Source organism: Ornithorhynchus anatinus, chromosome 9, assembly GCF_004115215.2.
Source record: "Ornithorhynchus anatinus isolate Pmale09 chromosome 9, mOrnAna1.pri.v4, whole genome shotgun sequence".
NCBI lineage: Eukaryota > Metazoa > Chordata > Mammalia > Monotremata > Ornithorhynchidae > Ornithorhynchus > Ornithorhynchus anatinus.
In genome coordinates, this window is record NC_041736.1 from 49305098 (window position 1) to 49376926 (window position 71829).

General features: G+C 42.0%; 1 protein-coding gene across 6 annotated transcripts; it reads left to right on the forward strand.

The window, feature by feature from the left end:
• The first annotated feature begins 1361 nt into the window (after positions 1-1361).
• Positions 1362-54826, forward strand: GPCPD1 (glycerophosphocholine phosphodiesterase 1). 6 transcript variants are annotated; one of them, XR_005660350.1, is made up of 23 exons: positions 1362-1499; positions 9619-9692; positions 13403-13499; positions 17815-17899; positions 23762-23837; positions 25764-25805; positions 27980-28103; positions 30552-30789; positions 32441-32603; positions 33150-33282; positions 33488-33542; positions 39468-39560; positions 40601-40678; positions 42499-42538; positions 44549-44610; positions 45370-45435; positions 46467-46603; positions 48642-48777; positions 49369-49529; positions 51582-51713; positions 52826-52920; positions 53072-53163; positions 54603-54821. XR_005660350.1 is itself a non-coding variant. In XM_039913081.1 (22 exons), the coding sequence occupies exons 2-21, from the start codon at positions 9644-9646 to the stop codon at positions 52890-52892; spliced, it is 2034 nt and encodes a 677-aa protein (XP_039769015.1). In that variant the 5' UTR covers positions 1362-1499; positions 9619-9643; the 3' UTR covers positions 52893-52920; positions 54603-54826. The 6 variants fall into 6 exon arrangements, 3 of the variants coding, with proteins under 3 accessions (XP_039769015.1, XP_039769014.1, XP_028928298.1); XR_005660352.1 differs by lacking the exon at positions 1362-1499 and adding an exon at positions 6947-6967; XR_005660351.1 differs by lacking the exon at positions 1362-1499 and adding an exon at positions 7205-7224.
• The last annotated feature ends 17003 nt before the right edge of the window (positions 54827-71829 follow it).

Here is a 71829-nt window from a genome sequence, read left to right on the forward strand (position 1 = left end):
TGAAGACCGTGAGCCTCCCGTGGGACCACCTGATGACCCTGGATGTCCCCCAGCGCTTAGAACAGGGCTCTGCACACAGTAAGCGCTTAACAAATACCAACATCATTATTTCTCTGTGCCTCAGTTCCCTCATCTGTCAAATGGGGATGAAGACCGTGAGCCCCACGTGGGACCACCTGATGACCCTGGATCTCCCCCAGCGCTGGTAAACAGTGCTGTTTTTTTCATCCCCATTTTCCACTGAGGCCCAGGGAAGTTACCCTATTTATTACCCTATTTATTTTGTTAATGAGATGTATATCACCTCGATTCTATTTAGTTGCTCTTGTTTTAATGAGATGTTCATCCCCTCGATTCTATTATTTATTGCTATTGTTTTTGTCCGTCCGTCTCCCCCGATTGGACCGTGAGTCCATCACTGGGCAAGGACTGTCTCTATCTGTCGCCGATGTGTCCATTCCAAGCGCTTCGTCCAGTGCTCTGCCCATAGTAAGCGCTCAATAAATACTATTGAATGAATGAATGAAGTGGCGGGACCGGCCCAAAGCCACCCAGCCGACAAGGGGCAGAGGCGGGGATTCGAACCCACGACCTCTGCCTCTTGCCGCCGAGCCCCGCCGCTTCTCTAATCCCGTTCCAATCCAACAGAATGAAGGGAGGGAGGAAGGGAAAGAGGGAGGGGGAGGGCAGGAGGTCGGTGGGGCGGCAGGGCCGCTGCTCGGGGGAGGCCGGACGGGAGGGCCGAGGACGGGACGCGCATGCGCGCGCGCGCACACACACACGCGCGCACACAGATACGCGCAGGCGCACAGGCACAGACACGCGCGCGCCCACCCAGGCACGCTCAGGCGCCCAGACCCCCACGCGCCCACAGGCACACGCGCGCGCGCTCACCCAGGCACGCGCAGGCGCCCAGACCCCCCCTCCCACGCGCGCGCGCGCACACACACACACACAGACCCCCCCCCGCGGGGCGCGCACACAGACAGGCGCAGGCACCCAGACCCCCACGCGGCGCGCGCACACACGCACCCACAGACCCCACCCCCCCGGCGCGCGCACACAGACAGGCGCAGGCGCACGGACACTCGCGCGCGCCGCCCTCCGGCCCCCTCCCGAGCTTTCCAGGAATGGCTCCCCCGCGCGCCACCGCCCTCGCGAGGGAGGGGGGGGGGAAGAGAGAGAGAGAGAGAGAGAGAGAGAGAGAGAGAGAGAGCGAGAGAGAGAGAGAGAGAGAGAGAGAGAGAGAGAGCTGCGTCCCCGGCGCTGATTGGCTGGGGCGCGCGGCGTGACGTCAGGGGCCCCGCCCCTTCCCCCTCCCTCCCCCCCGCGGCTCCTCCCCTTCCCCTCCCCCTTCCCCTCCCCCCCGCCTCGGGGCGGCGGTGCGGTCGGGAGCAGCTCAAACCGGTTTCCGAAGAGCCGCTTCCTCGTCCCGGAGGGAGCGTCGTAGGCGCCTCCCGGTCGGCAGCGGGGCCCCGGGGGCCGTTAGGGGCGTCCAGGTGAGGAGAGCGGCTGCCCGCGCTGCCACGCAGCGCTGAGCGCAGGGCTGCTCGGTTCCCCCCCCACCCCCACGCGCCGAGCTGCGGTTGAGAGGTGGGGGGGGGGGCCGAGCACTGTGCTAAGCGCTGAGCGGTTGGGGGGGGGGAGGGGCCCAGCGCCCTTCGAAACGCGGGCTGCGGGGGGGGGGGGGTCTTCGCTCCGCGCCCAGCACTGCGCTAAGCGCTCATCGTGATGCTCCTCCTTAAGCGTTGGCTATGGGCTGAGCGCTGAGCGAAGCGTTGATCGTGAAGATGTTGGATGAGCGCGGCCCGTGTGTCCTGCACTGGTCTAAGCGCTCATCGTGATGGACCTCGTTAAGCGTTGGCTATGGGCTGAGCGCTGAGCGAAGCCTTGGTCGTGAAGGTGTTGGATGAGCGCTTCCCGTGTGTCCAGCCCAGGTCTAAACGCTGAGCTTGAGGGTCTTGTTTAAACGCTGACTGTGTGCCGAGCCCTGGTCTAAGCGCTCATCGTGATGATCTCTGTTAAGCGCTTACTATGTGCCCTGCACTGTTTTAAGCGTTGACCATAGAGACATATTTGTTAAGCGCTTCCCGTGGGTCCAGCGCCGGTCTAAACGCTGAGCTTGAGGGTCTTGTTTAAATGCTGACTGTGTGCCCTGCACTGTTCTAAGCGCTCATCGTGATGATCTCTGTTAAGCGCTTACTATGTGCCCTGCACTGTTTTAAGCGTTGATCATAAAGACACATTTGTTAAGCGCCTCCCGTGTGTCCAGCCCCGGTCTAAACGCTGAGCTTGAGGGTCTTGTTTAAGCGCTATGTGCCGAGCACTGTTCTAAGCGCTCATCGTGCTGATCTCTGTTAAGCGCTTACTATGTGTCCTGCACTGTTTTAAGCGTTGATCATAAAGACACATTTGTTAAGCGCTTCCCGTGTGTCCAGCGCTGGTCTAAGCGCTCATCATGATGGTCTTTCTTAAGCGTTTACTATGTGCCAAGCACTGTTTGAAGCGTTGATCACGAAGACATTTGTTAAGCGCTTCCCGTGTGTCCAGCACTGGTCTAAGCCCTGATCGTGAGGGTCTTGGTTAAGCGCTGACTGTGTGCAGAACACTGTTCTAAGCGCTCATCGTGATGGTCTTTGTTCAGTGCTTACTGTGTGCCAAGCACTGTTTGAAGCGTTGATCACGAAGACATTTGTTAAGCGCTTCCCGTGTGTCCAGCACTGACTGGTCTAAACGCTCATCGTGAGGGTCTTGGTTAAGTGCTTACTATGTGTCCTGCACTGTTCTAAGCGCTGATCTTGAGGGTCTTATTTAAACGCTACGTGCCGAGCACCGTTCAAAGCGCTCATCGTGATGGTCTCTGTTAAGCACTCACTATGTGCCCTGCACTGTTTTAAGCGTTGATCATAAAGACACATTTATTAAGCGCCTCCCGTGTGTCCAGCACTGATCTAAGCGCTGATCATGATGGTCTTTGTTAAGCGTTTACTATGTGCCAAGCACCGTTTGAAGCGTCGATCACAAAGACATTTGTTAAGCGCTTCCCGTGTGTCCAGCACTGGTCTAAGCGCTGATCGTGAGGGTCTTGGTTAAGTGCTATGTGCCGAGCACTGCTCTAAGCGCTCATCGTGATGGTCTTTAAGTGCTCACTATGCGCCGAGCACTGTTGGAAGCGTTGATCATGAAGAGACATTTGTTAAGCGCTGACTATGCACTGAGCACCGTTTGAAGCATTGATCACGAAGACATTTGATAAGCGCTTCCCGTGTGTCCGGCACCGTTCTAAGCGCTGATCGTGATGGTCTTTGTTCATTCGATGGTATCTGTTGAGCGCTTACTATGTGCAGAGGACTGTACTAAGCGCTTGGAATGGACAGTTCGGTAACAGATAGAGACAATCTCTGCCCAATGATGGGCTTACAGTTAAGCACTTACTGTGTGTCCAGCCCTGTTGTAAGCGCTCATCATGATGGTCTTTGTTAAGCGCCTACCATGTGTCCAGCTCTGTTCGAAGTTTTCATCATGAAGACATTTGTAAAGCGCTTCCCGTGTGTCCAGCGCTGTTCTAAGCGCTGATCACGATGGTCTTTCTTAAGCGCTTACTAGGTGCCCTGCATTGTTTCTAAGCGCTGATCGTGATGGTCTTTGTTAAGCGCTTACTATGAGCCCAGCACTGTTGGAAGCGTTGATCACGATGGCATTTGTTAAGCGCTTCCCATGTGCCGAGCGGTGTTTTAAGCGTCGATCGTGGCGGTGGTTAAGCGCTTACTATGTGCTGAGCACTGATCTGAGCGTTGATCATGATGGTATTTCAATGCTTCCTGTGGGCCTAGCACTCTCTTTTAAGCACTGATCATAATGGTATTTGTTAAGCGCTTCCCATGTGCCGAGCACTGTTATAAGCGCTGATCATGATGGTGTTTAAGTGCTTCTCATGGGCTGAAAACTGTTCTGAACGCAGGGGAAGATACAAGGTAATGAGGTTCTCCCACGTGGGGACTCAGTCTTCATCCCCATTTTACAGATGAGGTCACTGAGGCACAGAGAAGTGAAACGACTTGCCCGAGGTCACACAGCCTTCAAGTGGGGGGAGAGACTGGATCAGTAGATAATTGCCGTTCTGTACTTTCCAAGCGCTTAGTACAGTGCTCTGCACACAGTAAATGCTCAGTAATAATGTCTTCTAAGCGCATGCTACGTGGCAACCACTGTCTAAGGACTGGGGTAAATAGGAGGCGAGCAGGGTAATAATAAATAATAAGGATGGTGATATTTGTTAAGCGCCTACTATGTGCCGAGCACCGTTCCAAGCACTGGGGTGGATGCAGGGTAATCAGGCTGTCCCACATGGGCCTCCGTGTCTTAACCCCCATTTCACAGCTGAGGTCACTGAGGCACGGAGAAGTGAAGTGACTTGCCCAAAGTCACACAGCTGACAAGTGGCGGGGGTGGGATTAGAACCCATGACCTCTGACTCCCAAGCCCGGACTCTTTCCTCTAAGTCCGGCTGCTTCTCCTAGACTTCTCCATCACCGTGGATGGCACGACCATCCTTCCCGTCCCGCAGGCCCGCAATCTCGGTGTCATCCTTGACTCGTCCCTCTCGTTCACCCCACACATCCTATCCGTTACCGAGACCTGCCGGTTTCACCTCTACAATATCGCCAAGATCCGCCCTTTCCTCTCCACCCAAACGGCTACCTTACTATTACGGGCTCTCGTTATATCCCGGCTAGACTACTGTGTCAGCCTTCTCTCTGACCTCCCTTCCTCCTCTCTCGCCCCGCTCCGGTCTATTCTTCACTTCGCTGCCCGGCTCATCTTCCTGCAGAAACGATCTGGGCATGTCACTCCCCTTCTTAAACAACTCCAGTGGTTGCCTATCGACCTCCGCTCCAAACAAAAACTCCTCACTCTAGGCTTCAAGGCTCTCCATCACCTTGCCCCTTCCTACCTCTCCTCCCTTCTCTCTTTCTACCGCCCACCCCGCACGCTCCGCTCCTCCGCCGCCCACCTCCTCGCCGTCCCTCGGTCTCGCCTATCCCGCCGTCGACCCCTGGGTCACGTCCTCCCGCGGTCCCGGAACGCCCTCCCTCCTCACCTCCGCCAAACTGATTCTCTTTCCCTCTTCAAAACCTTACTTAAAAATCACCTCCTCCAAGAGGCGTTCCCAGACTGAGCTCCTCTTCCCCCTCTACTCCCTCTGCCATCCCCCCTTTACCTCTCCGCAGCTAAAGCCTCATTTTCCCCTTTTCCCTCTGCTCCTCCACCTCTCCCTTCCCATCCCCACAGCACTGTACCCGTCCGCTCAACTGTATATATTTTCGTTACCCTATTTATTCTGTTAATGAATTGTACATCGCCTCGATTCTATTTAGTTGCCATTGTTTTTACGAGATGTTCTTCCCCTTGACGCTGTTTAGTGCCATTGTTCTCGTCTGTCCGTCTCCCCCGATTAGACTGTAAGCCCGTCAAACGGCAGGGACTGTCTCTATCTGTTGCCGACTTGTTCATCCCAAGCGCTTAGTACAGTGCTCTGCACATAGTAAGCGCTCAATAAATACTATTGAATGAATTCTCCTGGACACAGCCCCTGCCCCACATAGGGATCACGGTCTAAATCGATCGGACGTAGTCATGAGGAATATGGGTTTCCTCTTGGGATCTGAGGGGTTGCATCAGGAGACCTGCTCTGGCACTTACCTGCTGAGTGACTTCTGTGCCTCAGTTTCCCCATCTGTAAAGTGGAGAGTCAATACGGTGACACCTTCTCCCTTAGAGCGTTAGCTCCCTGAGGGTCGGGCTGTGTCTCATCTGATTATCCTCTACTCACCCCAGCGCTTGGGGCACAGTAAGCACTTAGCAAATAATTTTGTTATTGTTATCACTTCAGATCTCGTCGGGAAACAGAGGGTGATGAGGCATTTTAATCTCTTCTTTGCTTTTGCATCGTGTTGGTGAATAGAAAGATCATAAGTGTCAGAAAACCAGAGGAAGCAACAATGCCTTAGTAAAAGGCGTTCTACTAAAAGGCGTAAAAGGGCACATGAGGGGAAGCAGCGTGGCTCAGTGGAAAGAGCTTGGGCTTCGGAGTCAGAGGTCATGGGTTCGACTCCCGGCTCTGCCACTTGTCAGCTGTGTGACTGTGGGTGAATCACTTAACTTCTCTGTGCCTCAGTTACCTCATCTGTAAAATGGGGATTAACGGTGAGCCTCACGTGGGACAACCTGATTACCCTGTATCTACCCCAGCGCTTGGAACAGTGCTTGGCTTATAGTAAGCGCTTAACAAATACCAACATTATTATTATTATTATTAAAAGTTGCACATCAATCAAGGTGTGGCGTTTTTGAGTGCTTACTTTGTGCAGAGCACTCTACTAAGCACTGGGGAGACTACCGTATAATGGAGTTGGTAGACATGTTCCCAGGATGTTTCGGAGATGTGGGCGGGGGGAGATTCAAAACACACGCTATATAATAATAATAATGTTGGTATTTGTTAAGCGCTTACTATGTGCAGAGCACTGTTGCATAGCAGTGATTTGTCTTTAAGTAGTACCCTGCATTTTTTTAAATTATTTGTGAGTAATTAAGGTACCCAATTCAATACAGTCTTGAATTTAACGTTAGCTGTGTTTGCTCCTCCGTGCAGACCCTTCTCCTTAGCGACGCTTTAAAAGGTTGAAATTAAAGGACTCATTCTGGGTGTTGTCAAGAGTGACTAATTACTATCAAAAGATTGACTCTAATCAAATGATGCATTCCATTATCTCTTTTAAACTTAAGCACCCGATATGGGATTTTGCAGAAGCGGCAGTGTACTTGGATTTGGAAAAGACACGCCAGAGGAATACTAAGCTTTTTTTAGGCTGGAATTTTTAATGAAATAACTAATATTTATCCCCATTGTCTTCAGTCAGTAGATATATAAGAAACCAGTGAATCAGGCTGTTGGGTTGTTTAGGTAAGACTACTGCTGAAGGGTAAAAGACGTGTTACAATTAAAAGTACATTTATGGACTTTGAGCGTTTCTTTACTTGCTCTCAAGTGGTTTATATTTGGTTTTGTTTTTTGTTCCCGGGGTTAGGAAGCACAAGCACTTGCAAAGGCTAGGAAACTCTTCCTGAAGGAAGAAACGGTGTCCAGAAATGATTAAACTGATCTGCGTAAAATCCTTGATCTAGTGAAAATTTGTTTGGAGTGTGGTCTGGCCAGCTGACGTGAGTGCAATGTGGATGCTTTGGGATCTTGAGGATTAATGTAGTTAAACATCAGTTAAGTACTTGCAAGATCCCTGACCATTTTTCCTAGAGTAGAAATGGAGTCAAAGAGAACACAGTCACTCCCTGTTCGTCGTGTATGTTTACGGTCTTACACAACCCAGAACTCTAAATTTAGTATATTCAAAATTAAAAATTATTATGTGTGTAAAGAGAGGAAAAAATAGGTACCAGCCTTATTGGTTACTTAAGGGATTACTAATACTATTTCCGGGTTTGTACGTCGTAGATAATATAAATCAGTCATGTTTATTGAGCACTTCCTATGTACAGAGCATTGTACTAAGTGCTTGCGAGAGTACAGCCTAGCAGTTGACATTTTCCCTTCCCACAAAGAGTTTACAGCCTAGAGGGAAATCGATGATTTCCACAGTGTCTTTTTCCCTTAAAGGGATGCGGTTAGCAGACCTCAAAAACAAACAAAAAGGATTAAAAGGAAATGTAGCATTTCAAGCCTCCTGTCGTAGGACTTTGACTCACATCCACTATCAGTGGTATTTATTGAGCACCTATCATGTAACCTAAGCACTTGGAACCGATGATAAACCTGGCCCTTGCCCTCAGAAGTTTTCCGTTTTATATGCTGCAATGATCATTAAAATGCAGTAGTCGCAGCTGCTACTGCCATAGTTTGCTACTCTGCTTTTAAAAATACTGTCCTTTGGGGAGGATGTAAATTAAGTGCTTACCGTTCGGTGCCTTTTAGTTGGAAGGTTTAGTGACAGAATTTAGGAATGTTTGTGGTTGTGTTACCAAACCGTTACTCTTAAAGTTGATATAATGGGTGTAAAACTCTGTCTCAATTTAGCTGCTTCGGTCATCTAATACTGTTTTTAAAGTTTAGCATCTGTTCTTTAATGTTAAATTCTGTTTTGGTAGTGTTCTCGGGTGAATTGGTGAATGTCGCTTGTTTTTTTGTCAAGTGTTGTTTCTGTTTTCAGCATTATGATAAAATGTGACATCAGGTCAGGAAGTTCAGTTGAAGGTGAAAGATATGGCTTGAACCGGTGGATTTGGTGCTAGAAAGTTATGAAGCTGTTTTTGTTGATGGCGAGGCTAGTCCCACTTGTACAAAATTTGCTGGGTTAAGTCAGTGTTTTGTGTCTAAATTACTCCTTTTTCCCTGTAGTAGTACATAAAATTCAAACCAAATTGAGTGGATCCTAGGTTTTAGTCCTGGATCTGCAACTTCTGGCTGGGCTTTCTTGGGCCAGTCTCTGTGCCTCAGGTTTTTCATCTTTTAGATGGGAATAAGATACTCATTCTCTCTCCCCCTTAGACTGAGAGAGCCTGACGGGGACTATGTCTGATGTGATTGTCTTGTATCTACCCCAGAATTTAAATACCACGTAGTTAATGTGGAATTACAGCACTTTCATTTATGTGAGTTAATTGTACATCTAGTAAGGAATCTGTAATCCTGAATTACTCCTAAAAATTTCCCTCTTTCTGTAGCATATACAAGCTTCAATATGGGCGACTGGGGCATGTTCCAAAGCAACTATTTAGTGGCTGGAACAAGAGTTTTGAACTATCTTTGGATCCCAAGACTGTCTCGTCAGTTCCTTTAACAATGGCAGAGAACTACGTTCCGTATAAACATTCAAGACGTAATGTTTGGTCGTAGGTGCGAAAAACACATTAATGGTTCATTTTAACTTATTTTTCTTGAAATTCAGAAAAACCTCACTGTTAAAGTGAACCTTTCCCCTCTCCCTAATAACAAATAGCTATCGGGCTAATTGGCAGGCTTATATCAGATAGGTAGTTTTTGTTTTTGAAAATGGAATGATCTTAAATTGCCAAATGGGATTTTTTTTTCATCACGGACTCCTGTTTCAACCACCTGCATGTTAGAAGGTCAGGAAGATCTCCTCAGAAGAGGCAGGATTGGGTTTTATTTTCCTGTTGATTCTTGGTGTATGTATTTCGGTTTGTTTACAGTTGATGTGTTTCATGGTCTCCAGCTGCTCAGAAAAGATAGAGGGTAACTTAGCTTCTTATCTGAAGAGAAACTGTGGCCTGAAGAATTTTCTCCCATTTAAAAAAAAACCCACCTTTTCATCGGCCTCCTAAATTTGTTTCATTTGGGAACTCTTTAGTGGCCACTCCATCTGGAAATATACCTCATATAATGAGACTACCTTCAGCACAGTGCCGTATCCGGTCTTCATAACCAGCTAGGTGGTTCTTCACCTGGCTAATCAGTATCAGGATCCTGGGACATTCAGCCCTTCTAAACACTATTTTTTTCCAGTGAGTCCGTAAACCTGGCTGATTCGCACACTGCTTGCCTTCCTGGAATATAATGCTTTCTTTTTTTTATCTTCATAGTTGAACTTCCTAAAACTCTGCCAAGATGACACCTTCTCAAGTAACCTTTGAATTAAGAGGAGCTGCATTACCAGGTAGAGAAAACAAAACTCTTCTTTCTTTCAAATGGTGGTGTGAAAGCAAAGTGCAGCTGTTATTGATTTGACCCAAGTTCCCATACTGAATGTAACAGGACTTAGATTCTTCTCAACAGCTTGCCCGAGGTGAAGTATAAGTATCTTGTAGGCAGATACATATTTTTCTAGGTAATTTCCTTTTCCCAAGTATCCATTCTGGCTTTCTCCGGGAGGCTTCAGTTAGCTCCTAAACCTATTAAAAAAATGGCATTAGAAAGTCCTTCTCCAGTATCTTCTAAGGGCAGAATGGAAGAAACCAGGAGCCTGGGTGACTGCAAGAAGTAAGGTTGCTGGAAGAGAGTGCCTAAAATTTCTCAACCATTTGCTCTTTGGTTGTAGTTGAACAGCATAGGAAGAAGAAAAAGGAACTTCTTGAAAGGAACCAGCGTACAAGGACCTCACTGTCACCCTTAAGTGGTCTGGATTAACCAGAGAATTGGGTTTAATGGGCCGGAGCCATCACGATTCTACTGGGAAGCAGCATGTGTGGTGGATAGAGCACGGGTCTTGGAGTCAAAGTTATGGCTTCTAATTCTGGCTCCACCACTTGTCTGTGTCACCTTGGGCAAGTCATTTCACTTCTCTGTGCCTCATTTACCTCATCTGTAAAATGGGGATTGAAACTGTGAGCCCCATGTGGGACAGGGACTATATCCAGTGCTTAGTATAGTGCTTGGCACATAGTAAGCGCTTACAAATGCTATCATTATTATTATTATTACTATGTTTTTAAACTGTAAAATTGACTAGAGGATTAATAATGGAATGGGGAGAATATGAGCGCTTACTGTGTGCAGAGCACTCTACTGAGTGCTTGGGGGAGAGTACCGTACAACAGAGTTGGTAGACATGTTACCTGCCCATAATGAGCCTGCAGTTTAGAGATATACTCTTACTCTGGTCATCATTGTTTTATATTAGTTCTAAAAACTCTGAAAGTCTTCAGTTCCATTAATGATGCTCTGGCAACATAAGAAATCAAGAAAATCACTGGAAAAGAAATTCTTTATTCTACTAAAATGAAACTTGTTAAAAGACCTCCAAATATACTGTCAGTGACAAGATATGTGCAATAGTCAGTTTAAAGAAAATTGCAGTTTGAGGTCCATTAAACATATCAAACATGTCGAGATCTCTAATTCCCAAATCTGTTACCGATTTTGTATAAACTTTGACTTTCTCTTAAAGGTATTTCTTTGACAAATGTGAGTGTGCATATATGTGTGTATGTATATATATGTGTGTGTCTGCATATACATATATATGCATATATATAATCCTAGCAATCATATAAACAGGTGAATGTCAAGTTTTCTGAACATCATGGATTAAAGCATAATGTAAAGTTTTACGTTGTTCCTTAACTAAAATGTCTTTGTTTCCACTGTTACGTGTCTTCTTAGACACTTAGAAGTGATTGCATAGACTTTCTTCGGTTCATTTTGTCATCATCTTATGAAAGCAGTTCAAATATTTCAACTTAAATACTAATGACTGTACTTCTGTTTAAGAGCTTTGGTTCTAAATGCAGGATTCCCAATAAAGGATTTAAGCAAAACTATTAGAGTCATTACTCCTTAAAACTTTTAAGCACTCTTGCACAAGTGCTGGGGAAATAACTTTAGTTGCCACTAGTCCTTAGGGAGATAACTGAAAAGTAAACTTAAAAGTTTCTTGTTGGAAACTGCTTTTACACTATTTTTCTTCTAAGCCTTGTAACCAATTTGTTTTTCCTCTAATAAAGCACTCCACTTATTACAGTATGCTTCCAAACTGTGTGCTCTGGGGAGTTAATCCTAGGATTATGATCCTAATAATATTCCTCCTCCATCAAGTTTCTATTGGTGACTGGGGTACAATAAGCTAATCTAAAACTTGATACTAGGACAGGTGATTTAAATTCAGTGACTATTACCATTTTTTGCTACCATATTTATTGGAGTCTGAACTGCTCACCATTTTTTCTTGGAGTCCAATTTAAATTACTAAAAACACTTGGTCTGCACTTCAGTGTGTCTGCCCTTCTTCCTGCCCGCTGTCCTGACGTTTAAGGCCTCTTAGACTCTGCCCCACTGCCTCCCCAGTTTGCCTTTCCTTTTCCCAGCTACTGTTCTGTCTGTGTGATCGGCACATAGTAAGCGCTTAACAAATATCATTATTATTATTATTATTATTATGTGTATTTGCAGTCAGTGGTATTTGAGTACTGTACCAATTGCCTGGAAGAGAACAAAAAAAAAATGGGTAGTCACCTTCCCTGACCACAAGGAGCTTAGTCTAGAGGAAAGGCAGATATTTACAGACATTTAAATAAATTACAGATATGTACGTAAGTACAGTGAGGATGAAGATGGGGGTGAATATCAAGTGATTAAAGGATACAGATCTAAATGCATAGGCAATGTAGAAGAGAGAGGGAGAAAGGTAATTGAGAGGGCTTCGTTGGGGGAGATGTGATTTTTTTGTTTTGTTTAAAAAAAAGGTTTTGAAGATGGGGAGAGGTTTTGAAGGTCGTTCGGATATGAACGGGGAGGGAGTTCCAAGGCAGAGGGAGGTCGTGGGCAGGGAGTCAATGGCGAGACAGATGAGGCTGAGATACAGTGAGTAGGTTGGTGTTAGAGCAGCGAAGTATGTGGGCTTGGTTGAAGCAGGAGATCAGTGAGGTAAGGAAGGAGAGGGGAGAGCTGATTGAGTCCTTTAAAGCCAATGCTAAGGAGTTTCTGACGCAGAAGTGGATGGTTAACCACTGGAGGCTCTTGAGGAGTGGGGAGATGTGGACTGAATGGTTTTTAGAAAAATAGCTTGGGCAGCAGGATGTAGTAGGGACTGGAATGAGGGGAGACGGGAGACAGGGATGTCAGCGTGGAGGCTGATGCATAATGAAGGTGGGATAAGATAAGTACATGCTGGCATTCCACAGGTTTCAACTGCTCCACAATGCAACCACCCTAGGGATAGATACAGTCCATATTGCTTAGTGCCTTACCCCACGCCCTGATATTACAGCCAAGCGCTTCAATCAGTTGGTGCTATTTATTGAGCACTTTCTATGTACATGCCAGGGAATCACTTCATTCTCGTTTCAGACAGGTTCTTCAATTTTGGCTTCATAGTTTAGTTAGTTCCAAGTTGGTTATGATATCCTCTGGCATGAAATCCATAAACAGGATTCCCCCTTTGTCCCCCCAAACATACGCTTTACGTTGCTGGCAGAGAACTGAATTCTAAATTTTTTTTTGCTGTTTATGCTTTTTGTCTTTTCATTTATAACTGGAATTGTCATCTTCAGCTTTGAAGTGTGCAATATGTGGGATTTCAGATTTTTTTGAGGTTCATCTGTTTACAAATTATGGAGTGTTTCACTTAGAAAATAAATGATTACACCTGAATTCAAGACCTTCGGTTTTGACGGCAGTGGTCTGGTCCATTTTGCAGGTACCTGTTGTTGCCCGAAAGATTTAGGAGACGAAAGTGCAGATGAAATTGGATTGGCTTATTTCAGGATATAAAAAACAAAGCTCAGTGCTTATTTCTTTTGTTTTGACTTATTTATGACTTTAGTAGGAGCACCATTGAGTTAAACTATTTGCAACTGAGCACACTTTTTAGTGTCCGTAATCTCTAGAATTTGAGCCTCTGTAGATTAATCATGATGGCTATTTCTCTAGGAGAAGTTTTTGCAATATGTGGAGACTGTGACTCTTTGGGAAATTGGAATCCTCAAAATGCTGTGGCCCTTCATCCAGATGAGGAGGCAAATGATTGGTAAGTATAAAAATATTGTTTTAAATAGCAGATTAATCTTTAGGCGTATTCAGAAAATTAGGGAGATAAATGTATCCTACAGTTCCTAGAGTATGCCTATTATGCGTAAAGGACCAAAAACTGAGCTTAAAGAGTTGAGAACTTTAGATTGAAACTAAAGACTGATCAAAACATTCTCTGCTTTTGAATGCTCTTTACCTAACAAATCTCAGGGTCCACCCATTTCTCTGTTTTCCTACCCAACCTTCATTCACGTAAACTCAGTTCTGCCATAATATGTGCCTTTTCATTACACATTTGGGCTAGGATGTTAGGGAATCAGGAAACGTTTGGCTGACAATGAGAGTCTGTTTGGATACAGTGTGTCATGGTGTCAGAAGAAACGGCTTGTGCATGCCTGTGGCATTGGAATGAGTGAGTTCTAAAATGTGAGGGTTTTTTTTTTTTTTGTTTCCCCCCTTCCCCCCTCACCCCATGTCAGTTTCCTCAAGAATGCCACCCATATGTTATTGAAGAACTGGCTGTACCTTTAAAAAAACTAATGTCCATTGGCTCGTTCCTCTTCCGTGTTCAATAGCAAATGCAAATGATGGGTTGAGAAGGCTTAAACAATTAGGTTGAACTGAACCTGTGGAAGAGAGAGTTTTAAAAGTAAAAAATCTGAGGAACAAGTTTCAGTAGAGTAAGGAAGGAAGGAGCAAGTGCCAAGAGATACATTGCTGCTTCATTCTGGAATCACTTCTTTTAGACAGAATGCCATCCCATTTACATTTTTCTTATACTCCAGTACCTGTATTCCTTTTGGGAATTCCCAAGGTAGTTTATGCTTTCTAACTTTGAGGAAACCCTCAGTCATAACACATCTGCTCTTTAAATGCTTCTGCCCTATCCTTTCTCTAATCCTCATACTTCGTAAGAAAATCAGCAGTATTTATGGAACACCTACAATGTTCAAGAGCACTGTAGAACATCCTTGGACTTTGGTTTTAAGGAGTTCATAATATAAGGGGGAAGAAAACCAGAATAAATAAGTATCCAAAAGAGAATGGGTATTAATTCCACTTGGGTTTTCTTGAAATGGGGTTTCCTGTTGTAAACAGTGGCTGAGCCCTCTGAAGGACTATGGGACTGAACCTGTAGTTTACACAGCACAACTCCTGGTCTTGAATCCCTACCTGATGTATTTTGGAGGAAAAGGGGCAACCGGCAATAGGAAGTTGTGAAGTATAAACAAAAAACCCATTTATGGTCAGAGTAACTGCAGCATGATGCTGTGCGACGGGTCAGTTGGTAGCTAACTGTGGGTAAGATCCACTGTGGTTGTCAACGCTCACGTCCACTAGTTTCACATTTCCTGCTGAGCCTGTCCACCCTTCAAGATACCCTAAGTTGTTATTTAGCAACCTTCACCACTGATGGCATAGTTCCTTTGGCTATTCACGCACCCTGCCCATCCTTTGTCACCGATGTTGGTGACATGTCAGTTGGACTTTGAGGTTGTGTATGTCTGCTATAACAAGTAGGTATGTGGCTCCTAAGGTGATGTCATTATCAGGTCAGGGAGGAGTAATCAGCAATGTCTTCTGGAGGAGGTTGTTTTATAGAAGGATTTAGCAGGAAGGTATGTGGATTCGCATAATCCTGAGAAGGCGGGGAGACTGACAGTGGGAAGAACACCAAACAGTAGGTTAGAAACAAGAGAATAATTAAGAACAAGGGATGGTACCTCTGTGTGGATGGTTCCCAAATCTACCTTTCCAGCCCTGATCGCTCTCCCTCTCTGCAGTCTCGCATTTCCTCCTGCCTTCAAGAATCACCTCAAGCTTAACATCTCTAAAACAGAATTCATCTTCCCACCCAAACTCTATCTTTCCCCTGACTTTCCCATTACCGTAGATGTCACCACCATCTTTCCTGTCTCACAAGCCTGTAACCTTGGTGTTATCCATGACTTCTCTCTCTCATTCAACCCACATATTCAGTCAATTGCTAAATCCTGTTGGTTCAGCCTTCACAACATCGCTAAAATCTGCCCTTTCCTCTCCGTCCAAACTGCTACCATGTTAATCCAAGCATGTTTCCTCTCCTGCATTCACTACTGTATCAGCCTTCTTGCTGACCTCCCTGCCTCCTGTCTCTCCCAACTCCAATAATAATAATGTTGGTATTTGTTAAGCGCTTACTATGTGCAGAGCACTTTTCTAAGCGCTGGGGTGGATACAGGGTCATCAGCTTGTCCCACATGAGGCTCACAGTCTTCATCCCCACTTTAAAGATGAGGGAACTGAGGCTCAGAGAAGTAAAGTGACTTGCCCACAGTCACACAGCTGACAGGTGGCAGAGCTGGGATTCGAACCCATGAGCTCTGACTTCCAAGCCCGTGCTCTTCCCACTGAGCCATGCTGCTTCTCTCTACTCAATCCATACTTCATTCTCCTGCCTGGATTATTTTTCCACAAAAAACATTCAAGCCATGTTTCCCCACTCCTCAAGAACCTCGAGTGGTTTTTTGCATCAGTTAAAAACTCCTTACCATCGGCTTTAAAGCATTCAATCAGCTTGGCCCCTCCTACCTCACCTCTCTACTCTTCTACTACAGTCATTCGTTCAATAGTATTTATTGAGTGCTTACTATGTGCAGAGCACTGTACTAAGCTCTTGGAATGTACAAATCCGAAGCAGCATGGCTCATTGGAAAGAGCACGGGCTTTGGAGTCAGAGGTCATGAGTTCGAATCCCAGCTCTGCCACGTGTCAGCTGTGTGACTGTGGGCAAGTCACTTAACTTCTCTGTGCCTCAGTTCCCTCATCTGTAAAATGGGGATTAAGACTGTGAGCCCCACGTGGGACAACCGGATTCCCCTGTGTCTACCCCAGCGCTTAGAACAGTGCTCGGCACATAGTAAGCGCTTAACAAATACCAACATTATTAAATCGGTAACAGAGACAGTCCCTGCCCTTTGACGGGCTTACAGTCTAATCGGGGGAGACGGACAGACAAGACCAATAGCAGTAAATAGAATCAAGGGGATGAACATCTCATTAAAACAATAGCAAATAAATAGAATCCAGGCCATGTACATTTCATTAACAAAATAAATAGGGTAATGAAAATATATACAGTTGAGCGGACGAGTATAGTGCTGGGGGGGGGGGAGCAGAGGGAAATGGGGGGAAAAGAGGTTTTAGCTGCAGAGATGCTCCTCTGATGCCAACCTTCTCACTGTACCTCAGTCTCATCTACCTTGCTGCTGACCTCTCACCCACGTCCTGTCTCAGTCCTGGAATGCCCTCCCTCTTCTTATCTGACAAACCATTACTCTCCCTACCTTCAAAGCCTTATTGAAGGCACATCTCTTCCAAGAGGCTTTCCCTGACTAAACCCTTCTTTCCTTTTCTCCGCCGCCTTGACTCATTCCCTTTATCCATAACCCCTACCTGCCCCCCAACACCAGCCCCACAGTACTTGTGTACACAGCTGCAATTTTATGTATTTATATTAATGTCTTTCTCCCCCTCTAGGCTGTAAGCTAGTTGTGGGCAGGGAATGTGTCAGTTAAAATTGTACTCTCCCAAGTGGTTAGTATAGTCCTCTGCACACAGTAAGTGTTCAATAAATACGATTGACTCACCGTCACAAGGCTTGCTTGGGAGAATGTGAGGTCTGTTTTTCTCTTGGTCTTTCCATCTGTAACTATGCTTTAAGTTCAAATCAGGTTAGGTTCCAATGGCAAATTTCATTTCCTGAAGAAGTCACTCTTGCATAGAATTCAATTTTACCATATTTACCTGCAAAAGTTGATATACTATAGGGTATCTCTTGACTACACTAGTCTGTTAATGGGAATATTTTGACTTCTTCCTTACCTCTTTGCTTTTTCCCCATCTTGGAAGCTAAATCATCTCAAAGAGCTGATTTATTAAAAAAATTATATATGGGAATGTACAGTCATTGTAATGGTGGTAATTCACCTTCAAGACTAGTTCCAAATGTTTACCACATGCCTAAACCTACCCAAACTCTCATTTTAAAAGTCTGAAAGTTTCTATTTTAATATATTTATTTTACAGCTTAAAGCTACCAACTTCTCAGGAGGTTTGGACTCATTAATTCAAATGGTGTTGGACCAAAACTCTATTCAAATGTCAATCCAGGTTTTCAGACTAAGCTCATCTTTCAAGTCTTGCTGTTTATGTATTCCATCTTTAAGAATGAACCTTTTGTACATGTTAAGTTGTGTAGAAGTTCTGGATTTATACACTGTGAAGTAGTACTCATTTTTGGTATTAATACTAGTTTTTTGAACTCTTTGCAGTGATCTTTGGAAAATAACTGTTGCCCTTAATAGAGGAGAACCGGTTCATTATCGTTACTTTAAAGGGTCCTTTCTAGAACCAAAGGTATGTATTCTCTATCTAGTTTACAGGTTTTAAGAAGTGCTTTTCCTTCTTGAAGAGGCTATTAAACTGTTTTAGGTTTTGCAAAAAAAAGTCTAAAAGAACTTACCTGAAAACACTAGATAATTCTTTTTTATATACTGAATTGAGTAATCGAAATAGAGATCCAGATGGCATTTCCCTGTTTAATTACATTTTTAAGAGCAAAAAGGCCATTTCATCACCTGAATAAGTCTGCAGTGGAATTATAAAGGTTAGTACGAAGTTGACAAATGTTACTTGCCAAATTGATTTTAGTTTTAAGTGTATATATTAATATAGCCATCTTATCAGGATTTGATTTGATTAGTGTCTAATAATAAGCCAATCTGAACGGGAATGTTTTCCAGCATGTTGGGCGGGGGGGGGAAAGTAGAGCGCTTGTTTTTAAATCATCACTTTTTATCCGCTAGTGGTTTTGCTTGACTGCACTTAGAATTGTATTTAATTAGACTTCATTCAGCTTTTGCAAATAACTGAATTGGTTGATTACCAATTTTTTTTTTTTAAGGAAATGTTAATACCCAGGCCATTCTTTAGAAAACCCTGGAAGGATATGTTTAAATATTGTCCTACCTGTGGTTTACAGTGAAGTTTGAGGATTTAGGTTGTTTGAAGAAGAAAAATATTGAGTATCCCTGAATATTCTCTAAGAAGTGGAAAAAAGTACTTAATACATACTAAGGCTGTTTGGGAATAGGATGTAGATAGGAGGGCTGATATATAAAGGTCAGTATAGCCTGAGGTTTTAAATTATATTTGAAAAATTAATTTCACTGAACCATTGAGAGCATTCTTGCTACTTATGGAAAAATTTCAAGTGGCTACCTTTTTGCTTCATTCTCAAAAGTCACCAGTAGAGGAGAAAACTGACAAACATTCCACTGCCTTTTGCATCTATTATTTTCCTTCTCCCTTGACTGCATTGTTAATATTCAGTATTTGATTCATTATGTAAATAGATCTTACATTAATTTACCTGGACAGCAGCCTTACTTTAAAATATGCCTTTTGAGCTTCTTGTTTTAGATATAGGGAGAGGATTATTTTTCAGCCGGTAAACTTCTCATTAAGCACACCACCTCTAGTGCTCATGTTGTGGTAGATGTGCAAATGTGAATCTGTTTGTCTCTCCAGTTAAATCTTTACCTGAAAATTACCATTTTTGAAGCAGAGAGGAAATCTCAGAAGACTCAGGTGTGAGCTTCCTAAAGTCAGACCGTTGTCAGCATAATCAAATTTTAAGCCAGTTACACTTCTTAGCTCTCATTTTTTTTTTTTGAAAATGTGAAGAACGGCAAGCCAAAATGCCTTTATAAAGGAAAAAAGTTGGCAAGAAACTTGCTTACAGTAAGAAACAAGGTTCCCCCCCACCCCACCCCTTGTAATACTTGCAAAAGTTTACAGTATGTGTTGGTGAGTGTGTTTCTTTAAGTAGGTGCTCTGTATCGTGTACACATGTACCGTGTGATGCAGGGGCTGCCATGGTAAGTATGTTTTTCATGGAATAGAGTAAATAGCTACATACAATCTCATGCACATGGCTAGAGCATGTTTTTTCCTCATGCAAGCTGAAATGACACTTTGATAATCAGACTTTGTGGCACTTAAATTGTTTTCATAGAAACATCTTGAAATTATTTTCCTTGTCAGTGGATAGAAGCCATATGCAAGGAATTCCTTTTGTGAAATGCTTTACAATCATTTACATTTTATGAAGAAAAATACCTATAGAAAAGGAAAATAATGATAGATGCAGTGAAAAGTTCAATTGACACTTGCCTTTTGGAGGCTACACTTTAAAGAAGCAAATGAACAAGGGAATTTAAGTAAATACCACAGTATAAATCAAATTTCAATCTATTGTTATTTACTTTTAGTTTCACTCCGAGATGCATTTTCTTTCTTTTAAAACAAAGGGAATTTTTCTTCCTCAGCATTATTAAAGTGGATCTTACACACCTGAAACTTCTAACATAATGAAAGATGTTTCAAATCTCTTGAGTAAATGTAGCCCTACGTCTACTAATTTTGGGTTGTGGTTGTTTTTTTTTGAATCACACACTTGGTCTTACAGAATATTGACTTATCAGGTGGTGGGATATTTCTGCTGTATATGGAACACTCGATGTAAGGGAATTTAAAGAAGTTCACTGGATGCTGATTTTGGGATAATCTTTATTATTGAAAGTGTAAATAAATCCTGATTTTGTTGTTAAAAGAGAATACCCATACCTATTTATCTTACCGTATATTTAGAACTACAAGTTGCCTTAAATAGTAAAATACCAACCATTATTTTCTATCATATTCTCTTTGAAAGCTTTCTAACCACTTTAGTTTTTTTTCACAATTTTCAGTCAAATATCCATAATTAATGCTCATAAGCACTAATCTCTCACAGCCAGGTATTTGCACAACTCTTCTGCCCCTTATTTGATATTTTTAAAAAAAATTTGTTTTTTATATCTTTTGAAAACTCCTGGAAGGGAATAGCCCCTCTGAATGCTTAAGGTGATACCCACTTATTACTAGTCTGTTCCACCACAGCTCATACCTTATCGCCCTGGTTTTAGGACATAGATTCCAAACAAGGAATGCTTATCTATGTTGCTAAAAGTTTGAGAATAAAATGAGAGATCTCTAACTCCCTATTTTAAAATTTTATGCCTCCATGAATCTCCCTTCCCACCCCTGGAACTAGGTTTCACCTGTAGAAAAGTTTCCCCTAATAATTGAGGCTCTACCTTCATAGGGAGAGGAAAATAAGCCTGTTAAGAAAACGACTGAGTCAACCACTTTGGATTCATGATTTTCTTAGGATTGTGAGAAGATGTCCTTAAGACTTTTTAAATAAATCACATACGTCTCTCTTCATCATATTGCCCTTATTTAATTTTTGGCTGACGTTTGGTACTATGTTTTCAAAACATTTTTTATGGTGATGATCCCTTGCAATAAAGGAAAAGATCTAGTTTGGGAATAGTCAGCCATTTATTTTAGCATATTGTAATGGATCTCCTTGCCACACGTGGGAAAGTGAAATTTCCAGTGTGTAAGTCTTGGCAAAGCCCTATCTTTTGCTTATATGTTGGTTTTTTTTTTTACTTCTATAAGAACGTCCCCTGTTTTTTTAATGGCAAAATGTACAAAGTTTGGTGGACCAGTTTTCATCAGGCTCTTTTCCAGCATTTGTCAGCCATCTCATGCATTCAGCAAATAGATTTGTAGAGTGAGAGAGAAACTAAAAGAACTTATGGGACCATTCAATCTTAGTGAGAAGGGAATCACTCATTTGTTGAACCTCTTAGTATGGTCCCTATGATGACATGTGATGAATACAGAAATGGACCCTAGTGGCCCAAGGTAGTGACTGGCAAGCCATTTAATAGCTTCCTTTGGGTTAAATTACATCCACTCTGCCTTTGCATTCCTCCGTAGTTTGGGGTTTTTACATTTTTGCAAGAGTGTATTTTCCTGGTCTTTTCTTTTACCCACACTTCTTTAAAGATTAAAATGTAGCAGTTACAGAGCTTTGTCACGTGCTTGTAAAAATATACCCATAAACTGAGGACCACCTTGTAAGTGAAAGATTCTGTGCTACAAAATATTTCAAGATCAGTGTTCCTAAAGAACATATGTAGACTTGCCCAACTTGAGTTCAAAGATGAGTGACAAGGCTAATATATCGGAGTAATTTTTTTCCCCAAAGGGCAGAAACTTTCCATAAGTAGGCCTTGAATAGCTAAAATTCATACCTCAATCTGGAAATGAAATATTTTAAAATTGCATCCCACGCAAACCAGTTTATGTAAAATTACGGGCTATCAGTTAAATCATTCACGTCTCTCAAATCATGTGGTTTTTTTTTTTCAGGTTTTGCCTCTGCACTGTCATCTCATTATTATTAATTATCCTAAAACCTAAAGGCCCTAATATGTTAAATCTGTTTATCACTGAAGTTTAGTGTGGTTTAGAGAGGAGGGTTTTTAAGATGAGTAGGAAACTGCATCTATATTGGCAACACCACTGAGACAAGAGACTCTTCACCATTTAGCCTTCTGTTTGGTTAGTAGGGGGCAATTTTAACCGTTATTCATTGTGCCGCTTTATCAGGAAATGGAGGCCTTTGGTGGTAGAATTGTAAATGTGCGTCTGTCTAATTATTTTCAAAGCTTTATTAAATGCTTATTCTCTGCTTTTGAACAAATTAAGCAGTTTTCGGGTCATGGACATTTTCTTGAAGGAGATTTATTGAATGTTAGTCTCTGCAGAGTAGTGTCTTAGATCCTTTGCAACCCCAAAGAGTAAGTGGAAGAATCGGTCCTTCTACTTTAGAATTCCTTAAGCATTCTCAAGTGAATTTGAAAATTCGTGGTTGAAATTTGTTAAAGAACGTCAGTGGGAGGAAATTGTGGAGTGTCATAGAGCTAAAATGAAATTCAGTTCTTGTTAGCAAGCTCTCTGGTGCAGCACAGATTTTAGTGTCTGGCTAAATTGGAACTGATAGGCTGAAGAATGTGACCCCAACAAGAATTGAAATAAACCTTGGATATAAATTCACTGACCTGTACAACCAAAGGGAGACGATATGCATCATTGTTGAAATAATTTGATTTTAATCAATTATATGCTTGTGTCTTGAGGGTTTTTCACTAATCTTTAACTTTTGATGATCTTTTTACCTGATGGTGAATTAAGTTGGAAACCCATCACAAACTGGCAATTTTTTTTTCCAGGAAGGCAACTTTCTGTTGTTCAAAGAGTTTGCTCTGCATTACAAATGCACAGCACAGAGTACTGTACTTGAATCATTCTTAGAATGTTTCACATCCTGGACTCATCCATTGGATGGATCTACTCCTCTGCTTCACTGGGCTTCCCTATATCAACATTTCCAGGAGCCCAAAGCGTCTCTTGAAAACCACTCTGTCTTATTAAATCAGCGATCACTTCTATCCCTATATAAATTCATATTGTTGTAGACAAGAGTAGAAGTGATAATTTTCAAGGTTGCCCCATACATGTATTTCTTGACCATCCAACTCCTTTCTCTTTTATTGTATGGCATTTAGGCAGCAAGATTGGCGGACTTGAGAAAATTCTTTTGATTTCTGAAAACACATCCTGTCAATCCATTAATGGTAGATACTAAGTGCTCACTCTGTGCAGGGCACTGTACTAAGCACTTCAGTGTTGAACAGGAGGGAAAAGCTCAATGAGGGGCAAGGACTGTGTCCAACCTAATTTTCTTGTATCTACCCTAGCACTTAATTCAGTGCTTGTCGCATAGTAAGTGCTCAACAAATACCATTATTATTATTATTGTTATTCCATCGTGGCGAACAAGAGCTGTGATCGAATTTAAATTGTTAATTCCTTGAGGACTTGGTTAATGTCCTTGTTAACTCTTATACCCCAAATCGTACTGTTGGCCTAGTGCATGCTCAAAATAAACTGCAAATTAAAATGAATTCACCTAGTAGTCATTTAATAAGTGAATGATTTGAGCATATCTTTCCAATAAATCAAGACTACACCTTTTGCTATTTTAAAGCACTTAGAAAATTACACTGTATAAATTCATCTTGTGAGACACTTTGTTTCATTTGTCTTTTGCTACCTCACCCTCACTCGCCACATTAAAAACTTATGATTTTTGTGACCGGACACATTTCTTTTGACTTATAACATTGGTAATAAGCAAGATAAATCTCTTGGTTTCATATCTAGCGTATAAGGCAGAGACTTCTAACACCTAATGGAATCATGGGTAGAAAACCAGATTTGAGAAATTATTGCAGACATTTAACTTTTAAATTGCAGACTATCGGTGGTCCATGTCAAGTCATAGTTCACAAGTGGGAGACTCATCTACAACCACGATCAATAACCCCTTTAGGTATGGGCATTAACTGCATCTGTTTGAGGCATATGCATAAAGTTACTAATATGCACCACAATGGCTACGTGGATTTGGATGTCTTATTCTAAAGAGTAGTTTAAAACATTATGCATTACCAATGGTATAAATTTCATTTAGCATTGCATGGATCTTATTCTCAAAATTAATTGTCTATTAAACTTTGTAATACTTTCAAAAGTTTGAACTCTTTTGTGGGGGTGGGCGGAGGCGTGGGTGGAGCATCTTCTCTTGTGAAGTGTACCCTAGGAAACTTTCAATTGGAGCAATCCTAACTTTTTTTTTTTCAAAGTAGCTCTTTTTTGAGATTAAGGATCCATGACCTTATTATATTTGTAATCGTATTAGCTTATTGGTTTTCAGATTAAGTTGAGGAAGTTGAATTTGAGAGAACCTCAATTCAAATTACCAGACTCTTGGTGACTTTCGTATTTTAGTGCACCAAAATGTTTCAAGGAATAGGAGAGTAAAACTTTTCTGTTTTGATCTGACAAATTTAAATTTAGCATACTGTGTATAATGAACACAGAATTAATTGAAGAATGCTTTTATCCGCTGACTTATTGCACTTTAAAAAATGCAATATTTCCTCTGGATACATTAAATCTGAGGTGGTCTGCCTTTCTGTCATTCAGATTTCTGGAACTTTGAGACTACACTTTTCTTCATGCAAGTGGTTAATTTTTTTTCCCTTCATATCGAAGTTTAGTATTTGCTCGATCCATATTGCTGTTATTCCACATACATTACGTATCTCTAGTAGACTCATGATCAGGGAATTTGCCTGTTTTAGTTTCTGGCTAAACTGGAATTTTCTAGTTTGTGAATGGCTTTAATTTCAAACAAGCATTGCAGAAACTATATTACTCTTGGCTGTTTGAAGTGTTTAAGGAAATGATACCTTTTATGTTCCACTGTGTTCATTTGATTTTCTTTGATTTTTTTTCCCAATAATTTGGGAAATGCTCAATACTGGAGACTTAGAATTTAAGTAGTCCTATAATGAGGTTAAAAAGCATCTTGACTACTTATGTCAACATTTAACCAGTTGGAGTACAAAAATATGGATAAATTCATACTTATGAGTAATGGAAAATGTTGCTTGTATAAATCTCCAAATATTCTGTACTTCTCAAAAAGTACCATTTCCATTAGAATGCAAGCTCCAAAAAAATCTGTGCCTGTCAGAATCTTTCTCAAGCTACTTGGAAAAGCAAAGAACTTTATGTTTTTTATATATTTTAAGAACATTTTGTGATTTATCAAAACACATTTTTTTTGGCAACAAAAATGGGGTTGTTGCAGTTAACAGAAAAGTAGATCAATTTTTACCCCAAACTTGGAACATTAGAACTTCTCATTCTTTTGAGACTTTTGGCAGAATGGAGAAATATTTCTAAAAATTGTGAAAATTAAGTTTTAGTAGTTTCTCACAGCTCTACCGAATATTCAGGTAAGTTAGCTTTTTAAATCTTTCTAAGTTTTTAGCTTTTATATGATGAGAGTAGTTGAGGATTTCCAAACGAACTTCTAAATTTTACTCAGTTCCACAAGGGTGAATAAGCATTTTAATTGTGCCCTTGAAACTATCAATATTCCCAGTATGAAATCTGCTTGGAGGATTGTGTTTCTGCATACCTTCAAGAAAGTAGCTCTGCCATATAGCTGTTTGCTGTGAATTACAGGGACTTATGGAAAAATGTGGCTTTACCCCATTTCCTACTATCTGTAAAGGAAGAAAAATTATTTACTGCAAAGCACAATAAGTATGCTTATTCACTTTGGGCTCTTTAAACAGGGGGGTTTAGTTGTAATGTTAATAATAAACTGGTAATTGCTTGTTCTTTCTTTATGAACCGTAGGTTTTAACTACATTTCTTTTCCTGTTTTTCCCTTCAATTCTAGAGAATGAAAGCATTATTGATGATGGACAATTTGGAGTTCACAGTAAGTAAGCTTTAATCAGAATTTTAAAATGATCTATACTTCTGTGGTATTGAATTGCAATATTAGATTGGAAAATGTTATTGAATACTAACTTTAACCACATGGTTCTTAAAGATCATTTTGGCACTTAAAACATGTCTTCACAGATGAGTGAAGGAAATGTTTTTCAATTGCCAACTGACTAGCTAATTTGTCACCATTTTACTATGTTAACTATAATTCTTAATGAAAAAATTTACACTACATCTTCAGTGAGCCTCACTTTTACTGGTGCCAAAGTTTTTTCTTGGAAGCCAGGTGTTTAAAGTGCATTGACTCATAACACTCGGGTCATTGTATAAGGTATAGTGTATTGTATAGTGTCTGCACAAAGTGGAGCAGTGCACTAAATGATCCCTTACTGATCTCAAAGAGCTACTGTGCCTCCAAAGTACCCACTTAGATCTTGGAAGGATTTTACTTGGTAATGCTGAGATTTCATTAAAGTATTAATAATTTGGTGTGTTGCCTCGTTTGCACGTACAGATTTTAATTTTTGAGTCATAGTGTTAACTTTGGGCTTATACAGTGCAGCATGAATAAGTTAGACAATGATTTCTCGGTGGGTTTTCAGTGACAAAATGTGCAAGTAATTTAAGCATGATAAACTGTTGATAAGATAGGATATTATGATGTCATTGCACATTCTGTGCAGTGAAAACGATAGAACTTGTTGCAGTCTTAGATTGCAAATTAGGAATACATTTTTTTTCCTCTGGGTGCATCCCCTGCCTCACTTCTGAAAAGCATGTGATTTATGCTATTTAATGCAGATAACAATGATTTCTCTTTATTTTTGAACTCATATAATGAGACATAGTAAATTGCTTGGACAAGAAGTATCGTCTTTTAGAAAGTGTTGGTTAAAATTAGCAGGTCTTTGCGTATTCATAATGACCACTTTGAAATATTTAGCTTTATTACCATTTAGCTACATCTGTAGTGAACAACATGTTCCGATGGTACAGTCTCAGAAATTCATAATTTTGGCATGTTTCCACTGGGGGTATGGTCATTTGCCTTGGATTTCCTCCTTGAGCAGGAAATGCTCACTGGCCATTTCTTTTCCCCTCATGTGGTTCTGGGAGAGAGAATTTAGTTCTCACCTTTTTTTCTTCTTTTTTCCTCTCTCCATCAAGACTTTTGGCAACCACAATCCCCAAAAGGAATTATGTGAATGAAACCCGTCAACAACTAGGAGATTTGAGATGTTGGAATAAAGACATTATGATAACATGATGTGATCCTGCAGTGCTTCAGAACAGTCCTAGTTAAAAAAATGATGGTTATCCCAGTTAAATATCAAATCTGTGCTTGGAGTATTATTATTATTTGTAGAAGAGATTTCCCCCTACAATTTCAGGATAGTTCTCAAACAGTGTCTCCTCATTCAGGTGCTGCCATGTATTTCTTCATTCCTGAGATTTTCCTAAATTCCACTCAAAAGATCAAATCAGATGGCTTTGTAGTGTCATGAACCCACTGAATGTATCCCATATTGGAGAGAGCATGACAAGTGTATGGGTTACTTTTATAATAGCCAGACCTCCTGCCACCTGGCGCTTTATATTTTCTTAAACTTGTTCAATTTTGACACCCCGCTTCAAGATAAGTAAATTAAAACATTCATTGGATGTGTTGATGCAGTCATTCCCTTTCTACTTTGGTTCTCATGTCCTGCCTGTCCAAAACAGTAGTGACTTCAACATGTTTTGGAGTATTTCCCTTCTATCACAAACTGGTAGCGACAAATACAGACTGATTAGTTTCAGTTTTAGTGCTTCACCTCAGTGTGAGAAGCAGAATTGAACAGGTCATTAAGGATCAACCTTATGATTACTTGAATCTTTAACTTGGCTGCTAACGTTAGTTGTTGGCCCAAAGCATGTTTTGCTTTCCAGTGGACTGTTAAATAGTTTGTGTACTGGTACGTGGAAGGGCATTTGGTTTGCACCACGTGCTGGTGACTGTTAGTTTTGGTTGGAAGGAGTAAAGCCAATAGCATATGGACCACCCCATTATTTTAAAATGGTATAGTTTTACAATTGTCAATGCATGTTGCATTTAAACATCTTTCAGATTGCTTTTTTTTTTTTTTTAACAATTACTACTCTTCATCATATTTACTTTGCCAGACGGTGTTGAAACTCTGGATTCTGGATGGCTGACGTGTCAGACTGAAATAAGATTACGTCTACATTATTCTGAAAAACCGCCTGTCTCGATAACCAAGAAAAAATTTAAAAAATCTAGGTTTAGGTATGACCACATGTTTGTCATAGGGTGCAAAAATTTGTTCTTGTAAATTAGTTTTAATTCCATCATTAATGCTTTAGCAATCAGACCAATTTGGTACTCTGAAGACAAAATTTCTATTAATGATAATTATGGTATTTAAGTGCTTACTGTGTGCTGAGCACTGAGGTAGATGCAAGAAATGCTTACAGATGGCTTTCATATGAAGCCTTCATTTGATTACAGTGGAAATCATTGTAAATAGTTGAATGCACTGGACCAGAATATTTTCTTCTGGTAGTAAAGTGGGTCTCAAAGTGAAATGAGTGGTAAAGCAGGAAAAATATTTTAGCCTGCTCTATCGTTTATTTTAGGAGATTTCTATGGAAACTCTAAGAATTTGGGTTTTTTGTTTTACTAGTAGGCCCATTCTTTTTTTTAAGGTCAAATTAGAATTAATCAGTCTAAAAGTTGATTGTGTAAATGGCACTTCTAAACCTTTCACCTTTTCATCATCTTAACCCAAGTTGGAAGTGTCCTTTCCCCTCTATATAATAAAAGAAGAGGTTTCTCTTTATGATTTAATACTCCTTGTGATTGTGAGGGAAAAGCTGTTTCCACAGTTTTTTGACTTTTAGAAAATCTAGCCATATTTGGTTCACTTGGAGAAGGGGAACTATTGTTTGTCTAGAATTTTTCTGCGGCAGTTACCCTTAAAATATTTTGTCGACTTAAACTTTCCTATTTTGGAAGTTCTTAAATACTTTCTCAGAATCATTTATTAAAAAAAGGCTTTCAGAATTGCATATTTGGTGTGTAGCAGAAATGGTTTGGAATTGTGAAGGACAGAACCAAGTAGACTACAGTCAGCCATAGAAAACTTTATGAAGAATTGAAGAGGTTTCAGGGATTCTTTTTGAATAGGGTGCCTGCTTTTGAGCAGACCAGCAGTAAGGGAAACACTAGGTTTAGTAATGAGTAAGTTACAATTATACTCAAACTTCGGGCACTTTTTAGCTACTGGGCTAGGAAACGAGCTCTGGGTAGTTACAGAAAATTGCTCTGTTAAGCCATGTTCATCATGGAATGAACATAAAATGTTACACACTTAAATCAGTTCATTAGAGTTGTAGTTGCAGTTATTTGTTTTTAATGGCATTTGTTAAGCGCTGTTATGTGCCAGGCACTGTACTAGTGCTGGGGTAGATATAAATTAATCCTGTTGGAGAGAGTCCATGTCTCACCTGAGGCTCACAGTTTTAATACCCATTTTACAGATGAGGTAATTGAGGCGCACAGAAGTGAAGTGACTTGCCCAAAGTCACACAGCAGACATGTGGCGGAGCCAGGATTAGAACTCAGGTCCTCTGACTCCCAGGTTCATGCTGTTTCCACTAGGCAACCCTGATTCTCGTAGTCTTGTTCTTCATAGTTGTACACTTATGCTGTCATTTCCTGTGACCCAAAGGTTTTCTGCATATAGTTAGATTGGTGCAGCAATAGGAAGATGATCTGGTTGACATTTTGTATCGAAACTCTTCCAGTTACAAAACCCAAGGTGTTCATATTTTTATATATTTGATGGTATTTATGTGCATGCTAAGAAGCTGGGGTCCATCCATACAAGATAATCAGGTGGGCCACAGTCCCTGTCTCAGTTGGGGCTCAGTCTTAATTCTCATTTTACATTGAGGTAACTGAGGCACAGAAAAGTGAAGTGACTTGCTCAAGGTCACATAGCAGATGAGTAGAGGAGCCAGAATTAGAACCCAGGTCTCCTGAATCCCAGACCCGTGCTTTTTCCACTAGGCCACACTACTTCTCAGTATCAAAAAGTACTTCACTATACATATATAGGGCCATAAGTACTTCATTTTGTAATATTTTTGAGGTGGTTAAGTGCAAAATTCTGATCTTATAAATATGAAACCTGTAGATTTTAATAAGCAAATCACATATAATATTATGTTTGATAGCCACATTAAGATTGCAGTCTTTGGCTATATGACCATACATATAGTCTCTTATAAGTCTTATCCTCTGGTGTAGACCTGAGACTAAGCAGGTGAAGGATGGGTAAAATAAAGACTTAGTCTGAATTTAAGTATGTTATCACAAGGGTTCTGATGGTTAGAAGCAGCACTCTCTGATATGAAACTCACTTTAAGCAACCTTATTTGATTATTCTGTTTTAGAAGTACTCTTCTAAATATTGTTCGACACTCCTGAATTAAAAAAAAAATACTATTCAGTGTCAACTGCTGGATAACTCAGAAAACGTAAATTAAATGGTGTTTTAACTCCTTAATACGTGCGTCTCAATTTGGATACAGGGACGTTGAGCATATCTTGATGCCTTTTGAGGAATTTAATATAAATATTTTGATTCTTAGAGCCTACAAAATAATATAGAGCTCAAGTAAAGAAACTGTCATTCTGACTTTAATATTTCACTTGTGTTATTGTTTGTAGGGTGAAGCTCACACTTGAAGGTCTGGAGGAAGATGATGACGATCAAGAGAAACCGTCTCTCACTGTCCTTCAGAAGATGTCAAATACTCTAGAGATATCTCTTATAAGCGATAATGAGTTTAAGTCACGGCATTCTCAACCAGAATGTGGTTACGGACTACAGCCAGATCGATGGACGGAATATAGCATACAGACTATGGAGCCAGATAACTTGGAATTAATCTTTGACTTTTTTGAGGTGAGCTGCTGCATCAAATTAATTTCTCTGAGGAGGTGTGAGCTCAATGAAGAATCCAGTTGCAGTTTTTGTTTTACTGCAAGCATTTTTATAGATGCCATATTTTTAAAGAATTCACCCTTTTTGAACTACCTTCCAAAGGACTAAAATACTATTTTCATGACAATGAAAATGCTTAAAAAGTAATTTCTCCTACTGGTTACTCTTTCTGCTAACACACATTTACTGTCATTGGTATTATTACAATAAATAAGCATATAAGAAATGCCATTTGTGGTTCAGATTAATGGTCATTCACACCTAGTATTTTGTCTCTGAAAATGGCAACAGAATAATAATGATTGGAGGAATTTCTGATGGGTTCCTCTCCTTGACATCTAACCCAATGGTGAGAGGTGTGCCAAATAACATTCTTAACATTTCCTCCACATCTATTATTCTGTTAATAAATTATAGACTTCTTAAGATGTTTTTGCTTTTTCAGGCTTCAAGCTTCTCAAGGTAGCAGATCCGTGTGCTTAATTCTTGCTGTAGGAAGAAGTTTCCTTGGCTTATTTTGAAATTGTCACCTTTTGTGACTAGTGGAGCCCAAGTGTACTGTGTCCCAACCTTAGGCCCATAGCTCTTACATACATATCTCTAAATTATATGTTATAAATGATTTATATTCATAAATGTCTCCCCCTCTAGATTGTGAGCTCATTATGGACAGGGAAGAAAATGTCTTCCAACTCTGATACAGTGTACTCTCCCAAACACTTAATACAGTGCTCTGCACACAATAAGCACTCAATAGATAGCACTGATTAATAGAGCGATTTATAAGAACTAGCTTTCTAGAAGTATAGGTGAGACAACTTTACACACCTGGGAGGTTAAGAAAAAAAAGTATGTTTCCTAGTGGGAGTGTTGGGGAAAGAAAATCAAAAACACTTTTTCTGGGCAGATTGACACAGAAGGATAGCCCTTCTGATGAAGTAGTTAAAGACTGAGTATTTTTCCCTATACTTATCAATAACGGTATACCTTTTTGCCCCGGCTTTAATGTGGTCACATTTTCCTTGGAAACACCACCTGGCCCAAAACCAACTGTAGTGTATTTTACAGATCCAGACAGTTTGTTTGCTTCATTAGAATACTTTAACTTAAAAAAGCAGAATTTTAGTTTATGTCCACAGACCATTTAATTCCTTTCCTAATATTTCTTGTTGCAGATGTTTCTAATTATTACCATTTGAAGGCTGATTTAACCTGCAAACTGATTTTGGGGTAAATAAGTAAATCAGAGTAATGACTAGTCCTGATCATTTGTAAATACAAAATGGTGTTCTGCAAGAACTCTTCTATCTTTTTATTGTACGATAAAACCTTCTTAATTACCTGGAAACCTAAAAAAAAAATTGTGGCTGACAGTTACTCATAACCTTCAGCATATAGCATTCACAGGAAAAGTTGCCTTATGTGGAAAACAAAATTATTGGGCCCTTAAGAAATACAATTGAAAATACGGTTAGACAGTTGTAGGAGCTGCCTCTTCATCTCAAGAATCCCCACCTCTGTTTTCCCTTTTGAATTGCCTAGGCTTTGCGGTGGTTTTTCCAGTATTTAAGACAAAAGTTAACTATTTGTAATCAAACATATCTTATTTTAGGAAGATCTAAGTGAGCCAGTAGTGCAAGGAGATGCTCTTCCAGGCCACGTGGGTGCTGCATGTCTCTTATCGTCTTCCATTGCAGAAAGTGGGAAAAGTGGTGGAATTCTCACACTTCCGATCATGAGCAGAAATTCAAGAAAAACCATTGGCAAAGTTAGAGGTATGATAGTACCCCCAAATTATTTGATGTTTAGACAAGGTAATCTTAAATTTTTCGGTTAAAGGATAACTTGGTTTTACATCACTAAATTTGGAATAGTAAGTAGTGTGTTTTTGAAAAAAACATTAGGGAAAATTTTAATTTGCGATTTTGATACTAACTTTCATAGTTTGCCAACATTTGATCAAAGCAGTAACAATTCAAATGATGCTTTTACTCTTCCTTAATGTATATACAAGAAAAGAGCTTTATCTGTTATCTTCCACTTAGTCCAGAAAGCAGTACCCTTGGAACTATATTAATTTGTTGGCTGGTCTTCTCAGATGAAATTGTGATCTACTATTCCTTATACTGCTGTGATTTCCATGTTGTCTTCTCTTTCCTCACCACCATTTGTTTATTCTTTGCACATAGGAGTTGATAAATACTCTTGATGATGCAGACATAATTACATAGTACACATTTAGTTATAAAAATAGCTGCATTTATTTATTGTAGTTAAGTTGAAGCAATTATTTGATTTTACTCTCTCTCTTTTTCAAATAGTTGACTTTATAATTATTAAGCCATTACCAGGATACACTTGTGATATGAAATCTTCATTTTCAAAGTACTGGAAACCAAGGATACCTTTAGATGTTGGTCATAGGGGTGCAGGAAATTCTACAACAACTGCTAAGTAAGTTGTAAATGTTTTATATTGCATTTAGTGTGTTTATTTACATTCACATGTAGTCTTTAGCTTACATCATTTATAAGTATTTCCATTCCTTTAAATAGGCATTTATAGAGAGAGAGAGCTAATGATGCTATTTAAAATCACTTGCCCGTAGTTAAAGATTTTTTACTACTTACTGATGATTATTTCCTGTCTCCCCTTTCAGACTTGCTAAAGTTCAAGAAAACACAATTGCTTCTTTAAGAAATGCTGCTAGTCATGTAAGTCAAATTTCCTTAATCACCTGTGAATTTTTTTTGGTAAGGGGTTAGTAAAGTTAAGCGTTTCAAGTGATGATAGTATCTGTTGGAAGGGAAGAACAGAAAAATCATCTTCCTGAAAATAAAGCTGGAAAGATTAGAAATGTATGGTTTCAGAAATTTATTGAAAAATGTAAGATTTTGTTCTCTTACCACCACCTAATACATCTCAAGTACATGCATGCGGAGAGCTTACAAACACCTGCAGAATAATTATGAAATGGCTTATAAATTTAGATATCTAAAGTAGAAAATGTGAACATGCCAAGTATATAGTTTGACACTTCATAAATTATTCTATTTTCAGTTAAGATCTAGCATTCTATGCTTTTTCATAACCAGATTGTCTGGAAGAATGGTTTGAGATTTTAAGCAGCAGAGCCTAGTGAAAAGAATGAGGACCTGGAAGTCAAAGGACATGGGTTCTAATCCCGGCTCCCCCAGTGGCCTGCTGTGTGGCCTTGGGCAAGTTACTTAGTCTTTTATATCTGTTTCAGCTGTAAAACGGGGATTCAACTCTTGTCCTCCTTTTTACTTAAACTGAGAGCCCCATGTGGGACAGGGATTGTGTCTAACCTGATTAACTTGTATATCTACCCCAGCATTTAGAACAGTGCTAGACATAGAGTAAGTGCTTAACAAATACCATAATTTTGTTTTAATTTTTACACAACAGTAACATAAGCACTTACACTTTTTTCATCTTTCAGGCCTCTCAACCACCTTTTTGTCTTCCTCTCAACTTTCATTTGAGGAAGAGAAAAAATAACTTCATTATTAAAATTCTCACTTTGTAAAAATGTTTAGTTATAGGATAGTAGAAATGTATTTCCTCATATTGACAACCCTTTAAGGAGGACCCATTTTTCTCTTTTTCAGTGTCATTCCACAATTACAGAGATGAGACTTTTAAAAAGTAGTTTACCAGATTTTACACTTAGAATTAATGTGACTTTTAAAGTGGTATGTTTGGGTGGTGGGAATCTGATTAATAAAGAAGTTTCTCAAGTGCTATACTAAGTGTTTCTGAAAGTAACTTCCAACTGAATATTAGTTTAGGCATAATTGAGTGGAAAACCTTGCCACATAAAATGATTCTTTAATAATCTAGAAAATAAATCCAGTTAAAAAATTCCAGCTATTATATCTATTGTTTCTAATTAATATTTTGCCTCTTATATGCAGGTTTCCCTTGCCAACTGCAAGGGTTACGCTCTTAAAAGTACTGGCAGTTGGTAAGACTAAAGGCTTACGGAATAAAGGGTGTTGGGGCTGGCTTCTCTCAGATGGTCGGAAAACCAACAAGCAACAGCTCTCTAAGCTGTATTTAAACCAGGCTGTAGTCTCACTTGCCTCATTTGCTATTGGGCACTCGGATTCCATTACAGTCATAGTAGTTCTGGCATAATTCAGAGAGCTCAAATATAACTCTTAAAATTCACAGAATGCCAGTAAATTTAGTCGTAGAATTGGACTGTGAATTTGAAACCATTACGATAAAATTGACCAGTGAACTGATACAATGTATGTCTACTGATATTTTTACACTGATTCAGGGATGAGAGGGACTCTGCAGCCCAAGTGCCGAGGCATCAGGGGAAGGGGTACAGTAGTCCCTTGGCATTTGCACATCTTTTGCTTATCTCTCTGCTGTCGGTCGGCCTTTGCTCATTGCCGTGGTAAATCCCAGCCCTGCTCTCGCGCTTCCTGCTGTCTCTCTGTCTCTGCCACGTCCCCAGCCCTCCCCACCCGCTGCAAAGGCCAGATGGCTGAGAGTTGTTGCATTTATTTTCCCGTGCTCTGTGTGCAGATGCTGTACTTGTGCCGATGAGCACCGCTGGTGGAAATCCAGACATCGGGGTGACTGCATCCATCTCAATCTCATCCTTGCCTGCTGTAACTCTGCCCAACACCAAGGCATTTCCATTCTTTTTGATCCCTGTGGCCATTGCACATTTATTTATGGTATTTGTTAAGCGCTTACTATGTGCCAAGCACATAGGTACAAGCTTAATCAGATTGCTCATGACCCATGTCCCACATAGGGCTCACAGTCTTAATCCTCATTTTACAAATGAGGGAACTGAGGCACAGAGAAGAGAAGTTACTTGCCCAAAGTCACACAGCGGATAAGTGGTGGAGAACCCAGGGCCTTTTGACTCCCTGTGCTCTATCCACCAGGCCATCCTCCTTCCCTGACAGCCTGTGTCAGCTGTTTCAGATTTTTAACTCTTTCCTTTAAATCCTCTGTCCCCTCCACCTCCCCATCCTGTCCCCTTATAACTCTTCCATCATTTCCAGCAGTATCTCGAGGCAATCTTCCACCTCCTTTCAAAATCTTCCCCTTCTACTTGTGCCTAATGGTAATTATTGTGAAGTTTAAGCACTTTCTAGACAGCAAGCACTGTACTAAACACTGGGATAAATACAAGATAATCAGATCAGACACTGTCCCTGTACCACATGGGGCTCACAAGTCTTATGTAGAAAAGAGAATAGGAATTTAATCCCCATTATACGGGTGAGGAAACTGAAAGACAGAAAATTTTAAGTGACTTTCCCAAAGTCTCACAGCAGGCAAGTGGCAGAGCTGGGATAACTCCCAGGCTTATGTTCTTTCCACCAGGCTACACTGTGTTTCCAACTGTTTCCAGCCCCATCCCTCTGAACCATATTAGAACACTTTCCCTCTCTCTTCTACCCTCCCTGACTGCCATCTTCAACTGCTCACTGTCCAGTGGTTCCTTCCCCACTGCTTTCAAACATACCCGTGCATCCTCTATCCTAAAAAAAAAAAAAAAGAGAAAGAAAACTCTCCCATTACCCCACTGCACAAGTTATTGCCCCATCTCCCTCCTAGTATTCATTCTCAGATTCCTTGAATGAATGTCTTACACCCACTGCCTCCACTTCATTGCCTCCAGTTCTCTTCTTGGCCCCCTGCAATCTGACTTCTGTCCCTTCCACTCAAATCCTCTAGCCTTCTTGGAACTTCCTCTCCTCCCTCATAACGGTAGACCACCACTCTGTCTACCATCAAATCCTACTGAAGTCATATCTCCTCCAGGCAGCCTTCTCTAACTTCTCATCTCCACACCCTGTTCTCCCCTCTTCCATTGCCCATGCCCTTGGATCTGTACCCCATCAGTATATATCTTTATTCTCTGCAGCTTTCTCTATCTGTAATTTATTATAATGCCTCTGTCCCCGAGTAGTCTCTCAGCTTCTGGAGGGCAGGAACCATGTCTACCAACTCTATTTTATTATAGTCTCCCAAGCACTTAGAATAGTGCTCTACCTACAGTAAATGCCTAGTAAATGCCATCAATTGATTGCTATCAGATGCAGATGATATTGGCAGTTTCACCTAATTCACAAGGATTTCTCTTTCCAATCTCCCATTAATACCAAGGGACTAGTGTATCATCACCATCATAGAAAACTATGGCTATCCAGCTCTTACCCCTGAAATGGAGTGGAGTTATTCCAGACAGTGGTTGGCCAGGGAAACCTGTGTTATTTTTCTTTTCCAGGTCTGCTGTTATCGATTTTAATTTATAGAATTATGATTTGACAAATTAATGCTGAACAGAAACGAATGCTTTAGAAGTATTCAGTATAACATGATAATTTTTCCAAAATAGCTGTTTCTGTAAGAGTTCTGAAAATATTTGGATTTAAAAATATTTAAAGGAGCGTGTTACTGTCCCCCTAATAACTTAGGCAGGATTTCTACTATAAAAATCTCAAGATTGCAAAAGCTTGAGTAATATTTCCTTCATAACATTTGTGGGGCATAAATTGCTATCCTGTCATGAATCTGCCATATTGTTAACGGAAACTATACCAATTATAGTAAATTTTCCTTATAATATTCTTTAGATTCTTAATTGTGTACTCACAAGTGCAGTATCTGGATCCATTAACATATCAGTCCTTGCTAAGAGGTCCAGTAGTATGTATAAATATTTTTTATATACCTAACCATGATAGCCGATCTTATCCTTGTAGATTTACATACTCTTGTGTCCTTGTCAACATTTTCTAGTTTCTTATAAAGTCTTGTAGATATTGACTTGCAGTATTCTTCTTTCCTATGTTTGAGTTTATAGTTTATGTAGAACAGTAGTTATTTCAGATATCTCTAATATGATGCAGTGAGCATGAAGCTGAAACATTTTTAGTAAACCTGCATAAATGTCTGGCATGGCAAAGGCTGTTTTCTCTCTATTAGCTCTCTGCACTAATGTTTTTGGAATACTTAAGGACACGTGTTGAGAGTTAACTTTTAAAAACTGTGGACGTATTCCCTGTATATCAGAATTATTTAACGTTGAACCAAGCCAATGTGCTTTGTCCCGTTTATCTTCCTGTTTTCAGAAAAGCAATCCATCTAAAGGAAAGTAAAACTATTGGTAGGGAATTTACAGATATTTAAATTTTGTTGCACTTGTTATCCTTTTTTCACTGTTTACTTGGAAAATTGATTTTAATCTGTTTATAGCAACTGTTACACTTTTGATGTTTGAAAGCTGAAATAAAACGGGTAGGATTTTGCTCAAATTCCTAGTTGAGCCTTCTTGAGATTTCCTTAACTATCACTTAAGTATTCATATTCACAGTACCTGAGAAGTATCAAATTAGCTGGTTTACTTAGAGTGAAATAAGATTTGGAGCTTTTTCCCTCATAATTCACGCAGAAGAAAATGTGGCATACTGGGTGATGAATTCCATGCCTTTCACTTAAAAAACAATGCAGAGTTTTTGAATGGATAATCTCCAAATATTGCCACTGAATATAATAACCTGCTCAGTTAACTGTGGAAAGCGTAATTTCTGGGGGAATTGTGGCCTGGGCGAGGGAGGCCCCTAACAAAAACCTCCTAGTCATTGGAAGGGCAGCTAGCACTTATATGGAAGGAAGTCACAAAGAAGGTTAATGTCCACTTTTGATTATATCCCAGCATTAGTGTAATATCCTGCTTCTGGCACCAGTTGTACCATGAGATTCCTTCAGGTTACCTCTCTACAATTAGCTTTATAATATATGCTTTGATTCCTGGAACATCAGGGTATGATGACTTTTAAATATATATATATACACACACACTCCAGACTGGTTGCAAGTATTATTAAATTTTGGAAGCAATATAACATCACAAAAATCAGTGCAAAGTTTGGTAGAAACAGCTGGATTTCTGTCTGTAAAAGCTAATAAGCATAGTAGGAATGCAAGTAAATAAAATCTGGAGAAAATATTTAATGAAAATTGAATTGTTTAGGGCTGCTTTGCAGACTGCCTAAACATTTTTGTCAGCTGGCTGAATTGCCACCACTCCCTTGCCTCTTACCAATGTTACAGCCATTAGTAGTATGTTTGAGTAGCAGGAGCTTGAATAAAATTCTTAGGATGACATTTTTATTTAACTTCTTAGTTTTTATACAGCCCAAGTTTTTTGAACTCTGGTCTTTTAGTGTTTTTAATGTATACAGCGGATGACCTTTCCAATTCTTAATTAGTTCTGAAATATTTGGGAATCTCTTCTGAGCAAAATTACCTGTAAGTATTGTAAAGAGTCAGTTGAGGATCAAATCCCAAGTAGATTTCAAATGTGCATTCTCAGGTCAGAAAGCGAACTTCTTTTTCCAAAACGTTAAAAGAAAAAACAACCTTTCATGCTTATCAATAGTTCCTTCTGAGAGCATGATAATATGGAAGCAGATTTTTCTGTGCAGGCCTATATTTTGACCTTGTGCAACATATTTGCAACTTATAACTAACATCCTTAACTTGTTTCCCATCTTTGCTTTTCTTTACTGTTTCAGGAATCTTGTTGAACATGAAAGACTTATGTGAATACATATAATTGTTCCCTTTTTCTGCAGGGTGCAGCATTTGTAGAATTCGATGTTCATCTTTCCAAGGATTTTGTGCCTGTTGTATATCATGATCTCACTTGTTGTATGGCTATGAAAAAGGTATGTTGGAAACTGTTGAATGAAAGACATTTGGATATCCTTGCTAACTGCCATAGAAACTTAAGGTTAAGCCAACATTTTTTAGAATACAGAAGCTAACTCGCAAAGTAGGCATTTATCTCAACCTCTAGTTCGTTAGGAAGCGTGCACAGGCAAAGGAAGTCTTCCTGGTCAATCGTGTAGGATGCACAAGGTCACAATCATGTAGAAATCCACACCTGCAGAGGGCCAACACTGCTTCATTTTCTCATTTGGGTTGAGCAGAAGTGGAGCTAGATTCATTAGCATCACTAAAATATTCCAAAACTTCAGTTTCCTAAACTAGGTGTAGTGGAAGGTCACTTCCCCTTCTCTCCTCCACTGTGTAAGGGATATGTTACCACAGGAAGTTGTAAGGGGAGAAAATACCAAAAGCTTCAGTAAATTTTTGGATGCTAGGTTCTTTAAGGCTACCAGTGCGAAAATTTGAAAGTGAGTTACGGGCATTTGGCTCAACTGATTAAATTGGTACATGAGTTATGAGAGGGAAAAGGTTAAGAAGGTTAGCTGGTACATCCATAACCATGAGGGTGGGTGTCAAGGGCACCTATCACACTGTTCCTTTGAGTACCTTTGGTGCCACAGTACAAGACTTCCATAGAGCATAAAAGCACAAGTGACAGCATATTGTGTCACACCAGTGGTTCATCCATCCCAGGAATCTAATAACTCATTGAACTTTTTAAACACGGCTAGAGAAACCATTCATTCATAGTATTAAAATTTTCAAATATGACTTGAGCAACTTTCCTTATCAGGAACTAAACTATATTTTTTTCAGTTGGTAGAAATTTGAGGCAGGTCTAATCATCCTTATTTTGAAAAGGGGTCCTCTCACCCACAAGCCCTTAGAAGTAACAAGTACCAATTTCTCAGGTAATCAAACACTAAAACAAATAAAATATAGGGATTTTGCTCTAAAGCTAGCTCTGACTTGCAGTTAAATATTAAAGCATTTAGTTTAGCACAACCATAACAATATTTTTTGTGTTTTTTTTAAGAAATTTGATGCTGACCCAGTAGAATTGTTTGAGATTCCAGTAAAAGAATTGACTTTTGATCAACTCCAGTTGCTAAAGGTAATTCAGTAATACTTCCATATCAATAATTCGTATTTATTGCGCAGTTATCATGTGCAGGGCACTGTACCCAGCACCCGCGAGAGTACAATACAATATAACAGACACCTTCCCTGCCCACAACGAGTTCCAGTTTAGAGGGGCTTCTGTGACTCTTTATGTGGCTTCTGAGAAGGATGAGTTCCTATTCTTGCATTGTCCTGTGGTTCAAAGTTAACAGCATTGACAGTGAGGAGAAAATCTCATGCACTTTTTTGGGCCCTTTGCATTTTGAGCCAAGCGTTTCCAGAATATGTACATAAGTTGTTTTTTGCAGTCCTGCAGCGGTGATTTGCATTGAACCTCTCTCATACTCTCTCCCAGACCTCCTGTTGCCCAGTGGTTTGCATTGACAGATGGTAGGAAGAATAGGTGCATCTCTAAGTCAGTTAGAAATCAACAGCAGCAGGTACCACTGGGCCCATTCCCATTTCATAAACTATCACTGAGTATGCTACTTGGATGACTTTTTAAGGTGACGGGGTGGTAAGAATAATAATTGTGGCATTTGCCAAGTGCTTATTATGTGCCAAGCACTTTACTAGTTGCAAGGTACACGATGATCAGGTTGGATACAGTCTCTTCTGCACATCTGAGACGCCTTCACAGTCTAAGTAGAAGGGAGAACGGGTTTAATTGCTTTTTTCCAGCTGAGGAAACTGAGGCATAGAGAAGTTAAGAATTTGCTCATAGTCACCCAGCAAGCAAGGAGCGTAGCTGGGATTAGAACACTGGTCTTCTGACTCCTAAGCCCACTTTTTCAGTTAGATCCTGATGCTTCTCCCTACTTATTTTTGCTTATTCCTTGGTTTTTACAAGAGCAGGAAAAAAAATCCCAAATAGCAACTAGTACCCAGACTGGAACCAGGAGGCAGCAAGAACATCAGAGCAGGGCATTTGCAATCAAGGATGGTTATTTCATGGAGCGACACAGGCAGCATCTTTGGAAAGACATGTATACCTCTGGGTAAATTTAGAATATTAGATTTCAATAGAAAACTCTCATTACATCATATACAATATATGTAGAATGTGTATAAAGTCTGGGTGCGTGTAAGGTGTCAGAGAGGTTTGTCAGAAAAATTACCATTAAAAATATATCACCTAACTTGGTTTAAGTGGTTACTGTGTGCCAGGCACTGTACTAAAATCTGAGCTAGATACAAGGTTGTCATGTTGGACACAATCCCTGTCCCACATGGGGCTCAAAGTCTTAATCTCCATTTTACAGATGAGGTAACTGAGGCATAGAGAAGTAAAGTAACTTGCCTAAGGTCACACAGCAGACAAGTGGCAGAGCCAGTATTAGAACCCAGCTCCTTCTGACTCCCAGACCCATGCTCTATCTACTAAGGCCATGCTGTTCTTCTGTATTTCTAGGAGTCGGAAGCGATCTCCCGAGTCGGGCAGCTGAGGGGTTGAGGAGGATCAGGTTGGAGAAGAGAGTTAGATTTGGCAAGAAGCTGATCCGAGATCTCGGAGAGCGAAGTGTCATTGTAGTGAAAGGGGTGGGGTACGCCAACAGATTGGAGAGGTTCAAGGAGGGGCTTGGAGAGGAAATGGAGGTAGCTGGTTTATGTAAGTAATTCAAGGTGTTTAGATGGGAGTGGGAGGAGGGAAATTAAGTTGATGGCTAGATGACACAGTGGGGATCCAGAGAAGGTTTTATAGGAGCGGCGTGGGCGTGTTTGAAGTCTTTAGCTTTGTTTCCACAGTAAGAGCATTTCTGCAGTTTCAGGAATTCTTTCTAACTCTATAAACTTTCCTTTTGTAATCTCCAGCTGGCTCATGTGACTGCACTTAAGTCAAAAGATCACAAAGGTATGTTTCTCTTCCAAAAAGAACCAAACTTCACTGTAAATGGCCTGATGCTTTTTAAATAATTTTCCTTGGATCCCAATTTAAATTGAAAATCAGGATAACTCTTTAGCGTTTATCAAAAGAGTTTTATTCCAACTTAGCTTTTGCTAAAGTTCATTTTTCAGGGTTAGATTTCGTACACTTTTATTCAATTTAGCATGTAACCTTAAAGACAGTAATTCTGTCGAAATTGAGAGCAAAGCCTACCTACATAGCATTTGAATAAAATGTAAAGGCTTTTGTCCATTTGTCTAACCTTCCGGAAAGATTGTCGGTGGTGTAATGAAGGAATTGTGAACTGATCATCCATCAGTCAATGGTATTTACTGAACACTCACTGTGTATGGAGCAGTGTACTAAATGCTTCGAAGACTACAATACAATAGAATTGGTAAACATGAGCGGACAGTCCAGAGGGGCGATATATATGTATATATGTGCTTTGGGGGTGAAGTCAAGTGCTTAAAGAGTTCAACTTCAAGTGCATAGGTGATGCAGACAGGAAAGTGAGTGAGGGACTTGAGAGGAAAGCCTCTTGGAGAAGATTTTGAGTTTTAGGGTGGCTTTGATGGTGGGGAGGGTGGTAGTATGTTGGTTCTGAAGAGGAAAGGAGTTCCAAGCCAGAGGGAGAGGACATGGGCAAGGGATCGGCGGTGAGATTGATGAGAAAAACAAAGTAGGTTGGCGTCAGAGGACTGTAGGTTCATTTTAAGTAGGGAGCTTGTGTACCAACTCTGTTGTATTGTAGTCTCCCAAGTGCTTAGTACAGTGCTCTGCCCACAGTAAGCCCTCAGTACATACCGATGATGACACTGCTCTGCACATGGTAAGCCATCAATTGCCATTGATCGGAGGAGTAAATTGTGTGGGGTGGGTTGTGCGAGGACATCAGTGTGATCAGGTAGGAGGAAGATGACTTGATTGGACTGCCTTAAAGCTGATAAGGACGTTTTTTGAGGTCAGAAACATACAATTTGAATATTAATTTAAGGCTTATGCAGCTGATTGCAAGTGGTAACAGTATACCATCAACTTCTCACCTTAGTTCCAGGGGTTTCGTACTTTTTTTCCGCATGAGTTGTAACATAAACCAACGTAACTGTAGCATAGTCATTTACAGCATTCATTTTTTAGTAAGTAATTTGTAATTAGATTTAAAAGCTTCCACAGTCAACTCTCATGCAGTAGTGGAAAGAAGTTCTGTAATTTAAAATGGTAAAAAATTGTAGACCAAGGCTTGGGCCCACTTTGGTCAGTTGTAGAGATGGCTCTGATACTCTTATAAGTGACTGGGGGATGGGGAGATGAGACTGTCCTAAATTGGTGAAGCTTGGAGAAAGCTACTCTGTGGAAAATGTTTTGCAGCTATGGGAAAAATAAATAAAAGTAATGAAGACTCATAGCTGGTGACAAATGAAATCTACCATAATCCAATTTTGGATATTAGTAGCAGCAGTAATAATACTTACTGAGTTCTCACTGTTTTATATTTCCCAAAAGGTTTATATATAAACAAATGACACATTCCCCTCCTCAACATGGAGTTCATAGGAATTTAATACCCATTTTATAGAAGAGGAATTTGAGGCACAGAGAAATTAAGTGATTTTGCCAATGTAACACAGCAGCAAATGGCAGAACTGGAAGTAGAACCCAGGTCCTCTGACTCCCACACTTTGCTCTCTCCACTAGGCTACACTATAGATTTTGCCATATAAATTTGCCCCCCACCCTGGTTAAAATAAAATCAATCTATATTTTTCATTAGATGCTAGAATTCAGTTTGATAAAATACCGTTTAAAGATCACAACCATCTGAAAAATCAATGTCTTCAAGAAATACCCTTCTTTCATTATCTTAAAATGAGGATTTAGTTTCTCTTGCCTTTTATCAGATTATTGGTAGAAGCAGTTTAGTTTGAGGGATTTAAATGACATATTTATCAAGACTTTCATAATTTCTATTTTCAGATACTTTTGTAGAAGAAGAAAACTTTTTTTCTGAGAATCAGCCATTTCCTTCTCTACAGATGGTAAGTTTCATGCAGCTTCTTAATGAATTTCAAATAGTTGTTTAAATTAAATTTAGTGGTCAGTTGGTTGGGAGGGGGGAAAAAAGAAGAAAGTTTTTTCTTTCATGTAAAATATGTACAGTAATAAAAGGGCACCTCTAAGTAACTTTGTGATCAATACTTACTCTGTGGAGAATGGAGCTCCATATTAGTTCCTCCTACACTCTTTTGAAAGTCAACATGAGTGAGGGTAAACCCATTGTGGGCATGGATTGTCTCTCTTTATTGCACTTTCCAAGCGCTCAGTACAGTGCTTTGCACAAAGTAAGTGCTCAATAAATACGATTGAATGAATGAGGAATGAATATGCTGATTTGATTTGCAGTAAATTCTCAATTGATGAGGAGTACTCTTGGACAAAAAGTAAATCCTAACCAGCTATAAGCTGAATGAGTCCCTATGTCTGGAGGGCTTTAAGAAAAAGAGTGGACAACTAAAAACCATCGATAAGTTAGTAGTCCACCTGTCTGGAGGCTAGCCTGAAATAAGAATGGATAATCCTCCAGCTCTAGGATTACATAAATGTAAGTGCATGACTTGGGTAGTGCCGGAACTCCCAAAATGCATGCAAAAGTTACCAGTCGCACTAAAATATATAAGGCTTTTTAACTTCCCTAAGCTGAAATTACTTGTCAACATGGTAATTGGCTTCCTTTGTTCCTCTCTTTCTCCTCTGTGTAATTTTTTCATATGTACTTTTGAAAAAAAAAATCACTGTAGGTTTTGGAGTCTTTACCAGAAGATGTTGGGTTTAATATTGAAATAAAATGGATTTGCCAACAGAGAGTAAGTAATGAGTTTCCTTCTATTCTTTATGCTCTATTTCTGTTTTGTATTGTTGCTCTTGCTGATTCCTATGGGAAAGTTGTTTATGTTATGACCTCATAAATTCTGGGCTGTAAGCTCCTTGTAGGTAGGGAAAGTGTCTGCCAACTCTGTTGTATTGTACCCTCCTAAGCTCTTAGTATAATGCTCTTACACACTTAAGCACTCAATAACTACCATTAATAGATTAAAATGAAATTCTTGTTGTGAAATATTCTAGTTGTTATTTGGATAATGCGGTAGATTAGTTATCCTGTGAAGTGAGTAAAATATGCTACTAAATTTTAGATGTAAATAGTCGTATATTGGGTTGATATTAACAAAGTTGCAGTCTTTGAACTTTTTATCTACTTAAGTTTCTTTTTTTACTATAGACACTCCTAAGGTAACTGACACTGTATTAGGCAAACCAAAAATCATTTTCTTAATATTTAAGTTGATCAACCTAGCATTTGATTGTGTTTAGGTTTGCTTTAAAAATGAAAACCTATGAGGTCCAAATCCATGAAATACTTGTAATCATAACCTAAAGATACTTTGGAATTTAACTGCTTTAAATTGAAGCTTCCAGGAGTTTTTGTCTACTTTTGAAATCTTTTTTGTACTGCTGTGTGATCTTGGCAAGTCATCTAGCTTTTGTGCTTCAGTCTCCTCATCTGTAAAATGGGGATGCAATATCTCCTCTCCCTGCCATTTAAACCCCTTTGGGGAAATAACTGTGTTTACTCTCTTTACCTTGTATCTACCCAACTGCTTGAAACATAGCAAGTGCTCAACAAATACCATTTATCATTAGTGTTATTATTACAATAAATTCTAGCAGGGCATGGAGGAGAATTCCATAAATGGATTCCCATTTTACCAAGCACAAAATGAAATTTAACTCTCGGAAAAAACTTAAAAGAATTTTGTAAATGTTCTCTTAAAATAACACCTGAAGAATGAAAAAAAGGTACATGGCACCTAAGTTCTTTTGATTCCTTTCACTGTAGGATGGAATTTGGGATGGCAACTTGTCAACATATTTTGACATGAATTTGTTCTTGGATATCATTCTAAAGACTGTTTTGGAAAAGGCTGGAAAGAGGAGAATTGTATTTTCTTCATTTGATGCGGACATTTGTACAATGTAAGTAACCAACGGTTCTCATAAGCTTTTGGACTTATAGTTTGTTCATGCAAAAACTACCAGGTAGAATTTGCTGTTCAAAGCACTGGAATTAAATTGGACTTACTAAGATGCTTGGTTTTAAAGCAGTTACGTTGCCTAGTTTCTGGAAGTTAAGGTCCAGATTTTTAAAAAATTGATGAACACTTTTACTGTTGCCGTCTTTGTCTGCTTTATCAGCTGTCTTTAGCGTCCCTTTTATAGTCTCTTGGGAATTTAAACCCCCTAAAATTAGTTCAAAACTGTACTTTATGAGCATCTTTATGAGTATCTTTAAGAGCAAAGATTTATAGTTAAATCGACCAGTGGTATTTATTGAGCACTTAATGTATGCAGAGCACTATACTAAGTGCTTGGGAGAGTACAATAAAGTTGGTGGACACAATCCCTCCCCTCAAGGAGCTTGCAGTCTATTTGGGGACACTGACATTAGTATAAAATTAATTAGTATTTGGATATGGACATTAGTGCTGTGTGAGGGTGGGGTATCAAAGTGCTTAAAGGAATATAGACCCAGGTGCATAGGTGATGCAGAAGAGTGGGGGAAGTAGGGTAGGGAGGAAAGAGGTTCTCCTCTTCTCTCTGACCTCCCTTCCTCCTCTCTCGCCCCGCTCCGGTCTATTCTTCACTCCGCTGCCCGGCTCATCTTCCTGCAGAAACGATCTGGGCATGTCACTCCCCTTCTTAAACAACTCCAGTGGTTGCCTATCGACCTCCGCTCCAAACAAAAACTCCTCACTCTAGGCTTCAAGGCTCTCCGTCACCTTGCCCCTTCCTACCTCTCCTCCCTTCTCTCTTTCTACCGCCCACCCCGCACGCTCCGCTCCTCTGCCGCCCACCTCCTCGCCGTCCCTCGGTCTCGCCTATCCCGCCGTCGACCCCTGGGTCACGTCCTCCCGCGGTCCTGGAACGCCCTCCCTCCTCACCTCCGCCAAACTGATTCTCTTTCCCTCTTCAAAACCTTACTTAAAAATCACCTCCTCCAAGAGGCCTTCCCAGACTGAGCTCCTCTTCCCCCTCTACTCCCTCTGCCATCCCCCCTTTACCTCTCCGCAGCTAAAGCCTCATTTTCCCCTTTTCCCTCTGCTCCTCCACCTCTCCCTTCCCATCCCCACAGCACTGTACTCGTCCGCTCAACTGTATATATTTTCGTTACCCTATTTATTTTGTTAATGAATTGTACATCGCCTTGATTCTATTTAGTTGCCATTGTTTTTACGAGATGTTCTTCCCCTTGACGCTGTTTAGTGCCATTGTTTTTGTCTGTCCGTCTCCCCCGATTAGACTGTAAGCCCGTCAAACGGCAGGGACTGTCTCTATCTGTTGCCGACTTGTTCATCCCAAGCGCTTAGTACAGTGCTCTGCACATAGTAAGCGCTCAATAAATACTATTGAAAGAGGTTAGTCAGGGAAGTTAGTACACTGCTCTGCACACAGTAAGCATTCAATAAATACGATTGAATGGAAGGCTTCTTGGAGGAGATAAATGATTTTAGTAGGGCTTTGAAGATTTGGAGAGTGGTGATCTGTTGAATATGAAGTGGGAGGGAGTTCCAGGAAGGAAAAAGGGTGTGAGCAAGGGGTCAGCAACAGGGGAGACGAGATTGAAGCATATCGAGGAGGTTAGCATTAGAGCAGCAATGTGTGCCGTCTGTGAGAGAAAGAGTGGGGGGGAAAAGTGGGAGAGGAATGATAAAGGGTAAGAGGGAGAGCTAATAGAGTGTCTTAAAGCTGATGGTGAGGAGTTTCCTTCATTTTAATATGATTCTAAGGAAATTGAAACTAAGTTCCCATGTTTTCGATTATTGCTTTCTCTCTTTTCATTAATTAAAATGAGTAACAGGTCACATAATCAATATTGCCAAATCCTAGGTTCCTAGTGTTTTACACAGAAGAAGCTTAATGCAGACCACCGGGGAAAATATGGTAGTTCCTTAGCTCGTTACCTACCCTCGAAAATGACTTTCTGCTTTGTACATTTTTGTAATGTTTATTATAGGGTTCGGCAAAAGCAGAACAAGTATCCCATATTATTTTTGACTCAAGGGAAATCTGACACTTATCCAGAGCTCATGGATCTCCGATCACGGACAACTCACATTGCAATGAGTTTTGCCCAGTTTGAAAATTTGTTGGTAAGCTGTGATAGTTTGCTTTTACCATTGAAAAACTCAAATACTAAATTGTTTGTCTTCATATTACAATTAATCATTCATATCGGTCATAATTGAAATTTTGAATGAGTATTTGAAACACAGCACACATTCTTCACTCTACCATAATCTAAAAATAACCTCCATTAATGGAGCAGATATAGAGAAAATAATCCTTGTTAGTTATTCCTCTCTTATTGGTTTGTAAGGCTTTTATTTTCCAGTATAAGGAGCAACTAGAAAATACAACTTTTAGGGGTCTTTTTTTAAATGGTATTTGCTAAACGCTTACTATGTGTCAAACACTGTTCTAAGCACTGGGACAGCTACTAGTGAATCAGGTTAGACTCAGCCCCTGTCCCTCATAGGGCTCACGGTCTATGTAGGAGGGAGGACTGAGTCACAGAGAAGTTAAGTGATTTGTCCAAGGTCACCCAGCAAACATTTGGCAGAGTGGGATTAAAACCCAGATCCTGCGACTCCCAGGCCCTTGCTCTCTCCATTAGGCCATACTGCTTCTCTGTATCTTCCTGTAATTGCATATTTGTCTTTAAATATTTCAATCTTTTTCAGGGCATAAATGCACACACCGAAGACCTGCTCAGGAATCCATCATATATTCAAGAGGCAAAATCTAAAGGTTTAGTAGTCTTTTGTTGGGGTGATGATACAAATGATCCGGAAAACCGAAGAAAGCTAAAGGAATTTGGAATTGATGGCCTCGTCTATGACAGGTATTTATCTTTGTAGGTAAATTTCCATAGCTCTCTTGGACATGCAGAAAGGTGCTTGTATGGGCCTGTGTATGTTGTCACAAATCCATTTCCATTGTGACTGGTTATTTAGGACAGCTCTGCTTTTAGCCACTTTCCTTGGACTTAGAATGATTTTGTTGTCCCCAGAAAAAATCTGTTGACTCAGTTTATTTTACCACCCAAAGGGAGAGAAGAGGAGAATTAACTGCAGAGATTTAGTTGTATCCTCAACCTAGTAGAAAATTGCCACCTCAGAAACTCTCTTGTAAGACTAACTCAAATGAATTCTTAACGTCCAAGTTGAACATTGAAATGTGTGATGGGAATTGTACCAAATTCAGTCCGTCAGTGTATCTACAGTTGTTCCTCTACTCACGCTGTGCCTGCCTGAAAGTTATATCACCATCTAACTTTCAGGAAGTGGATGGTTTTATCAGAGAAAGCTACAATATATTTTAAATTGTTTATTACTAATGATTTAACTTCTGACCCTATTTAGAAGACATTTCCAGTTGTCAGGAATAGATGGTAGCATTTGAATCTGTGACCTTGGGGCATTTGATATTCACCCCACCCCCTCAACCCCACAGCGCTTATGTGTATATCTTTATATGTTATACATTATTTGTGTATAGTAATGTCTGTCTTCCCCTCTAGACGGTAAGCTTGTAGTGGGAAGGGAACATATCTGCAGACTGTTATTTGTACTCCTCCAACTGGTTGGTAGAGTGCTGTGCCCATAGCAAGCGCTCACTTGACAGCTGTGTTTGTAGCCAAACATAACTTCTCTCAAAAAATGGGTGCCTGCAAAAGGTCTTTGGATGTTCCTTCAGCCTGCTGTGGCAGGCAGAGTGGAGGGGAGAACCTGAGAGTGGCCATTCCAGTTTGCTTAGATGGAGAAACTAAAGTAACCTTTGGAGCTAATTGAGTTGCTTGACATCTGATTTATTTTCATCGTGCTACCAATGACTTCATAATAAGAATGTGCTCACTTAGGACTACTTGGTACAGAGTTGGAGAAAAATGATAATATTCTTACTTTTCCAAATTACTCTCTCATTCCATTCTCACATACATTAAAATACAGTAGCTGAAAATTGATTCAGCTTTTTATTAAGTACCTGTTCCTCAGCATTTAAGATTGTCACATACTTAAGTCACTTACCTTTATAAGAGGTAAACCCTGACAGTAGTAACACACCAACTAGTGTCTTAAGCATTATGCTGTTAGCCCAGAATGACTAGAGTAAGTCTTTATTTTGAAGGAGAGTGAGTGTAAGGAGTAGATGGCTTACTGGCAAACTATGAAGCAGGCAAAATTGGAGATCCAAGGGTCAAAATATGAAGATTCTCCTCTGAGCAAGTTGAAAAAGAGATTGGGGGTCGGGGAGGCAGGATCAAAGCTATAATTGCCAACTCGGTGGTATATAGAAATAGTAAGCGCTTAATAAATGCCATTAAAAAAAATTTTGTTGCCACACACTTTGAATAAAACATGAACTCCTGCAAAATGCCAAGAATGTCCTTTCTCGAATTATAGCATTCTCTCCTGATTTTCAGTATGTCCATGTTCTTCATGGTGTTATAGACATCTAGTGCATCCTCTCAACCTGTAACTCTATAGATAAGATTGAGAAGGTTTAGGAGTGTGAGCCCCATGTGGGACAGGGCCCATGTCCAACCTGATCAACTTGTATCTACCCCAGTACAGCCATTGGGACAGCGCTTGGTACATAGTAAGCGCTTAACAAGTACCTTAATTGTTAAAAACTCCTAAGGCAGCCCAATTCCCCAATCATCCTGTTTGTCTTTCCCATTTCTAGCTCTGTCCCCTTCCTAAAATGTCGGTCTAACTGGACACAGTATCCTCGTGTGAGCCTTATTGTGGTTTTACATGGCGGTAGGATTGTAGCTTTTGTGTTCTCAGTCCTTCCTGACAATATTCGGCCCTAAACATTGAGCCAACAATGTCCTGGAAGTCAGTGATGACCCCAAGATTTTTCCTGATCTCTTACTTTCCCTCCTTCACAGGATATATGACTGGATGCCCGAACAACCAAATGTATTCCAGGTGGAGCAGCTGGAACGCCTGAAGAAGGAGTTACCAGAGCTGAAAAGTTGTTTATGTCCCACTGTTAGCCACTTTGTTTCATCATCATCTTTGTGCGTGTGTCCTGAAATCCATTTGGATGCTAACGGCATAGATAATCTACAGAATTCCTAGGGACCAATTTTGGCACATGCCCCTGTTGTGAATAATTTACCTTTCACCATCGAACAGTGCTTATCTATGCCTTCAGTTTTCTCAGTCTGATGAAGCAATAATTAAGCGTTTTACTATTCCACTACAGTTCTTACTAGAATTTCAAGTCATATTATTTAAGTCATTTGGCCAGGTATAATTACTATCCAATCTGCATGTAAACCTTAGAAATTGTATGTTTAACCACAAAAGCAAGTAAGTTAAAATGCATTCTGATTGCAAGTATAGCACTTTGTAATATGTAAAGATGACTATAGTCTCTCCTATTTACACTTCTTTATCAGATGAGCTTTTCATTGAATGTCCCTTCACCTGGTCTGAGATCATTAGCAGCGGATGAAGAGAATGGCTATTTTATATTTCTATATCCACGATTATACCTGGCCATGAAAAAATTAGTACCTCAAATGCATGCATTTGCACTGGTGGTTCCAACTGTACAAACCTTTGTGCCATCTTAAAGTATATGTGTACATATTTTTTTGAAGACTGCTCTGTACATAAAAAAAAAATCCATTTAATCGTGAACCTTGAAGCTGCTGCCGCTTTTCCACCTCTGCCAGCCAAACGAGTGCAGTAATACGAGGTCCTTATAAGCAGTCGAAAGCAAAAAGTGAAAACATGATTCATACCTCTTTTTCAGTAGTTGTTCTACATGAATTTGCTAAACTTCAAAATGCTGCAGGTAATGTAGTGGCTTAATATATGAAAAGGATGCATTGCAGATTAATTTCTGCAGATTTGAATATTGCACAATAACTTTAGTGGAGCATTACGTAATGTACAGATTCTACAGAATGCATGCTTCAGGTATTAAGCATGAAATTATACATGTTTACGGATAAGTCCTTTCATCCTTTGGTGCTAGGTGAGTTTGAGAAGGTGACAAGGACTTAAAAAAAAAATTTGTTGCCTAAAAGTAGCCTGTCGTAGGCATTTTAAATATGCTCACCATTTCTAGTGTGTCCTACTACCTATTACATAGCTTTGGTTCTTTTTGTGTGTTATGCAGGAGTCCAATCTCCAAACAAAAAAAAAAAAATAAAGTCCTGAATTCTCAAGCTTGTATTCTTTCTTGACTGGATCAGTTCATTCAGAAGCAATTATGTAAGTTCTTGATAAACGTCATGGATAACCTTAGGAAAATGTGTAGTTTTTTTTTCCATTAATAGATATTAAAGCTCAACTGTTAATATACGAGTTTATTTTTCTGTCACTTGAAAACTATCCATGGACTATCTTAATTACTTTCTCCTAGAATTATCATAAAAGAAAAATCAAACATCTCTGAAGCTTCTTCTCCAAAGGAGACGTTTTTAGATGGAGCGTTTCATTTTCTGTATAGAGAAGGTACCGACACACCCCAGATACCATTCTTTATTTGTTCCGGGGAAATACTGTCAAATGAAAGAGCGCCAGCAACAGTAACTTCGCTAACATACTTTGAAGTTATGTATATATTTAAGGGAGTAACTTCAGTGCCAGACACAGTTGCTCCATGTGTTGGTGTGTCATAGCCTGTGCAGTGGGCCAGTGTGTAACTGAAAACACGTACATACAGTGGGGCACGTGTGACAGAGCCGGCGTGCTACTGTAACGTGACGACACTGAAAAACACACATTAAAATTCAGTGTAAGAGTTGTGTTACAGGGGATCCTTTTAACGTATAAAACGGTGTATGCTGACTGAATCTTTGTTTCAGAAATGCATTAAGAATTTGGGAAAGCAGTCTGAAACTTGAGTCAGTATTAAAATGTCATTTGACAAATACATTTCGTCTCTACTTTACAGTCTTTGCAATATGAATATTATTGGTAAGAAGCAGCGTGATTGTGGTTACACTTTTTTTTTAAATCATAGGTGCCAGAGTAGTTGGCATGTATTTGGAATTGTAAGTGTGGTTTTCATCACGAGATTTTTTTTTAGGGTGGCGTCAACCACCCAATGTATTTTAGGGTGGCTGACTCCGTTCCTTCCCAAAGAGGTTTGGTGGGAACCACACCCAACACTTAATTCAGATTAGGCTCCAAATGACTCCAGGCTCACCATCACTGCTACCTTCTTGCCTGAGCCCCTCTGGGTGAATTTCTGGTACCAGAGCTCAAATAACACCTTGGCTTATCCCTCTCCCTCCCTCCCTCCCTTCAGGTGCCGTACTCTTTCATGCCAGAGTTTAGGAATTTAAAATCCAGAGGGAAATCTAGAATTAGGAGCTTCGTATGACATACGAATGATGCCACCTGGGGACAAATGATCTCTCTGCCAAAGCAAGCACCTAATGCTTCTGGCACAAGTAATATAATGCCCACGATGCTCCTTCTGAAATGCTTTTTAATTAAGTGTGTAGGAAAGGTTGACAGATTTATGCAAATGTGAAAATGTGTTTTACCTCTCCTCATTTCTCAGAAACAGTAGTGGCGGCTATGGTTCTGTGTAGGCAAATGCAGCACTTTAAACATGGATTTAAACTAGAGAAACACTGCACAGATCAATTTAATGATTTTTCCTCCTTTGCTGTAAAACACTCTAAAAATATACAGTTCAATAAAATGAGCTGTTTTCAGATCTTGCTGGCCAATCATTTTAAAAATAAGTGTAAAATGAGGCTTTGGTGTTCACAACTCAGAATGGTCAGTTTTTCCCTATACCTTAAGGAGATTTCAAAGGAGGGTTTCAACATCTCCCCACAAGGCCAGGATCGGACTTCCCCAGAAAGACACCGTCTAGCCCGGGTCCAAGGAATGCGTGTTCTTGGTTCTTATTTTTCCTCTCTCTCTTCCCCCAACAGATTTTTGTTCATCTAGAAAAAGCCACCGTTTAAAAAGAAAACAAAATAAAGCCTCCAAGCTGCATTGGGTATCTGCTTCTCCAACCCTCCTGTTGTCTCCTGGCAGGGTAAATGGTAGACAAATTAGAGGTGAGGGGACCAAGCCACAGCCAGACTGTCTCCAGTCCAGCAAGTATTTATGTATGACTTCTTGAGCAAATTAAACAGTCGTCGTCTCTGCCTTATTGAGAGCGTACTCTCTTTAACAACCAACTTAGGAAAGAATCTAGAAAATAGCTATCCAGTTATCAAACACAAAATTCAAGAAGGGTATGAAATAGGGATCTTCTGCAGGGAAGAACCGTGTTATGGAAAGCAGAAGGGAAAAAAGGAAGTAATTCTAATGCTCCCTTGGAAATTTAATTTCCTGTTTTGTCTATCTCGGTGCGTGACTGCAACTCTCTGGTGACCTTCATCCCTCAGGCCAAGAAGTAAACACCCAGAAATCAAAGTTTGCTCTCCTCAGTTCGATTTATTTGTTTTCCCTCTCTCCCAAAAGAGGCTCTGACTTCAGGTCTGGCATTAACTCCAGAAACAGCACCAGTTCTGTACATGGCTTTGGGAGACAGAAATAAAGGTGGAAGAGAGCAAAATGCCAGCTACCCTTTCAGTGTCAATCTAGGTGGTTACGATTGGCTATACAAACAGAAGCTATTCCTAATCTCTACTGATGGCAAAGCGTGAAGAAGCCAGTGTTCTCTTCGGCAGGAGGGATACAAGGAATTTCCCAACCCTGAGCCCTGTTAAATGGAGTGGAAATGGACTGAAGGTTTGCTGTCAGTCCCTGATCTGGAGAGCTTTATTCATTCATTCATTCAATAGTATTTATTGAGCGCTTACTATGTGCAGAGCACTGTACTAAGCGCTTGGGATGAACAAGTCGGCAACAGATAGAGACAGTCCCTGCCGTTTGATGGGCTTACAGTCTAATCGGGGGAGACGGACAGACAAGAACAATGGCATTAAACAGCGTCAAGGGGAAGAACATCTCGTAAAAACAATGGCAACTAAATAGAATCAAGGCGATGTACAATTCATTAACAGAATAAATAGGGTAACGAAAATATATACAGTTGAGCGGACGAGTACAGTGCTGTGGGGATGGGAAGGGAGAGGTGGAGGAGCAGAGGGAAAAGGGGAAAATGAGGCTTTAGCTGCGGAGAGGTAAAGGGGGGATGGCAGAGGGAGTAGAGGGGGAAGAGGAGCTCAGTCTGGGAAGGCCTCTTGGAGGAGGTGATTTTTAAGTAAGGTTTTGAAGAGGGAAAGAGAATCAGTTTGGCGGAGGTGAGGAGGGAGGGCGTTCCAGGACCGCGGGAGGACGTGACCCAGGGGTCGACGGCGGGATAGGCGAGACCGAGGGACGGCGAGGAGGTGGGCGGCGGAGGAGCGGAGCGTGCGGGGTGGGCGGTAGAAAGAGAGAAGGGAGGAGAGGTAGGAAGGGGCAAGGTGACGGAGAGCCTTGAAGCCTAGAGTGAGGAGTTTTTGCTTGGAGCGGAGGTCGATAGGCAACCACTGGAGTTGTTTAAGAAGGGGAGTGACATGCCCAGATCGTTTCTGCAGGAAGATGAGCCGAGCAGCGGAGTGAAGAATAGACCGGAGCGGGGCGAGAGAGGAGGAAGGGAGGTCAGAGAGAAGGCTGACACAGTAGTCTAGCCGGGATATAATGAGAGCCCGCAATAGTAAGGTAGCCGTTTGGGTGGAGAGGAAAGGGCGGATCTTGGCGATATTGTAGAGGTGAAACCGGCAGGTCTTGGTAACGGATAGGATGTGTGGGGTGAACGAGAGGGACGAGTCAAGGATGACACCGAGATTGCGGGCCTGCGGGACGGGAAGGATGGTCGTGCCATCCACGGTGACGGAGAAGTCTGGGAGCGGACCGGGCTTGGGAGGGAAGATGAGGAGCTCAGTCTTGCTCATGTTGAGTTTTAGGTGGCGGGCCGACATCCAGGCGGAGACGTCCCGGAGGCAGGAGGAGATGCGAGCCTGAAGGGAGGGGGAGAGGACAGGGGCGGAGATGTAGATCTGCGTGTCATCTACATAGAGATGGTAGTCAAAGCCGTGAGAGCGGATGAGTTCACCGAGGGAGTGAGTGTAAATGGAGAACAGAAGAGGGCCAAGAACTGACCCTTGAGGAACTCCAACAGTTAAAGGATGGGAGGGGGAGGAGGCTCCAGCGTAGGAGACCGAGAATGATCGGCCAGAGAGGTAAGAGGAGAACCAGGAGAGGACAGAGTCCGTGAAGCCAAGGTGAGATAAGGTATGGAGGAGGAGGGGATGGTCGACAGTGTCAAAGGCAGTAGAGAGGTCAAGGAGGATCAGAATGGAGTAGGAGCCATTGGATTTGGCAAGAAGGAGGTCACGGGTGACCTTAGAGAGAGCAGTCTCGGTAGAGTGGAGGGGACGGAAGCCAGATTGGAGGGGGTCTAGGAGAGAATGGGAGTTAAGGAATTCTAGGCATCGATTGTAGACGACTCGTTCTAAGATTTTGGAAAGGAAGGGTAGTAGGGAGATAGGATGATAACTGGAGGGGGAAGTGGGGTCAAGAGCGGGTTTTTTTAGGATGGGGGAGACGTGGGCATGTTTGAAGGCAGAGGGGAAGGAGCCCTTGGAGATCGAGTGGTTAAAAATAGAAGTTAAGGAAGGGAGGAGGGCAGGGGCGATGGTTTTAAGAAGGTGAGAGGGAATGGGGTCCGAGGCGCAGGTGGAGGGGGTGGCACTTGCGAGGAGGGAGGAGATCTCCTCTGAGGATACTGCAGGGAAGGATGGGAAAGTAGGGGAGGGGGTTGTTGGGGGGAGGGGAGAGGCGGAGGGGTGACTTTGGGGAGCTCAGACCTGATCGTGTTGATTTTTGTGAGGAAATAGGTGGCCAGATCATTGGGGGTGAGAGATGGGGGAGGGGGAGGAACAGGGGGCCTAAGGAGAGAGTTAAAGGTCCGGAACAATCGGCGGGGGTGACGGGCATGGGTGTCGATGAGGGAGGAGAAGAAGCTTTGCCTGGCGGAGGAGAGGGCAGAGTTAAGGCAGGAAAGGATAAATTTGAAGTGTGTGAGGTCGGCTCGGTGCTTGGACTTTCGCCAGCAGCGCTCAGCAGCTCGAGCATAGGAGCGTAGGAGGCGGACGGAGGAGGTGATCCAGGGCTGTGGGTTAGTGGAGCGAGAGCGGCGGAGGGAAAGGGGGGCGAGAGAGTCGAGATGAGTAGAGAGGGTGGAGTTGAGAGCGGAGACCTGATCGTCGAGAGTGGGAAGAGAGGACAGGGCGGCAAGGTGAGGAGAGATGCTATTGGAAAGACGGATGGGATCGAGAGAGCGGAGGTCTCTGTGGGGCAGTAGCGAAGATTTGCAGGGGGAGGGAGTGTGAGAGATGAGGCAGGTGAGAAGGTTATGGTCAGAGAGAGGGATTTCAGAGTTGGTGAGTGAGGAGATAGTGCAGCGGTAGGAGATGACGAGATCGTCATCTTTAAACCCCAGCTTTAAAGGAAGTGTTGTCAGTGTCAGGTCTGAAAACAAAAGATGAGCCAAATGAACACCCGTGGTCCTTCCAGCCTGAGGTGGGAGGGGTATCACTCGAAGAGTGCCTGTTGGAACAACAGGCAGTGGATCTAAATTTCCCAATCTGCATAATCAATCAATGGTATTTGCTTATTGTGTTCAGAACACCGTACTAAGTGCGTGGGAGAGTACAATATAACAGAATCAGCAGACACGTTCTGTGCCCCTAACAAATTTATAGGCTAGACTAGGAGACTGACATTAATATGGATAAATAATTTATAATGTATAATTTAAGATTTGTACATAAGTGCTGTGGGGTTGGAGGTGGAGAATATCAAATATCCAAAGGTCACAGATCCAAGTGCACAGACACAAAAGGGAGAGCAAGCTGGAGAAAAAGAGGGCTTAATCAGGAGATGCATCTTGGAGGACATATGACCTTAATAATGCTTTGAAGCACTATTGGGCCGTGAAGTAAGAAAGAATCTTCTCTGTTGAGAGGTTGCTCTTCAGAGTTATCTATGTTTTCCTATTAGGCGCCCTTTTCCTTCCAGCCCAACTGTGGTGCTCTTCACTTTTGCAGTTGGAGACGGAGAATGCATCTCTTAGAAGGAAGGGCTACAGGAGGGGACCCAGTTTCATAAAGGAGAGATGAAGACAGCTGTATTCTAGTGGGTTTGATGGGGGAAGGAGTTTCAGATCTTGAGTAGGAGGTCTCTAGGAGCAATGGGATTCTCGTTGAGTCAGTGGCATTAACTGTATACTCTTTCCTCCTTTCCAACCAAACCTCAAGGATAGGATGCTGGGCTGGGGCCATCTCCCCACTGGCATCAGGATCCCTTCCTCCTAGATGCTGGGGGAACAGTCTCTGGAACCCCAAGCACTCCCCAGACTTCCACCGTTTCCTGCTCCAGGGCTCGTACCATAAAGCGTGAGTGCTTTAGAGTGGCAGGTATCAGAAATAATAATGTGTCAAGTCAAGAGGGTGGCTTCCTCATGGAAATGGACTTACATGCAGCCTACGTGAACTCCCTTATTGATGGAAAAGGTTTGATAAGTGTGGCATTCATTCAGCGTTTGCTGTGTGCCAAGCTCTAAACTAAGTACTGGGCTCCCAAACTGAGTGAGAAAAAGTGATCTTCATTTGACAGATGGGAAAACCGATTCATAGCGAAATTAAGTGACTTGACCAAGGTCACGCAGAAGGCGAGTGGTGGAGGTATAGTGACTTCCAGGCCTGTGCTCTTTCCACTAGGTCATGCTGTTTCTCTATTGAATGATATTTACTACAAGTGTAAAGGTAACCAAGTCAGAATTTCACGTCTTCCTTAACTGAGGAGTGAGTTAACAAATGCCAAAAATAAGTAGGCAATAGATATTGTACACTAAGTAAAACTCAGTCTAAAGAGTGGGGGTGAGTGTGGACAAATGGAGTATCTGGCCCACAGCCTGGTAGCTGTGTGTAAGTGTAGAGAATGGGAATAGATAGCAGCTGTTTCTCCTCTCCTCTCCTCTCTTGCATCTTGTGAGCCTCTCATTTATGGAGCTCCTGTGAATTTCCCATCCTGCTTTCCCCAGAAGTGGTGTTTGTGCAAACTGGGGAGGTCTCTATTTTAGCCAGAGCCGGGGCATTATTTCAGTCAGAGACTAAGGACCCACTGATCAAATCTTGCCGAATTTGAGAAAAGAGGAGAACATAACACTCTCAGAGGCTCCTGCAACTAGCCGTTGGTTAGGCTGGGAATGAATTGGAAGACGCGACTCAAAGTCCATCCACACTGGCACCACACACTCGCCTAGAAATTCTGGCACTCCATACCCTGGCAGATTGGGTTGGGATGAAAATTGGGCAGTAGCCTATGTACATATCTATTAATTATATATTTTAAATTATATTAATGACTCTCCCCCTCTAGACTGCAACATTGGTGCTTAGCACAGTATCCTGCATACATAATTGCTGTATACACACCACTAATGATGAGGAGGAGGATGAATTAGGGATGGGTCCCTCATCTCTGGGGTGAGTAACCTGTCAACGAAGACCCACAGGAAGAGATTACACACTTTTTGTGGGAAGGAGCATGGCCTAGTGGAAAAAGCACGGTCCTGACATTTCTAATCCTGGCTCTGCCATTTGCCTGCTGTGTGACTTTGGCAAGTCACTTGAATTCTCTAGGCCTCAGTTACCTCATCTGTAAAATGAGGATTAAACATTTTAGACTGAGCCATGTATGTGACAGAGACTATATCTAATCTGGTTGTTTGTGCGTACCAAAGAGAAGCAGCAAAGCCCTGTGGAAAGAGCATGGGCCTGGGCGTCAGAAGATCTAGGTTCTAATCCCAGCTCCACCACTTGCCTGCTGTGTGACTCTGGGCAAGTAATTTAACTTCTCTGTACCTCAGTAATCCCATCTGTAAAATGGGTTTGAAATCCTACTCCCTCCTGCTTAGACTGCGAGCCCAATGTGGCACAGGGACTGTGTCCAAACTGATTAACTTGTATTTACCCCAGCCCTTAGAACAGTGCTTGGCCATAGTATGTATTTAACAGGTATATATATAATAACAGTAATAAGAATTGCTATTATTATTATTATTATTGCTATTAAGTGCTTAGTGAGTGCTTGGCAGAGTAAGCAGTTAAGTTACTACCATCATTATCACATCCACTGGGCAGAATGACACTGTCTCTGCCCAACCCTTTCACTCTCCCCCACACCACACTTAGCATCTCTCTTGTCAGTATCTTTCGTTCCCCACCCCTCCTATGGTTTTAGTTTTGCCCTCTTACTACGCTGAGGATGAGGTTAAGGACGTGAGATTGGGGGAAGCAGCGTGGCTTAGTGGGAAGAGCATGACCCTAGGAGTCAGAGGAACTGGGTTCTAATCCCAGCTCCACCATCTGCTGTGTGACCTTGGGCAAATCACTTAACTTCTCTGTGCTTCAGTTACCTCAAAATGAAGATTAAAGCCGTGAGTCCCATGTGGGACATGAACTGTGCCCAACCTGATTAGCCCCCAGCAGTTAGTACAGTGCCTGGCATACAGTAAGCACTTAACAAATATCATTGAAAAAAAGATAGGGCGTGCTGTAAGAAAGATGAGGAAAGGCAGCCTTAGGCTAAGTAGACCCCAGGCTTCTAGGGTCTACAGGACTTTAAACGGGCCATCTCTCTTCTTCAATCACAGATTTCAAGTTTTTAACTCTTCTTTCCATCCAGCCTGGGTTCTGGGCATTTCTCTGGGAAAAGCCCCTCCTACCCACTTTGTGCTGTTATTGGTTTAGCTTTTGCCACTCTCCAAACTTACCCATTATATCATTCAAAAGTGAGCAGATACCAAGTGCACAGTGGTCCACAGGGAAAAGGATATTTTCAAATAGCTGCACACTCATGCTACTTTATTATTTGTATTCTTTTCCTCTGATTAGGTCATACATCTTTTCTCCTCTCTCCTCCCCTCCACCCCCTCACTTTAAATTGTAAGTCCTCTGAGACCAGAGACTCTCTGATTCAATATCCTTTTATCCCCCCCCCCCCAGGGCTTAGTATAGTGCTTTGCACAAAGTAAGCACTAAGTGCAATTAATAATAACTTCTCCCCGCATGTTGCTTCAAAAGAGAGGGTGAGGATGATTCAGAATAACCTTAACATTTATGATCCCATGGCTCCAGTTATCCAGATCTGTCACTGAGCTCAGAGACCCAAGCTGAGGTTCCCCCAGAGAAAAGGGGGCTCCTGAAGGCGCAAGGAGCCAGAGTATCAGATTTCTGTGTGAGGAGGCTCTACCCTTGAGGAGAACTGGCATGTTTATCACTTCCATTCCCCGTGGAGGTAAGCAAACATGCCCAAGTCTTGCTCAGTGGGGGAGGCTCAGAATAGATTCTTCTGTGGGTAATGAAGGGAAGAATGCCAGAGCTCTCCGGTTCTTCCGCTCTTTGGGAGTCTTTCCCTGCCAGGGTCCTGCTGATAACTCGCATCTGTCAAGAGAGGCAGCTCACCATTTCAAAGGCTTGCTTACTGAAAATAGTTGATCCAGGGCAGGGGGAGTTTTTTCAAAGCAGTGTCTTAGTTATATTATTAATAATAATAATAACGGTATTTGTTAAGTGCTTACTATGTGCCAGGCACTGTACTAAGTTCTGGGATAGATTTAAACAAATCAGGTTGGACACAGTCCCTGTCCCATGTGATGCTCACAGTCTCAGGCCCCATTTTACAGATAAGGTCACTGAGACCCAGAGAAGTGAAGTAACTAGCCCAAGATCACAGAGCAGACGAGTGTCAGAGCCAGGATTAGAACCTTTTGACTCCTGGGCCCATCCTCTTTCCACTACACTATGCTGCTTCTCCCCACCAAATGAATGGCATTGTTGGAACAAAACTTTCTGGAGCAAAAAACATTCAACCGTAGGTGTCCATTTGACAGGACAACAAAGCCCTACAGCTGTTTGAGCTGGACTTCCAAACTCCATCTCTGACCAGATCCCAGGATTTCCAGTCAGAGCTGAAAAGCCACCTCAGTGGTGGCTTTCTGCACTACCAATCAATCAAAAATATTTATTGAGCACTTACTGTGTGCAGAGCACTGTACTTAAGCACTTGGGAGAGTTACAAGAGAGTCGGTAGATATGATCCCTGCCCTCAAGATGCTTACAGTCTAGTGGGAAGATGGCACCTGGTCCTGGCCCAGTACTCTCTCAAACCTGGATGGAAGCTTGGTTCCGCCTTGGTCCATTGCAGTGGACACTTAATGTTGGTATTTGTTAAGCGCTTACTATGTGCCGAGCACTGTTCTAAGCGCTGGGACTATTTCCAGGGCCAGGATCTAAAACAATCACCAGCGAGATGCAGGTTTCTTTGAAGGGGGTGCAAATTTTGACCATGATTTTACTCAGCTACAAAACTCCATGCTAATGAGAAAATGTTATGGGGATGACTTAGGATCTATGAACTGAACAGCAATCAATCTATTCCAGTGCAGAAACTGCTAATAGTGCCTTAACAACATTCTGTGCTGTATCTCCTTTAGTGAGAAAAGTGTCTTTTTCCTAAACTGCTGATAGCTGGCCCTCAGCTGTTTGCTTTTGAGGGCCAAAGTGCAATGGATAGAGCTCTAGAGCTCACTGCCCCGGAAGGCTTTGTTTCCCTGGACTAAGATACCAACATCTCCTTGGAACAGGCAGCTGATTCTTGAGAGGACAGGCCACATGAGCATTTTTACATAATCTCTTCAATGCTCAAAACACGAATTGGGTTGGATCGATGAAGTCAGTTGATAAAGACAGGGATAACTGTGTGTGAAAATCCATGATGGTCTCTTTCATCCTGCCATCAATTATCCATTCATTTTAATGAAGCATTTGTTCTATGTTCCGAGTGAGGGGCCTTTTGGGTTCACATGTGACACTGTTGTCGGTCTTGGCAAGCTCCCTGCGTGGGGCGGGGCCTGGCCTGTGGGAGCTAAATTGGGTTGGCTGGTCAGGCAAGGGGAAGCCCCCGAAATCTGGCTGGATTCGTTCATTCAAGCGTATTTATTGAGTGCTTACTGTGTGCAAAGCCCTCTACGCTTGGGAGAGTACGATGTAACAGTAATTCAGATTCCTCCCTCCCCACCAACCAAATTCTCAAGCCTTTCTATTTTAGAATTGGAAGAGTCAAGGGCAGAGCTGTATTTACACCCTCCATACCCATTTTGACGAGGCTAATGGATTTTAATATGCACTATCCTTACCTCACGCTGTACAGGATTACATTGGAGCCTCTGCCCAGTTTAACTGATTAGAGTCTTCTCCAGTGCTTAGTATAATGCCTCAGCACTTAGTACAGTGCCTGGCACATAGTAAGTGATTAACACATGCTATTATTATTACTATTTTTCTCCATCCACACCTGCCTCCCTAGCATCACTCTCCCAGACCAGTAGGGACTGATCCCTTGTGTGTGTGCCCCAAGCTGGTTTCCATTAACGATCTCTAATCCCCTATCAATTAGCCTACTTCATGGGGTAATTACCATTTTTGCCTGGGTAGGTGTTTTTCTGAGACACTGGGGCTCCACCCAGGTCAGATCCCTCCCATATAAAGGTTTTGGTGGTGCAAGGGAAAGGGAATAGCAGACTGCTGAAGGAGTCTCTTCGCCTATTTCCCACCCAATTTACAAAAGCTGAGCTTGGGTCTCCTGATCTGGGCTGGTGGGAGACGGTGACTCCCTGGTTCCCTTCTGCATTTAGTGCCTGGCAACAGGCCATAGCTGCAGGAGGAGGGTGATTGGGGAGGGGGAGAATGGGAGCAGAGGTGTGATTCATCTGGCAGAGATTGAGGGTAGTTTTCAGTGGGGATGCAGATTGGAGCCATGACTGCATTTTGCACATCTCAAGGGGAGGGTCCTACCCCTGAACCTTCCCACCTCTCCAAACCCCCTGCCGCCAAGATGTTGGATCCATGAGCTTCTACATTAATCTGGCCCTAGTCTGTGGAAATCAGGCCCAGCCTACTGTTGGAACAGTACCATGGGCAGGAAGGTATGTGTCCGTATCTGGCAGGACCCCGAAAGGGAGCCCACGCCACTCTTGATTTCCCGTGAACCCTGGAACCCTCGGACTCCCTGATTCTGCTTGACTGTAAACTCGCTGTGTGCAGGGAATGTGTTATGTTGTACTCTCCCAAATGCTTAGTACAGTGCTCTGTACACAGTAAATGCTCAATAAATTCCACTGACTGACTGGAACTGGGTGTGGACCAGGTCTGAGAGGCCGCAGCAACCTCTGGTGACTTACCCAAAGTAACACGGGGATCTTGTGGATTGTTCTCTCCCCACTGTTTAGTATAATGCCCTATGCACAGTAAGTGCTTTAATAAATACCCCTGATGGATTGATTGAACACAGTGAGTCCCCTGCCCCCTCCTGCCCCAGTAAAAAAAGTTAATCCTTTATTATCTCTAAGTTAATGCTTGAAAAGTACCTAGGGATCTCTGGGTGAGAGGATGTTCACCAGTCCAAGCATGGACTCATTCTGTTCTCATTATCTCCCAATGATTAGCAAGAGATCCTGCCAGGAGCCAAGTCCATGGAGTACAGTACAGTCAGATCTCACACAGTCCCACATGGGACTCCCAGTCTAAGGGGGAGAATGAATGGGTATCGAATCCCCCTTTTACAGATGAGGAAACTGAGGCCTATTGAAGTTATAGTATGATAGGAAAGGAAAAGTTGGAACCAAAGAAAGTGTAGAGGCGAAGCATAGCCTCTCAGCTTTTTCATGGCATTTGTTAAGCACTTACTATGTGCCAGGCACTATACTAAGACTTGGGGAGAGATACAAAATAATTGAATTGGGACCCAATTCCTGTCCCAAATAGGGCTCATGGTCTTAATCCCCATTTTACAAATGAGGTAATTGAGGCAGAGAGAAGTTAAGTGAACGGCTCAAGGTAACACAGTCGGCAGATGGCAGAGTGGGGATTTTAGAATAATAATAATAATTAGGGCATTTATTAAGCGCTTACTATGTGCCAAGCACTGTACTAAGCAAAGCCAGGTCCTCTGACTCCCAGGGCCATACTCTTTCCACTAGGCCATGCCGCTTTAATATTGCCATTGTTTGGATGTGGGCTTGTGGAGGTAGAATCATGCGCATTAAACAAACAATGGCAAGGGGGATACTAATTGGGATTGGTGATTGGAAGCAGTTGGAGCCAGTAGGAAAAGAGGCCTACTGTGTGCCCCTTGAGCAGACTTTTGGTGGAGAGGAAGACAGAGGAAGGGAGTTGGTGGGGGGGAGAGGTCCCCGATGACTCAGTTGACTGCAGAAGAGAGCCAATTTCCCTGGAGTGGAAAGATAGGCCAATATGTGGGAGATGGGGAAAGGCAAGTAAGGAGAGAGAGAAAATGGAATATATTTTCTTTGATGCAGCTGCTGAATTTCATTTTTTCGGGAAAGCATTTTGCCAAAGCTATAGACCCAAGATTTTCTATTGTAAACCAGTCACAAACATTCGCCGATGAATTCTAAGCATACTCCTGGGGAGGAGGGGGTGGTGTGGAGAGATAGATTGAACCTCAGATTGCTCTTCAAGAGCGAGCAGTGTGTGAGCAGTACAGGTCCCTCTCTGGGATCACCCCGGCCCCCGGGAAATGTATCTGAGCTCGTTGTGGGCAGGGATTGTCTTGGTTGCTGTATTAAAATTTCCCAAGCTCTTCCGCATGATGATATGGCTTGGGTATACATAACCTTATAGAAGCAGTAAAGTTGGGCCAGTTAAGTGACTTGCCCAAGGACACGCAGCAGACAAGTGGCAGAGCCAGGATTAAAACCCACAGTGCTCAATAAATACGATTGAATGAACGAACCCACAACAGGCTGACCCCCAGGCTGGTGCTCTTTCCACTAGGCCATGCTGCTTCTCATGCTTCATAGTGCCGTGCCCAAAGTAAGTGCTCTTGGCACACAGTAAGCGCTCAGTAAATACGATTGAATGCCTCCATTCTAGGTTTCTGAAGACAGCTCTCCGGACGAGAGCACTGTCCCCGATGAATCTACGAGCTCCTCGGATGGTTTTTGCTTTTCTGGGTCAAAAAAGAAAGGAGGGTGGGAGGGAAAGCAGGTGCCTGCCTCCTCCGGGAGGAGTGTTTGATGATGTCGCTCCTCTTCTTTGCCCTCTCCTCACCTTTCTCCTCTTCCCTGACACCGGCAGCTGCTGCAGCTGCCCGGGGTTCATGAATCGTCTTCCTGAGTCTCTTCCCTAGGCTCAGGCCCCCATCTTTCATCGCACATTCTGGCTGGGATGAAGAGAGAGTGGAGTGAAAGGGAAGAAGGGGAAGGGAGGAAAGAAAAGAAGGGTGGGAAGGGGAAAGGGAAGGTGGAGAAGGGTCAAGGGAAGGGGAGGGGGGAACGGGGAGAAGGGGGAAAGGGAGGAGAGGAAAGGGGGAAAGGGGAGGGGAGGAAAGGGGAGGGGGAAAGGGAGGAGAGAAAGGGGAAAAAGGGAAGAAGGGGAAGGGGGGAAGGAGGGGAAAGAAGGGGAAGGTCCATCCCAGGGGGCAGAAATGTGGCTGGCGTGGCACCAGCCCAGCACTGCCTCCCCTCCCCTCCAACTGCACCTACCGCCAGGCGGGTGCAGCTATCCAAACCATCAGGGCTGCCAATCGGGGAGGCCAGAGGAGTTCCGGCAGGCCTGGGAAGCCAGACCCCCCGGCCAGGGAGAACAACCCGATGGCACTCAACAGGCCTCCAGCGCACGAGGGCCCAGTTTGCCTATGAGATGAATCCCGCCTCCCTCTCGCTTCCCCAACTTCTCCTTCCCCTTCCTTTCTCTTTCCTTTTATCTCTTCCTCCCTCCACCTCCTCCATTCTCCCTCCCTTCTCTCCACCCGTCTGTCCCACTCTAGACTGTAAGCTCGTTGTGGGCAGGGAATATGTCTACTAACTCTGTTATACGGTACTCTCCCACGTGCTCAGTACAGTGCTCCACACACAGTAAGTGCTCGATAAATACTATCGTTTTATCCCCCACTCTCCTCCCCTCCATTCTGTCTCCCTCTTTTCCATATTTTTTCCCTCTCCCCTCCCGGCCCCCATCTCCCCATTCCCGCTCCTAGCTCCCGTCGTTGTCTCCTTCAGCAGAGGATGCATCCAGAGCAAACATCCATCTGTTCGTTTTGCTGACTACTGCCAGTTCTGAAAAAAGAGGGGAGGAGATTGAAACTATGTCTTGAAAAGAGATTTTTGAGATTACCTATGAAGCGATCCTCATTTGGTTATTTTGATCTGCCCGTGCCCCACAGTTGGGAGTATTTTCATTTACAGACACTAAGGACCGTTCTTCCTGTGAGAGCTCAAGGCTCTGCGCAAAGGTCTTCGAAACACACGACTGCTGTTCTGGTCACTTTTTTCCCTTTACTCAGCATTTCCCACACCCCCACAGGGTCCCTGCAGCTATGTCAGACGTACCTAAAACACGATGACGACATGGGGTAATATAGGCATTTTACAGTCTAATAATAATAATACTTGTTGAGCACTTAAGGACCAAACTCTGCACTATGTTGGGGTAGTTTCAAAATAATCAGGTCCAACAAAGTCCCTCTAAAGAGGGAGGGAGAACAGGTATTTCTTTTACCAGAAATTTTGACTTCCAGGTGGTCACAGAGCAGACAAATGGTAGAGACTGTAAGCTCATTGTGGATAGGGAATGTGTTTGTCGTATTGTACTTTCCAAAGCGCTCAGTATAGTGCTCTGCACACAGTAAGCACTCAATAAATATGATTGAATGACTGAATCCAGGTCCTCCATCTCCCATGCCTATGAGCTTTCTACCAGGCACACTGTCTAACCAGTCTTATGCTTCGTGGGACTGAAATTCTTCCCAGAGTGGGGAATTCTGTCCTAGCTACAGGGTAACAGAGGACAGGAGAGAGTAGATGAAGGAAAGGAAAGATTAGATAGGGGAGAATAGATATTTTGTGGGTGTGTGTGTGTGTGCTATTACAAAGCATCCAATCGAGGAAACACAGCTCTGTTTAGTTTAAGTTTCCAGGTAGGGCTCCAGGGAGAATCCTTAGGCAACAGCTTTCTGCCTCTAAATAAGTAGCGCGTGAGTCTGTGAAGTATTGCTCTCTCTCACGCAGCCTTGGAAGACTCTCGATGAAAGAGCCTTTCAGTAGAAGCCATAAATGATCTGTGATGCAATACAGACATATGAAGAGTTACATTCATCTCCTTAGGCCCCTCCAAAAAGTCTGAATGGAAATGCTGTGTAAGAAAATTCCAAGCCCAGAGGGAAAGAGTTTCAAGAGGAAAAAAGACAAGTTGCTTGATATGTGCCTGTCTCTATGTTGGTGTAGATCATAAGCTCTTGGAGGGCAGGGACCAAATGTCTTCGGAATAGAGATGTAGAATCCCATGCCTCTCCGTAATCATGCTTGAACAAAGTTCCCAAAAAGTTGGGAGTGTAGTTACAAGAGGACTTCAGGGCTCCTCCCCAGGCAGTGCTAAACCTCAATTGGCCACATTTCCTTTAGTCTAACACCCAAGGCACCCATAGCATGATCAACCTGCTTAAACTCACTGCTGCGGTGATTCTGATTGTTCGCCGGAGGAAGCAGGAGTTACACCATCCCTGACTGAGAGCCAACAGGAAAGATGGTGGGGAAGGGAGACATGGTGGGTTTGGGAGCCCAGCCTGGAGATTGGTGGGTTGAAGCAGAAAGGGGAGCTGGGGCAGCAGACCCAGAATTGCAGCAGTGATGGGGAGAGTAGGGGGGTGGTGCAGGTTTGACCCAGAGAAAGTTCAGAGGACAAATCTTTGTTAGGGAAGACACCTTAAGATAGACGCCATTCCCTGTCTACAGCTGCCTTATCGTGGGGTGGGGGGGGAGGGTGTGTGTGTGTGTGTGTGTGTGTGTGTGTGTTAGGCCCCGCTAATGATTAATGATGATTAATCACTGGTTGCAATTTATCTCTTTACCTCATTTTACTTATTTGTAAAATGGAAAGAATAATCTCTCCTTCTGCATCACAAACCTCGAAATAGTATCAGGCCGGACAAATGGCCAGGTATTTCTGCGGTATTTGGGGAAGAAAGGAGCTATTTCAGTGTAATGAATACTCACTGGTTTATTACAAATAGCTTATAAATCATATTAACCTAAGCCAGAATAGTGATCAATTAGTGGAATTTATTGAGCACTTACTGTGTGCAGAGCACTTAGCACAGATGATTATTCCTCATCTATAAAATAGGAATATGATAACTTACGCTCCTTCCCTCTAAAACTGTATGGGGAAGAACTATGTCCCATCTGATCATCTTCTATTTCCCCTAGTGCCTAATACAGTGCTTAGCACCCAGTACATGCTTAACAAATTCCATGATTATCACTATTTGTATTGGTCCCTGCCTTCGTTTTCCAATGCCACTTCCTCCACCGCCACTGTCTTCTACTGCGTGCACTTTGCAAGCTGAGAGCAGAGGCATGTATGCCCATAGGTTCACCTGTATTTCCCCAAATTGATTCACTAAAATCCAAAGGGACAGAAAGAATATGCAGAGTAAATTTCCTTTTCTTAAGGCCTTGAGCTTGTGCTGACCTTTCTGGTGCTGCTTACTGGACAAGTACATAAGAATTGTGGCCTTTCCTGGTAAACTGCAAACTCTTTGAGGGTGGGGATTGTGTCTACCACTTCTGTAGCATACTTTGCCAAGGGCTTAGAACTGTGCTCTCCATACAGTAAGCCCTCAAAACTATTGATCGATTTATTTATACAACAGGATCCTAGTGGTACGGCCATTTCTCTGTGCATTTCCCTCCAAACTCCCTCTGTGCATTTCCCCCAGCCCCCCAACTCACACTCTTTCCCAACAGGCTTTTCTGGGGGCAAAGGAAGGGGAATAGCAAATAAGTAGAGGCTGATCTTGCTGCCTCTCTCAGCTGTAGGCATCCTACAATTCTCATTAGCTGGAAGAAAGGAAATAAGATCTTTTGTGGCTTGGACCTTTTGTCCCGGATGCCTCAGACCACTTGTTCAGTATCTCCAGTTTATGCATCCTCGAGTCTCTCATTTACATTTAGCACAAGCCAGAGGAAAGAACAGCATTTGCGCAGTGATTGGGTCCAGCGGAGAAGCCCCTATGTCTTTATGGTTCCTCTCCATTCCAAACTTCGGTGGAATGTGAGGATTCTTCACCACCACTACTTTTGTTGGCTTCCAATGTTGCCTGGAGTACTGTACTCTTAGATGAACTTTATTTGAAAGAGGGGAGAGAGTCAGTTTATGTTTATTTGGCATCTATGTGTACTAAGTACTTGAGAGAAGTCAGTAGAAGTAGGAGATCCAGTCTGTCCCTGTCCTCAATTTAACAGATTGGACAATCTGATGGGTGGACCCTAATGGAATACTTCAGGCTGTCAGCTCGATGTGGGCAGGGAACAGGTCTACCAACTCTGATATTTTCTATTCTCCCAAGCCCTTAGTACAATGCTCTGCCTACAGCAAGTGTTCAATAAATATGATCGATCTGGGTGTACTTGCTGTGCCTCTTGGGTCTTTTCTCTCACCAGTTCATCCTGAGCCATCTGGGCCCCATTTCACCAGAGGTCAGTGGGTATCAATGGTTTTAAAGGCCAGAAATGAACGTAACAACTGCCAACTCCTCATCCTAACAGACAATGCTTCCCCAAGGAATGCCTGGATGAGATCCCATTGGAAGAGGTGTGGACGTTGTTCTTTCGTGAAGGCTTTCTCTAAGTGCCCTGAAATGATGGAAATTCCCATTTAGAAAAACAAACTTCGCAGAAACACTGAGGTATCAGAACACCTGAGTAAATCAATTGGTGATATTCAATGAGTACCTCCTGACTGCAAACACTATGCAGAGTGTTTGGGGGAATACAGTAAGTTCTGTTGTACTCCAGAAGTGAGATACATTCCCTGCCCTTAAGGAGCTCTCTATCTCATGGGGTTTTATATGACATCTTCTAAGAAAACTTGGCTTCCCTACTAAGGTTGTGCATCATGGGGCAAACCTCCAGGGAGGTAGGGATGGGCACAGATGCTTCAGCGGGGTAAAAAACTCTCTGTGTGTGTATACTGTGCAGAGTGATTTGCCTACCACTGGTCTTTACAGTGCTAAGCGCTTAGTACAGTGCTCTGCACACAGTAAGCACTCTATATATGATTGAATGAATGAATGAAT

Excerpts from the sequence above, each read along its gene's own strand:
- GPCPD1 (XM_039913081.1), top strand. The coding sequence starts at position 9,644 with ATGACACCTTCTCAAGTAACCTTTGAATTAAGAGGAGCTGCATTACCA. Across the intron at positions 46,604-48,641 it reads GATGCGGACATTTGTACAAT|GGTTCGGCAAAAGCAGAACA; the intron begins GTAAGTAACCAA and ends TGTTTATTATAG. Across the intron at positions 48,778-49,368 it reads CCCAGTTTGAAAATTTGTTG|GGCATAAATGCACACACCGA; the intron begins GTAAGCTGTGAT and ends AATCTTTTTCAG.